At 45.5% G+C, this 60,308-nt stretch overlaps 4 protein-coding genes across 8 annotated transcripts; 1 reads left to right on the top strand and 3 right to left on the bottom strand.

Moving 5' to 3' along the window:
- Window positions 1-5,391: 5,391 nt before the first annotated feature.
- ZNHIT2 (zinc finger HIT-type containing 2) lies at window positions 5,392-6,818 on the bottom strand. Its single transcript, XM_070766652.1, has one exon. It carries the CDS (start codon window positions 6,773-6,775, stop codon window positions 5,585-5,587), a length of 1,191 nt encoding a protein of 396 aa, XP_070622753.1. The 5' UTR covers window positions 6,776-6,818; the 3' UTR covers window positions 5,392-5,584.
- A 2,457-nt stretch (window positions 6,819-9,275) lies between these two features.
- Window positions 9,276-15,965, bottom strand: FAU (FAU ubiquitin like and ribosomal protein S30 fusion). 2 transcript variants are annotated; one of them, XM_070766283.1, is made up of 5 exons: window positions 15,877-15,965; window positions 13,645-13,727; window positions 11,565-11,709; window positions 10,122-10,177; window positions 9,276-9,443 (listed from the first exon to the last, which is right to left on the bottom strand). In XM_070766283.1, exons 2-5 carry the CDS (start codon window positions 13,717-13,719, stop codon window positions 9,318-9,320), a joined length of 402 nt encoding a protein of 133 aa, XP_070622384.1. In that variant the 5' UTR covers window positions 13,720-13,727; window positions 15,877-15,965; the 3' UTR covers window positions 9,276-9,317. The 2 variants fall into 2 exon arrangements, with proteins under 2 accessions (XP_070622384.1, XP_070622385.1); XM_070766284.1 differs by having other exon boundaries at window positions 15,889-15,964.
- Window positions 15,966-16,045: 80 nt separating this feature from the next.
- On the top strand, window positions 16,046-20,004 carry MRPL49 (mitochondrial ribosomal protein L49). Its single transcript, XM_070766282.1, has 4 exons — window positions 16,046-16,183; window positions 17,501-17,666; window positions 18,109-18,236; window positions 19,267-20,004. Exons 1-4 carry the CDS (start codon window positions 16,079-16,081, stop codon window positions 19,411-19,413), a joined length of 546 nt encoding a protein of 181 aa, XP_070622383.1. The 5' UTR covers window positions 16,046-16,078; the 3' UTR covers window positions 19,414-20,004.
- On the bottom strand, window positions 19,914-58,582 carry LOC139175273 (pre-mRNA-processing factor 39-like). 4 transcript variants are annotated; one of them, XM_070766279.1, is made up of 14 exons: window positions 58,381-58,582; window positions 52,806-53,116; window positions 48,542-48,667; window positions 44,069-44,187; window positions 39,839-40,006; window positions 37,414-37,612; window positions 34,075-34,182; window positions 31,247-31,411; window positions 29,262-29,388; window positions 27,165-27,433; window positions 25,312-25,496; window positions 25,151-25,225; window positions 23,346-23,496; window positions 19,914-20,142 (listed from the first exon to the last, which is right to left on the bottom strand). In XM_070766279.1, exons 1-14 carry the CDS (start codon window positions 58,463-58,465, stop codon window positions 20,137-20,139), a joined length of 2,094 nt encoding a protein of 697 aa, XP_070622380.1. In that variant the 5' UTR covers window positions 58,466-58,582; the 3' UTR covers window positions 19,914-20,136. The 4 variants fall into 4 exon arrangements, with proteins under 4 accessions (XP_070622380.1, XP_070622382.1, XP_070622379.1 ...); XM_070766281.1 differs by having other exon boundaries at window positions 19,914-20,457; window positions 58,381-58,550; XM_070766278.1 differs by having other exon boundaries at window positions 19,914-20,457; window positions 23,346-23,493; window positions 58,381-58,548.
- Window positions 58,583-60,308: the final 1,726 nt, after the last annotated feature.

Genomic DNA, 60,308 nt, shown 5'->3' with positions numbered 1-60,308 from the left:
CTCCACTACTGTAACGCTCTCTACATGGGGCTACCTTTGAAAAGTGTTCGGAAACTTCAGATCGTGCAGAATGCAGCTGCAAGAGCAATTATGGGCTTCTCTAAGTATGCCCATATCACTCCAACACTCCGCAGTCTGCATTGGTTGCCGATCAGTTTCCGGTCACAATTCAAAGTGTTGGTTATGACCTATAAAGCCCTTCATGGCATCAGACCAGAATATCTCTGGGACCGCCTTCTGCCGCACGAATCCCAGCGACCGGTTCGGTCCCACAGAGTTGGCCTTCTCCGGGTCCCGTCGACTAAACAATGTCGTCTGGCGGGACCCAGGGGAAGAGCCTTCTCTGTGGAGGCTCCGACCCTCTGGAACCAACTCCCCCCTGAGATTAGGATTGCCCCCACCCTCCTTGCCTTTCGCAAACTCCTTAAAACCCACCTCTGCCGTCAGGCATGGGGGAACTGAAACATCTCCCCCTTGCCCATGTTGTTTTGGTGTTTGATTGTGTGCTTGTTTTTTAATATTCTGGGGTTGTTTTTTATGAATTTTTTAGCTTAACATTGTAATTGGATTGGTGGGTATTGGATTTGTTATTATGTATTGTTTTTACTTGTTGTGAGCCGCCCCGAGTTTGCGGAGAGGGGCGGCATATAAATCCAATAAATCAAATCTAATCTAATCTAATATTATTATTATTATTATTATTATTATTATTATTATTATTTATTGGATTTGTATGCCGCCCCTCTCCGTGGACTCAGGGTGGCTAACAACAGTGATAAAAACAGAATGTAAGAATCCAATACTAAAACAGCTAAAAACTCTTATTATAAAACCAATCATACATACATACAAACATACCATGCATAAATTGTAGAAGCCTAGGGGGAAAGGTTATCTTAGTTCCCCCATGCCTGACGGCAGAGGTGGGTTTTGAGGAGCTTACGAAAGGCAAGGAGGGTGGGGGCTATTCTAATCTCAGGGGGAGTTGGTTCCAGAGGGCCGGGGCCGCCACAGAGAAGGCTCTTCCCCTGGGCCCCACCAACCGACATTGTTTAGTTGACGGGACCCGGAGAAGGCCCACTCTGTGGGACCTAACTGGTCGCTGGGATTCGTGCGGCAGAAGGCGGTCCTGTGCTGAAAAAGGTATAATTTAAATAAAGGTCGAGTGAATTACAGCAATACAAAACCAGAACTGAGATCCACAGGCCCAAATCGCTAAATTCCAGTTTTCCTTTGCTTGCCCACCAGTCAATCAAATTTTTGCAAGATGTTTCTATAATGGCCAGTCTGGGCCCAGGTTGATATGTGGCCTCCTTTTTCTTCCAGCTGTGTGACTTTGGAGCACTTTCTGTTCGCCACCTCTCTTCATCCCCCTGCCCCATAGACCACGGCAGACTGTCTCTGCATAATACGCACAGCCAGGCACAAGGAGTCCTAAAGTGGCAGCTGACACTGTCAGGAAATTCACTCTTCATTCTCAGATTCGATCTCCCTCTGAGTGGCTTCTACCCATTGCTTCTCCTGCCTTCTGGTGCTTCAGAGATTAAGCCAACGCCGCCTTCTCTGTGACAATAGCACTAGCATTTAGACTTATACGGTGGTACCTCTACCTAAGAATGCCTCTACTTACAAACTTTTCTACATAAGAACCGGGTGTTCCAAGATTTTTTTGTCTCTTCTCAAGAACCATTTTCCACTTACAAACCCGAGCCTCCGAAACTAACCGGACAAGGTAGGGAGAAGCCTCCGTGGGGCCTCTCTAGGAATCTCCTGGGAGGAAATGGCCGGAAATGGCAGGGGGAAGCCTCTGTGGGGCCTCTAGGAATCTCCTGGGAGGAAGCAGGGCCGGAAAAGGCAGGGAAAAGCATCCGTGGGGCCTCTAGGAATCTCCTGGGAGGAAGCAGGGCCAGAAAAGGCAGGGAGAAGCCTCCATGGGGCCTCTCTAGGAATCTCCTGGGAGGAAACAAGGCCGGAAAAGGCAGGGAAAAGCCTCTGTGGGGCCTCTTTAGGAATCTCCTGGGAGGAAACAGGGCCTCCACCCTCCCTGTGGTTTCCCCAATCACACACATTATTTGCTTTTACATTGATTCCTATGGGGAAAAAATTGCTGCTTCTTACAAATTTTTCTACTTAAGAACCTGGACACAGAATGAATAAGTTCATAAGTGGCAGTATACCACTATATACTGCTTCACCATGCCTTATAGCCCTTTCTAAGTGGTTTACAAAGTCAGCATATTGTTTTGGGGGTTGAACGACCCTTTCACAGGGGTCGCCTAAGACCACTGGAAAACACATATTTCCAATGATCCTAGGAACTGAGATATTGTTCATCTATTGGTCCCCAGGTGGGTCCACCCACCTGCAGACTACTGCAAAAAATAAAAATAAAAAATCTACACCCTTGGGAATTTCCAGCACTACATTCATCGCCATCTTGTTTTTAGATTTTTTTTTAAAAATCTATTGGCACTGCGCATGCATATGCACACAAGGCACGGGCAACGCAGCGCAGGAGGAAGCGAACCGTCAGCGAGTTAAGTTAAAACCCATCCCTGAGTTTCCTAATAACTTTGTTATTTTATGGTTGGGGGTCACCACAACATGAGGATCTGTATTAAAGGATTGCGGCATTAAGAAGGTTGGGAACCACTGCTCTAGATAGACATCCATCTCTGAATATTCATTTTAGATGCCGCTCTTTAAAACTAATACTGTACAGCTTGACTTATGACGCTAATTCCCCAACCTGCATGGTTTAAGACGTTTGGACTTCAATTCCCAGGATTCCCCAGCCAACCAATGTTGGCTGGGGAATTCTGGGAGTTGAAGTCCCCAGATCTTAAAAATTGCCACGATTGAGAAATCGCTGCACTAAGATTTCACTCTCGACTCCCAAGTAAACATAGTTGTCTTGTGTTAACCTGATTTTTAAAAAGCAGGAAACAAACGAGAGGGCACAAACACAGGATTCCTGATTTTGCTTTTTTAATTACAGCTTTCCCTCTGTTGCCACCAATTCATGTCCATTTTGCGGGGTGGGGAAAAAACAGTATCTTTCTCATCTTCAAGTTTAGGCTTCATTGAATAATAAAAGATTTATTTAACATAAATGGATGTGAAGTGCTAAATAAGGGAAATATAAATACTAAAACAGGTTTAAGATGGGAAATAAAAAAGAAACATGTTTCAATGTTATAGTGACATGGGGGGAAAGTAAGTTAAAACAGAGATAGAAATAAGAGGAGAATATTATTATTATTATTATTATTATTATTATTATTATTATTATTATTTATTATTAATAATAATTAGATTTGTATGCCGCCCCTCTCCGCAGACTCGGGGCGGCTCACAACAGTGACAAAAAACAATATATACTGACAAATCTAATAGTTAAAATCTAAGATAGCAATTATACATTTAAAAATCTAAAAGCAAGGAACCCCAATATAAAAAACCCATACATACAGCCATATCATGCACTAGGACTACATAGCCCTTTAAAGCCCTTCATGGCATCGGACCAGAATATCTCCGAGACCGCCTCCTGCCGCACAAATCCCAGCGACCGATTAGGTCCCACAGAGTGGGCCTTCTCCGGGTCCCGTCAACTAAACAATGCCGGTTGGCGGGTCCCAGGGGAAGAGCCTTCTCTGTGGCGGCGCCGGCTCTCTGGAACCAACTCCCCCCGGAGATTAGAACTGCCCCTACTCTTCCTGCCTTCCGAAAACTCCTTAAGACCCACCTTTGCCGTCAGGCATGGGGAAACTAAACATCTCCCCTGGGCATGTTAATTATACATGGTATGCTTGTGTGTGTGTTTGCTATTACATGGGGTTTTCTTAAATCGTTAAATATTTTAATTAATTGGATTGTTGTGACTGTTTTTACTTGTTGTGAGCCGCCCCGAGTCTCCGGAGAGGGGCGGCATACAAGTCCAACTAATAAATAAATAAATAAATAGGCAGGGGGAGATGTCTCAGTTCCCCCACGCTGGACGACAGAGGTGGGTTTTAAGAAGTTTACGAAAGGCAAGGAGGGTGGGGGCAATTCTAATCTCCGGGGGAGTTGGTTCCAGAGGGCCGGGGCCGCCACAGAGAAGGCTCTTCCCCTGGCCCCCACCAAACGACATTGTTTTGTTGACAGGACCTGGAGGTCGCTGGGATAATAGTGCATCTATATTAATATACTTTTCAAAAAATAAAGGGAACACTTGAACAACACAATATAACTGAGTAAATCAAACTCCTGTGAAATCAAACTGTCCCTTCAGGAAGCAACACTGATTGACAATCTGTTTCACATGCAGTTGTGCACATTCAACTTTGTACAGAACAAAATATTTAATGAGAATATTTCATTCATTCAAATCTAGGATGTGTCCTTTATTTTTTTGAGCAGTGTATATCAAGATATGTAAAGAACAAGGAGGTTTAAGAACTGAAGGGCAGTTGTCAGCGTTTCAAATATCATCCGAAAATTAAATCAGAGTCCGAGGCATGGCCTTCCTCAAAGTTCTGATTTATTAACAGAACCATATTAGGACATCTTGGAGAAACCCGAACCGTAGATTTTTCCACACAGTTTAAAGTTCATCTTGTTACCACAACCACAGGTTCATCACATGGTCCAGTCTGTTTCTGCCAACGTGTCCGATCCTCCCATCAACTTCTGGGCAGGTGTTGAACAAAGGATGGCCTTGATTATCATAGTGGTTCTCAACCTAGGGTTGGGACCTCTTTGGGGATCGAACGACCCTTTCACAGGGGTCACCTAAGACCAGGGGGAACTAAAGGTTCTATTCTGTATTTTTACAATCCGATCAATCAGGTGTTTACAGTGCGGGGTGTCCCTCTGACCTTCCTGCCAATCAGCTTAAAGCTGTTGGGAGAATTGGTGCTATACTTATGGTTGGGGGTCACCACAACATGAGGAACTGTATTAAAGGGTTGCAACATTAGAAAGATTGAGAACCACTGTTCTAGAAGGAATTTGTTATGGCTACTACTCTAAACTTTCATGCAACCGCCCCACGTAAATTCCCACAGTACTAACACATTCTACATTCTATATTGCTTCAAAAAATAAAGAGAACACAAAGGACACATCCTAGATCTGAATGAATGAAATATCCTCTTGGAATATGTTCTGTACAAAGTTGAATGTGCACAACAGCAGGTGAAATTGATTGTCAATCAGTGTTGCTTCCTAAGTGGACAAGTTTGATTTACTTGGAGTTATATTGTGTTGTTTAAGTGTTCCCTTTATTTATTTTTTTGAGCAGTGTATTATGCAGCAGGCCAAAGTCTCCAACTCAACTGATAGCTTTGGCCTGACAGCGGTAGCAAAGGATGTGTGTAAATGACATGAAATAATGAAAATGAAATATAAGGAGTAACAATATTATGTTTATTTGTATTGGAATGTAGAATACTCAGGTATCGCACCATTCGCACATTGATATGTATAAATAACATCAAATTAAAAACTTAATATATATATAAAAAGGTCCCCCAATTTCTCCTGTCTCGGGCCCCCTCCTGTCCCGTTTCCATCCGATCCTTTGTATGGAAACGGGCTTTTAGTCCAATTCTTCTATCAAAGGCTGCTTGGAAGGCGGCACTATCCCTCCCCACATCTTCTCCAGCTCCTGGGTGATGGCGCCCACTTCCTTGGCATCCGCCACATGGGCTACGTATTCCCTCTGGACTTCCAAAGCCAGGCAGGGCAGCTGCTCCTCGTTCTCTTTTGCCCAGGAAAGCAGGAATTCGCATTTCTTCTTCGCCTTGTAGATCCGGGGCCGGTCCTCGGCAAACGACAAGCAGTGTTTGCCTCGACCCAACAGCCTGGCCAGGTGGGCCAAAGCCGCCAGGGCGAACAGGCTCCGCTTCTCCGGGTTGGGCCCCCTTAAAATCTGACCCACCGCTTGCATCGCTCCGGTTTTGCCCAGCGGGCATTCCGGGTAGTGCCCATCCACAACGGCTTGTAAGGCGGCTTGCAAGGCCTCGCCCGTGGAGGTGAAGACTCTCTGGGCGCCCAGCGCCGCCGAGAGGTCCAAGAGGGTCTCACAGACTTCGGGCAGAATCTGGGCATCGTCGGCCTCTCCGTTGTAGAGGGACAGAGCATAGGCATAGGCATAAAGGACGTTGGGCAGCTGGAAGCGCACCAGGGGGGAGACGGGGACGCCGGTGAGGTCGCTCAATGGGTGAATCACGTCAGGAATGGCAGGTAGCGAGTTCGAATCCTGGCCAGGAGGCAGATTGGAGTCCCCTGAGGCGGTTTCTTCATTTGATGGCCGGGATGAAGCCTCCAGGCCTTGCTGCTGCGGCTGAGAGTCTTCTTGGGCATCTTTAGCTCCAAGGACCTGGACCAGGGGTGGTCCCTGAATTTCCACGGCCCACCAGGGTTTCCAAGGAGGCAGGAGCCCCGATATCTTCCCGCTGCTCAGCAGTTCTTGGAACCTCTGGCGCTGCTGAGGGGTCAGCTGCTCCCACAGGTCGTCGTCCTGAGGGTCGAGGCCTAGCTCGGGCTCCGAATCCCCGGGCTCGCCTAGTTCCCGCAGCCGGAGAAGGGCCTCATTCAGGCGGCTTCGGGCAGCCGGGTCCCCCCGCTGGCCCTGGAGCCGCAGCTGCAACTCTCGCGCCTGGAAGTCCCGAGCGCAGGAGCCGTGCTCCCGGTAGCAAGGCACGGAGCAGAAGCGGACGTGGCAACGCGGGCAGGTGTAAGGCGCGCGCTCGGCCTGGCACAAGCCGCAGCCACCCGAGGCCTCCATGCGTCGGAAGCGCCCGAGCGGCACCGAGAACGCTCGGCTATTTCCGGAGGGGGGGGGGGAAACGCTTATTCCCTTGTCCTAATACGCAGGCGCGACTCGGAAAGCGCTTCAGAGAGTTGAAGGGAGACGTAGCCCTGCCACTTGCTTCGTTTCTGAGAACTACAATGACCATGATGCACCGGGCCCTGCTGTAATAGGTGGAATTCCTTTCTCCGGGAATCCTTTTTTTCTAACAGGTTTTTTTTTTCGAAGAAAAGGATTCTGGGAATTGAAGTCCCTTTCTAGGATTTTGGACTAAGCATCCAAAGTGCAAAATAAACCAGTTTTTGACTAAACATCTCCATACTGTTTGCAAGAGAGCCTGGCATTGACTTATGACCAAAATTCACACTTAACGACCGTTGCAGCATCTGTCTGTGTGTGTGTGTGAAATTTTGCCCATCTGACAAGCAGTAAACCCAGATTTATTTAGTGACCCTAACAACTGTGGCAAAACTCCCCTAGCTGTCTTGCCGAGCACCAGAGATTTTTGGTCATAAGTTGAGGACTATCTCTAAATGGCTAATGGTTAAAAACGGAATAAAAGCAATGAACAGATACAAAGAATACAATGTTTGATGACCTTGAACTGCAACTGGTTTTACTTCTCCGAGATTCCTGCTGGTCTCACCATCAAATTCTTTCAAGTCCATTTGTGGCTCAACGTGAAAGCCCAACTAGATCCTTTTAAAAGGTGGTCTTCGACCCACTAGATCTCTTTATGCAGGTAGTCCTTGACTTGCAACAGTTCGTTTAGTGACTTTTTGAATTTATGACAGCAGTGGAAAAACAGTGACTTGTGGCAGTTTTTTGTGACTGTTGCAGCGCCCTCGTGGTCACGTGATCAAAATTTGGACACTTTGGCAAACGTCTTGTATTATGGCCACAGGGTCAGGGGGGCATTTGATTCCCATTTGCAACCGTCTTTCAAAGGGGAAGATGGTTTAACTGTTAACTAACTCAACTGCAGCGATTCCTTTTATAACAGCTATGGTAAGAAAGGTCGTAAAATGAGACAAAACTTACTTAATAACCATCTCGCTTAGCAAAATAGTTTTTTTTGGGGGGGGGGGCTCCATTGTGGTCATAAAGTTAGGACTGCCTATATAACAGTATGGCACAGTAGCGAGCTGTAGTTCAGCAGTTCAAATTTCACCACCAGAAGACTGACGGCAGAAAAAGACCTCATGGTCCACCTAGTCTGCCTTTATACTATTTCCTGTATCTTATCTTAGGATAGATCTGTTTATCCCAGGCATGTTTAATTTAAATTCAGTTACTGGGGTTACCAACCACGTCTGCTGGAAGTTTGTTCCAAGCATCTACTACTTTCAGCAAAATATTTTCTCATGTTGTTTCTGATCCAACTTACCTGAGATTGTGTCCCCTTGTTCTTGCGTTCACTTTCCTATTAAAAACACTTCCCTCCTGAACCTTATTTAAACATTTTGATTATGTCCCCACCCCCCCTTTTCCTTTTGTCCTCCAGACCAGTGTTTCCCAACCTTGGCTGGCTGGGGAATTCTGGGAGTTGAAGTCCAAATATCTTCAAGTTGACAAGGTTGGGAAACACTGCTCCAGACTACACAGATTGAGTTCATGAAGTCTTTCCTGATAAGCCTTAGCCTTCCATCCTTCCAAAGTGGGTCAAATAAGGACCCAGAATGTTGGGGGCAAGAGGCTGACTCTGTAAACCGCTTAGAGAGGGCTGTAAAAGCACCATAAAGCGGTATATAAGTGTAAATGCTATTGCTATTTTTAATGGCTGCCTAGGGAATTCTGGGAGTTGAAGTCCACGTTTCAAAACTGTCAAGGTTAAGAAACACTTAAATACAAAATCTGGCCTAGAGGTAGAGCTCTTGGCTCACAATCGGGAGGCTGCGACTTCGATTCTAGGTAGAAGCAGGTATTTCTCTCTGGGAATGATCAGAATATATCTGAATAAAACTCCACATTGGCAACAGGAAAGGCAATGGGCCAGTAAACTTTCAGCTCCATTTAGTTGCCCAGGGTCATTAAAAGATGACGATGGCTTAAACAGAAAATATTCTTGTGGAACGACATACAGTAATCTCGGTTCTCCGACATAAATGGGCGGGTTGATAGTCAGATAGCCGAAATGTCAGATAATCCAGACCCTACTGTACTGCTTCCGTCCCCGTCTCTCTCTCTCGCCCGTTTCTGTCTCTGTCTCTCTCTCTAGCTTGCCTCCCTCCTCCCAGATTGCTTCTCCATTGTGGCTGTCATGTTTGGGGGCATGTCTGGGGGGGGGGGGGGAAGAGGCGGAAATGCCTACAGCCACGCCCCCAAGCAGCCACGATGTCGGATAATCCAGAGTGTTGTATTACTGAGACTCTACTGTACATATAAAGCCCTTCTCCCCCTTTGGCCAATGATCTCAAGCTTGATCTGCACTCACGTATTTACAAATAGGAAAAGCAGCAGCCACACCAGGAAATGGTCCAGGCAAATATATGATTTTTATTATATGACTGGGTGCTCTTTAGGAGTTGGCATTTGGACCCTTCTTTTTACCAAAGCTGGGCACGATGTTGACAAATCGGCGGTTGTATTGCATGCGCCTCTTGGCCCGGCCGGTCTTCTTCTTCTTCTTTTCTTGCTTAGCAACCTGAGAGAACATACATTAAGCAGGCATCAGTCAAAGATCTGGTCAGCCTTCTCCCGGAATTCAATTTTAGCTTTGCTTTTTTATATTTATTTTTCATGTATGTGTTGTTTGCTTTTTAAATTTGATAGGGTTTTTATGTGCTTTTTAATATTAGATTTGTTTTCGCTAGAATATTGTTTTTATTGTTGTTGTGAGCCGCCCCGAGTCTTCGGAGAGGGGCGGCATACAAATCTAATAAATTGAATTGAATTGAATTTGCTGTTGGGCAGGCCCAAGCTCTTTCCTAACTCCCCCTGCAAAAATACACCCTCTTTCACATTTGGAAAAGTTATCCCCTCCTATTTTACCAGTTAGGATTGTCTGGCTATTACTTAGGTGTTTTTATTGGGAGTTGTATACAGAGGGAATGTGAGAATATTGTCTCAGGATAAATACAGGCTAGACTAGAATATTTTATAGGGGGAAAGAGTGATTAGATACACAAAGAATTGGGTTTTATGTTCTGGGTGGTGATTTCCTTTCTAGGTGAAGGGTCTCTCCCAGCAATTGAAATGAAAAGCCCCTGACAATTCAGGCGCCTTCCGCTGTTCTTGGGAGTCCACAAACAGACGCCTGAAAGACGTCCCAAAAGCCACCATGTCTCCCAATCACAACTGTGGGTCATCTCGAGCTGCCCACCTTTGGGGTTTGGCCTCTCACTTTGCCAGCACGAGCCAGGGAACCGTGGACCTTCCCTAAAGAGAGAGAGAGAAGAAAAGAGATGGTTTTTACAGGGAAAACAAAGCCAACATACCTGATGAGAGTCACAAGGGACCATGAGATTAATACAGGGGAAACTCGAAAAATTAAGAATATGGTGCAAAAGTTCATTTATTTCAGTAATGCAACTTAAAAGGTGAGGCTAATATATGAGAGACTCATACAGAATCTATGGGGCATTGCCAAGAGAAAGACGAGAGACATGAGACCAAACAATGCAGAAGAGAAGGACGCTATTGAAACATCTGGTCTTCCATCTCAGCAGTGCCACAGGCTGATAGCTTCCATGCCACGTCGCATTGTGGCAGTAATTGCTGCAAAAGGGGCCCAAACCAGGTTCTGAGTACATATGCATGCTTATACTTTTCAGAGGTCTGATATTGCTCTATGTACAATCCTTTTTTTATTGATCGGATGTAATATTCTAATTTTCTGAGTGTGGATTTGGGGTTTTCATGAGCTGTACCCCATCATCATCACAATTATGACAAATCACAGCTTGAAATATCTTGCTTGCATGTAGTGAGTCTCTCTCATATATTACGTTCCACCTTTTAAGTTGCATTGCTGGAATAAATGAACTTTTGCACAATATTCTAATTTTTCAAGTATACATTTATTTACTTATTTTATTTATTAATTGGATTTATATGCCGCCCTTCTCCGAGGACTTGGAGCGGCTTACAACATATAAAAACAATTACAATAGCTAAATCCAATTAAATTAAAATTAAACAATCTAAAAAGCCCAGCTGTGTTAAAAATCAGTCATACCCATTCAAACAACAATCATACAAACATCCATCAGCCAGGGGACTTACAGCCATAATTGAGCCCAAAATGCTAGGTGAGACATTTGTTAAGCGAGTTTTGCCCCATTTAACCCACATATGTTAAGTGGATCACCACAGTTATGTTAGTAACATACTTATTAAGTGAGTCTGGCTTCCCCCTTCCCCAGGGGATCACGTGACACACACACGTTTCCGGACACTGCAAACTTCATAAATAGGAGATGGTTTTTACAGGGAAAATAGGAATCAGTTACTAAATATCTGAATATCAGCCAATCATATTTTAGCCTTAAATAATCTTGTAAAGTTTGTTTAGGGGATTATTTCACTGTTTTGGGTGTAATCAAAACTCATAAAATTGAGTTAACTGAATAAAGAGTAATGTATGGTTAAGTCTATCATGACTATATCTTCTACCAACACAACACAGAAATTTGTAGAAAATAGTAATCCCCCCCCCTTTTCCTGTGTCCACAGGGATTTTTTTGGGGGGGGGGGGGGTATACAACCGCCCTGGAAATTTTACTGTTCCTCTAACAAGCTTCCATCCAGGTACTTTGGTACTTACCACCAAGCATGCGCGCAGTAACCTCCAAAGTGGTAAGGTCACTGATGCCACATTGACCAATGACAGAGTCATTTTCCAAGGGGATCCCGCCCAGAAGAATCACTTGATCGTCAAGGGCGATGCCCTCCAGAGACTCGATGCGAGCCTAAACAGGGAAGAAAGACGAGTGGGAACATGAATAACTCACACTTTGCTTCAATTCATCCATCCCATCCTACCACCTCTCACAATACTAGACAACACAGTATCAACAGTAGAGACCTTCAAACTTCTAGGTTCTATCCTATCTCAAGACCTAAAATGGTCACCTAACATCAAAAATATCATCAAAAAAAAGCACAACGAAGAATGTTCTTTCTGCGCCAAGTCAGGAAGCTCAAACTGCCCAAGGAGCTGCTGATCCAGTTCTACAGAGGAATCATTGAGTCTGTCATCTGCACCTCGATAACTGTCTGGTTTGGTTCTGCAACCCAACAATACCAACACAGACTTCAGAGGAGAATCGGAACTGCAGAAAAAACAATTGCTGCCAATCTGCCTTCCATTGAGGACATATATACTGCACGAGTCAAAATAAGGGCTATGAAAATATTTACAGCCCCTCGCATCCTGCTTGTATCCTTAAGATTTTTATTAATATTGTTTCCTCATTCCTAATTTGACCCCTAAGACAATCGTTAAGTGCTGTACCTTACGATTCTTGACAAATGCATCTTTGGACATTATATGGAAGTTCATGTTTAAAAATTTGGCGGATGACAATATTTAGGAAATGCCTTATAAACACAAAATTCCATTGCAGTATTGCCAGCACCCATCAGTTTTTAACACTATGAGTGTTTCCCAGGACAAAGCCTGGAAGCATGAAAATTTATCACCTGAAATATCAAAAATAAACTGAGGGGGGGGAGGGTGTTGAATACAAATGGTGCAATCAAAGCACAAGACCTATAGCAAATAATCAAGGTTCACCGCAGTACCTATTCTTAACATGGCACAATGGAGGGTCTCCTTGGAAAGAATGCTGGAAAACGCCTTTACAGAGGCAAAGAGATACATTGATATTTATTCATTTCAGAAAACAGGGGAAAATGTTTATTTATTTGTTATTTGATTGATTGACTGACTGATTTCTAGGCCATCCTTCTCCAGCATGATACATGGATACATATCCACAAGTAATTACATAATAGATCTCAGGTTACTTCCTAACTTTCTGCTATCTACAGAGTACAGTGGTCTTAGAAGAAACTCCTTGAGATTCAGATGTCGTAATGGGAATGTTCTGATAAAACCTGTCACAGACTGCTGTGAGCCAGGAGGACACATTTCTTACATTTCAGTTTGTCTATTGGACAGTCCCTCGTCTGAAAACAGATTTGAAGAAATGTTGCCCAAGAATTGTAGTGAAAAGACTCACTTCTACACAATTTTTAATGTGAATATAGGATTATCAGACTATGTTCCATTCTTGGACATCTGAAATTCACCACTTTAAGAATTTAGGATTTCAGATTTCATTTAAATTTAAAAATTTAGCTCACAGAACAGCCACTGCAATTGCCTTTCATCAATAAACTCAAGTAAAAATCCGGAAAATAAGCTGCAAAAGACTAACAGGACAGCAAAGTTTGCACTTTGCCCCAAAACACAAATTTAAGGGATTATTTCTCACCCAATCAAAGATAACCAACCAAAAACTACAACAACTATGAGGGGGGAAAAGCTTCAACAATGAAAGAAGGCACAAAAAGAGCAGAATATTCTATATGAGTTTCAAGGATCGTATTTCCATGATAATTAAAATACCCTTTCCAAAATACATGATAGATATAACATTCTGAAAGAGCTAGGACCAGACACTTTTATACATTGCTACTTCTTGGCCAAAGCTGATTAAATGGAAAACACATTCATCAAAGAACAACAATTATTGCTGCAAACTGTTTTAGAAAGTCCCAGTCTGAAAATTATTTCAGCCCTGGCCTTGGTCTGAGGGAATATTTATTTGGGAGAAACAAATGCTAACAGTACTCATCAGAACGAAAGGTTCACATAAAGCTTTAAAAAAAGCTTTTACCTTAAGATGAGAAATTGTTTCATGTCCAGACACCTCAAGGGTGTGCAGATTCTGAGCACGAACGAACAGCTGCATGGTTTCACCTGTAGGGATGAAAAGCAAAGTAGTCATTAAGATTAGCAGCCCAAGACTTCAAAGAATTGAGTATCCTAACAATGGTAGAATCTAATTACACCAGTCTCTTCCAACCCTTGCTGCTTTTAGACAACGCAGGGAATAAAATAAAGAGAATGTTTGATAATCCACAAGAATGGAACATAGTCTGATAATCCTATATTCACAAAGAAGAGCTGGGGCCTATAACCACTTTTTCAAGCCACTCCATCCTTTCCGACAACAAAATGTGAGCTTGGGGTTTCTATCCTGATAATCAGTGATCCAGGACTTAGAAAGGGAATGGAGGGAATATATAGGGCAGAGGTCTTCAAACTTGGCAACTTTAAGACTTGTGAACTTCAATTCCCAGGATTCTCCAGAGTTGAAGTCCACAAGACTTAAACTTGCCAAGTTTGGGCCCCCCCCTTATATAGAGTTCTATTTTGCTGAGATGGGCTGCACACCCATTTGGTTGATAAATATAACGAACCATTATTTTATATGTTGAGCCAAACTAAAAACAGAATGTGTAAGATGGAACTGCCTAGATTTATTTTTATTTACCATTTGCGATTTATTAAATTGATATGCCATTCATCTCACCTCAAGGCAACTCTCGGCAGCTTAAGAGAAATAAAACCATATAAAATCATGCTGGCTGGGAAATTATGGGAGATGAAATCCACCCCTCTTAAAATCACCAATACAGCAAAGGGCTACGCTTAGACCTCCCCCCAGCATCACAATTCCAGGTTCTTCCTTACCTGTCTCTTCCATTAAACCCAACACACTGGTCAGTCTCTTTTTCCTTGCCTATACAGGTAGTCCTCAACTTAACACCTTACCAACTATTTCCTAAACCTGCATTATCTTCTCATTGTTCCCATCACCCATCTTCTCCCACAAATGACTGTATGACTGTAACTTTGTTGTTTGTATCCTTAAAATTTATTATTGATTGGCTCCTAATATGACCTGATTGCTTGTTTGTACCAGGACTATCATTAACTGTTGTACCTCATGATTCTTGACAAATTTATCGTTTATGTACACTGAGATCTTTCATGCACCAAAGACAAATTGCTTGTGTGTCCAATCACACTTGGCCAATAAAATTCTATTCTATTCCTATTCTAATTTATATTCTATTCTATTCCTATTTATATTATATTCTAATAGTCTATTGTTATTTTTATTCTATTCTAGTGCACCAGCGTGCCCTTCCTCCTGTCATTATATTTCTCTCTTACTAGTATCATGCATATAAACATTGTTATATCTTTGTATACCACCAATACATACTTGGCAAAACAAATAAATAAAAATAAATAAATGTGACCAACACTTAAGGAGAGGATTTAGGATTATCTTTTTCACACTTACAACCATTGCAGCATCCCCATTTGGGGATTTTGGAGGGCAAAGGTGATAAAAGAAAATCCAGATGCTTGGCAACCGACTCACATTTATAAGGGTCAATGTTGGGGGTCAGGTGATCCCTTTTATGTGACCTTCTGCCCAGCAAAACCAATGGGGAAATCCGATTCGCTTAACAACCAGGTGACTCAACCACTGCAGCGATTCACTTAACAAACTGGGGCAAGAACAGTCGCAAAACGGGGAAAACAAACTTAACAAGTGTCTCCCTTAGGAACAGAAATGCTGGGCTCATATTGTGGTGGTAAGTCGAGGACTACCTATATTTCTTTCCTGACCCAACTTTAGTTTCAGACACTGTGGCTCTCAGCTGTCCCCCCCCCAGCATTTAAATAGCTTTCTTTTACTCCCCTTCCCTCCCCGCGGTGGCCTTCAAGGCCCCATTCGTTTCGCCCTGTCGGAACCGAGGCTGGGGAGCATGGGCGTGGGAGTCTAAAGCTGCCCCCAAACCTGGGAAGCCGCAGGGAGAAGGCCAGAGAGCGCCGGGGACGCGCCGGTGAACCTGGAAAGACTCGAGGGGCGGGAAGGAGAGGCGGCCGGGGATGATGGGTTAGTACCAGATGATGGGTTAGCACTTGAGGAGATTTGGCCGTGGAAGATGGGAGTTTAAGGGCTGGAAAGGGAGAGGCCTCTGACCTCTCCCTCAAATAAATGAAGTTGCCCACCCCGTAAAAAGTAAAATTTGCGCCCCTCACTCGCCTCACGCCGTGCCAAAATGGAGGCCGCAGAGAAGAGAAACTGCCGCCGCCTCACGCCGAAGAGGAAAAGGAAAGACTGACGGAAGGGGCGGAGCGAGAAGCGCAGGCGCTCTGCGGAAGGAACGCGCGCCGCCTCTCGCTCTGCGTGACGTCACCCACGGGCGACCACCTCAACGTCATCCTGCGCATGCCCCCGAGGCAAAATGGCCGCCTTTCCCTCAGCTTTCGCGGCTGTCGGATTGAGGAAGACGCTGCTGGTAGTGCGAGCGGTGGGGCGGTTTAGTCAGCCCCGGCAGGCGGCTTTGTTGGTAAGGACAGAGGCGGAGGGAGAGTCTACGGGGTTCCGAGGGGAGCGTTTCGGGCTGGGCTGGCGTGGTTGGAACGACCTTTTCGAGAGAGTCTATACAACGGGTAGCCTCAAAGAGGCAAACGGAGCGGATTTTTGCTACCATCTAGCAGCCCTCCCAGTTTTTGCAGCCTAGATATGTTACTTCTGCTTAGAGTGGTGCGGTAGCCTAGAGGTGGAGTTCTCGCCTCAAAATCAGGAGGCTGTGAGTTTGATCCCTAGGTAAAGGCAGATATTTGTTTCTCTGGGCACATATGTGCTGAAACAAAACTTCGCATTGGTGACAGGAAGGGCAATGGGTCAGTAAATATTCAGTTCCATTCAGTTGCTCAGATTAAAACCCCACAAGGGATTAAATGATGGTGATATGGTACTTCTGCTTGGTAGCCAATTCTGTTGGTATGATGGTTAGATGCACTGCGGCCTTATTTTCCTGCCAGACCTGCCTTTGGTATATTTTTATCCTGCCTTTCTGTGGAAAGAACTCGAGTTCTTGGTTACTACCTATAAAGCCCTATATGGCTCAGGGCCAGACTATTTACGGGACCATCTCCTGCCACATACCTCCCAGAGACCTATAAGAACACACAGAGTTGGCCTCCTCCAGGTCCCGTCGACCAAGCAATGCAGGTTGGTGGGGCTGTAGGGAGAGCCTTTTCTGTTGCCACCCCGGCTCTATGGAATCAACTCACCCCCATCCCCGAGGTCCGTACTGCTCCCACCCTGTTGGCTTTTGTTAAGGCCGTTAAAATCTGGCTTTGCCAACAGCCCTGGGGTCCATGAATTCAACAACTATTATGGCCATATTGTATGAACATTATGTATGCAAGTTGGCGGGTTAGTTACAATGGTTTATAGTTTAGTTTTTATATTTGACTTCCTTTTATTGTTTTTGTAATTTCATACTGTTGTAAGCCTCCCTGGTCCTTTGGGATTGGGCAGCATAGAAGTCGAATTAATAAATAAATTAAATAAATAAGGTGGCAAACATATCTGATGCTCTTTCCTTCTTCTATTTTCCCCACAACAGCTCTGCAAGGTGGGTTGGAGCTGAGGGAGAGACTGACTGGCTTTCATGGCTAAGACAGAACTCGCAGGCCTTGAACTCCCATCTTCCTGGTTTCAGTAGTGGGTTGCTACCGGTACGGCAAAGGCACCGGTAGCAATCGCTGCGCACAAGGGGATATGCGCATGAGATTTTGGCGATTTTTTGCTTCTGTGCATGCATGGAATCTTATTGTTATTGTCATTGTTCACTGTTATCTCATCTGTGTTTCAGAGACACGTTTCAAGTAAGTCTAATTCTGCAGACCTGACGTACCCAGGGATTATTGAGTCCACCGAAGAATATAAATTTGTGGAAAGGCTAATACCACCTACCACAGTACCTGTACCTCCAAAACACGACCAGTATCCTACACCATCTGGATGGAGGCCACCACAAGGTAAAATGGGGCAGATATTCCCAAATTCGATTTCCTTAACATATAAGATTTGAAAAAGTATTCCAGTAAATTTCTTCCGTGGAAGAAAAATCGAGAGAAATTGGGACTTCTTGGCGGAGTACCGCATTCATAAAATAAAAACACAGCTTCTTAGAACTCAGTTCTTCCTGACTCACACCTCTGTTTATAACTTCACATTTTAAATACATTTCTTAAAATGTATTTAAAATGTGAAGTTATAAACAAAGGTGTGAGTCAGGAAGAACTGAGTTCTAAGAAGCTGTGTTTTTATTTTAAATACATTTCTTAAATTGAGCGTATGCAAAATTAATAGTTCAGCAGGAGGCAAGTAGATTACCCCAGCCAGATTTTGTTATAAATTACCTATTGTATAAAAAGACAACATAGTAATATTTATTTTAGGTCTCCAATTCTTTCACAGATCCTCCTCCGGATCTTTCCTACTTTGTACGACGGTCACGCATGCACAATGTTCCTGTGTACAAAGATACTTCTCACCACGGATCCAGAAAGATGACCGTTATCAGGAAAATTGAAGGTGATATTTGGGTAGGTTATAGCTTTCTCTGTAGGCTGGTATAAGTGCTGTTGACACTATGAGTTGATTTTAATTATTCAAATCTCTCCGGAGATTCTCAGTCATCCAGATTATGGTTGTCCCAAAGGTGCTTTTTCAAAAGGCAACTGGACTGCCTTTGTTTTTCTTTGAAGATGTTTCGCTTCTCATCCAACAAGCTTTTTTAGATCTGATGAAGGTTCCTGAATAGTGGAATGTCTTCAGAGAAACAAAGGAAGCTCAGTTTCCCACCGTTCACACGAGTGGAAATTTGCATGGGCACTTTGCCCATCGTTCACCTGGCCCAGTTTCGAACAGACCGCAGCCCATTGGGCGATCGCTTAGAGCAGTGGTTCTCAACCTGTGGGACGGGACACCTTTGGGAGTTGAATGACCGTTTCATAGGGGTGGCCTAAGTCCATGGGAAAAGACCAATTTCCCCCGGGGGTAGGCACTAAAACTTCTATTCTGGTGCCTTGGAACATGTTTTTACGATCCGACCAATCAGGTGTTTACAGTGGGGGTGTCCCTCTGACCTTCCTGCCAATCAGCTTAAAGCTCTGTTGGGAGAATTGGCACTCGACTTATGGTTGGGGGTCACCACAACATGAGTAACTGTGTTAAGAGGTCACGGCATTCGAAAGGTTGAGAACCACTGGCTTAGAGACTGCCTCCATACTAATTGCCATTCCCCAGGGGGAGTTTGTCAAACTAGGGCTGCAGGCCCTACGCTGGATTTTGGTAGGTTTCCTGGCAGAGGTGGGTTCCTCCCAGTTCGCACTTTGGGGAATAGAACTGGTAGTAAACTGGTGGTAACACGTCTTGAAGGTGGTTCTGTCAGTGCCTCTCGTGGATGCTGTCCATGCGCAGAAGTCAGGGTTTTGGCCCTGCGCATGTGCACGCACAGCCACACAGCACGGAAGGAAGCAAGTTAGAACCCACCTGTTTCCGAGTGCTATAGAAATCAAGCACATAAATAAATACAGGGAGTAACCTGTAAATCTACATTTTTTCTTTCTCCAGGCCCTAGAGAATGACGTGAAGGCCTTCCTTACGGAATTGTCCGGACGAACGCTAGCAACCCAAGTCAACGAAAATACCTGTAGTATCCGTGTCAAGGGCTTTTTTGAGGAAGAACTCAAGACGTGGCTGATGGACAAAGGTTTTTAAATGTGGCTTTTCTGGCTGAGGAACTCTGGGAGTTGAAGTGTACAAGTCTTACAGTTGCAAAGGTTGGAGGCCCCTGTTCTAGGACACAGGTTATTAACGTCTCCACGAGAGGTTGATGTCATGTGATGTATTGGGATTATTATTAATTTTTTGTCTTTGCGGAGCTGGGGTGGCGTGACCTGCCATGACTCATCCAGCTCGTAACCCCCCAGTTCGACACTCTTGTTCTAGGATTTTCTCTCCCATCCAGATATGAATTAGAGTTGACTAGCTCTTGAGTGACTATTAATATTGGCTGAGACAAATCTTTCCTTAAGATGTCCAATTTTGCCAACTTTTAAGCTGGGTGGATTGCAACTCCCAGAATTCTTCAGCCAGCATGGAGTTGAAGCCCACCCCTTCTTAAATCATGCTGGCTGGGGAATTCTGGGAGTTGAAGTCCACCCGTCTTGCCATTGAGAAATGCTACCTGAGCATATGATTTGAATAAGACAGGATGAGACGTTAACAATTCCAGTTTATTTACAGCTGCAAAAAAGTGAAAATGTACAGAGGCAAAAAACCCTTTTACAAAATAAAACAAAACAAAACGCTGTTTCCCAGGCCTTGATTTTAAATGAAATGAAATTTGCACCCAGGAAGAGGATGCTGTGTCTCAACAGTCTGTGGCTGCGCACCTTCGGGAGCAACTCCGCTGGACTTCCCTTGAGCTGTGAATTCTTTTCAGCCCTGGAATGAAGAAATCTCATTTCTTTACTCTTGATGACTTACGTGTTTCTCTCCAGTTTGAGAAATTTAGGGGGGGGGAAACGATAAATCAATACAAAAAGGGCCCGGTTTGTCTAAGGCTAGCAACCCGGCTCTCCACCCCTGCCACAAAAGAGGTGGCAGCCAGGCATTTGCTCCCGTTGAGAAGTTGAGCAAAGGCAGCCGCAGCTGCCCATCAGTGCCACAGACACAACCATCTCCTGTCAGTTGTTTTTAGGTCTGTTGGTAATTCTGATTGTAGTTCCACGCGTTCTGGTATCCATAGTTACTGTAATTCTGCAGTAGCAACGGGGGGAGGGGGAAAAGCAGTTATGTTAACTTAGGAAATGTGGATTAATTTATATATAGTATGTCACAGAAGTGAGGAGAAACCCCCCCCCCTCACATTTTGTCAACATTTAAGTATATCTTTTCATATGACAAAAGTGAGTACACCCGAGTGATAATGTCCACGTGAGGCCCAAGTAGCCATTTTCCCTCCCTGGTAAAGGTGATGGACTGGCCAAGCATGTTTCCAGACCTAAACCCTATTGAGCATCTGTGGGGCACCCTGAAACGGAAGGTGGAAGTGCCCAAGGTCTCTAGCATTTACCAGCTCCATGATTTTGTGGCAACCTGTGAAGCTCCGGTGAGCTCTGTGCCCAAGGCAGTGCTGGAAAACAATGGCGGCACACAAAATATTGACCCTTTGGGCACCATTTGGACACTGTCACTTAGAGGTGTACATACTTTTGTTGCCAGCAGTTTAGACATTAATGGCGATGTGTTGCGTTATTTTGAGGGGACAGCACATTTACACTGCTATACAAGGTGTATACGCACTACTTTATGTTGTACCCAAATGTTATTTCTTCAGTGTTGTCCCATGAAAAGATATACTTTACTATTTACAAAATGTGAGTGGTGGTACTCACTTCTGTGGCATATTGTAGCTTGTTGTAAGGTGCCCAGAGTCGTTAGGTACAAGATGGGGCACCGTATCCCCTAAACCAGTGTTTCCCAACCTTGGCAACTTGAAGATATTTGGACTTCAACTCCCAGAATTCCCCAGCCAGCGAATGCTGGCTGGGGAATTCTGGAAATTGAAGTCCAGATATCTCCAAGTTGCCAAGGTTGGGAAACACTGCCCCAAACCAAGTTGGATTCACAACGCCAGTCACTTTGACCAGCGAAAAGAGGCAGCAAGAGCTAGAATCACCATAGGCCTTCTACCTTCAGCAGCATTTCATTCCACCCTTTTAGCCAATTTAGCACTAGCACTTAGATCAGTGTTTCCCAACCTTGGCAACTTGGAGATATCTGGACTTCAACTCCCATTTGCTGGCTGGGGAATTCTGGGAGTTGAAGTCCAAATATCTTCAAGTTGCCAAGGTTGAGAAACACTGACTTAGATGATTCGGATTAACAGAGTTGGAAGGGACCATATAGGTCAGTGGTTTTCAACCTTTTTTGAGCTGTGGCACATTTTTTACATTTTAAAATCCTGGGGCACACTCTCCTCTCTTTTTCCATCCCTGTCTCCTACCCACCCTTGTGTGTGTATTTTTATACACACTTTTGAACCATTTCCAAAAACAGGTGAGGGCTGGGGGGGGGAGGGTTTCTCTCTTATTCTTTGGGTGCTTTTTATCATATGCTTTAAATCAAGAGTCACTTCTCTCTCTCTTTTGTTTCTCTCTCTCTTTCCTCTCTTTCTCTGTCTCAATCATTTTTTCATTTCTCTTTTTTTCCTCTCCTTTTTGCTCATTTCTCTCTCTCTCTCCCTTCCTCTCCTTTTCTCTCTCTCTCTCTCTCTTGTTTTCTTTCTCTCTTGCTTTCTTTCTCTCTGACACTTTCTTTCCCTCTCTTTCTCTTTTCTTTCTCTCTCTTGCTTTCTCTCTCACTCTCTCTTGCTTCTTTCTTTTTCTTTCTCTCTCTCTCTCTGCAAAAAGTTGCGAGACCGGAACCTGAGCTTCCTTCTTCGCGGCACACCTGACCATGTCTCACGGCACACTAGTGTGCCACGGCACACTGGTTGAAAAACACTGATATAGGTCATGGGTCCACAAACTATGGCCCCTAGGCCACATGGGGCCTGCCAAAGCCATTAATCCAGCCGGTGCAAGACCATGCCCCACCTAAATCTCCCCGCCCACACTTCAGCAGAGCCAGGATTTGCCTTCAGAAACCCTGAGGAGCTGGAACTGAAAGGTAATTTGGGCCTGCAGAATGAAAGGAGCCCCAAAACAGGTGAAAATGGCCCATTTTCAATCCAAAAATTATTAGTTTTTACCTGATTTTAGACTGCAGAATGCTACTAGAGGTGGGTGTGAGTGTGAAAGGAGCCCAAAAAACAGGCAAAAACGGTCTGGTTTTGGTAAAAAACGAGTCGTTTTTGCCTGTTTTGGACTGCAGAATGCTACTAGAGGTGGCGTGTGTGTGTGAAAGGAGCCCCAAAAACAGGCAAAATGGTCTGGTTTTGGTGAAAAATGAGCCATTTTTGCCTGTTTTGGACTGCAGAATGCTACTAGAGGTGGCGTGTGTGTGTGAAAGGAGCCCCAAAAACAGGCAAAATGGTCTGGTTTTGGTGAAAAATGAGCCATTTTTGCCTGTTTTGGACTGCAGAATGCTACCAGAGGTGGCGTGTGAGTGAAAAACGGGGTGCATTGATGCTCCAGGAGGCCAAAACACAGGCAAAAAAGGACACCTCCAGAAGATAGACAGAGAGAAAGAAAGAAAGAAAGAGGGAGAGACAGAAAATGAGAGAAAGAGAGAGAGGGAGAGAGACAAAGAAAGAAACAGTTCTCTGAAGCTTCTTGGGGCTGAGAAGAATTGCTGCAAAATTGAGTTTCCTGAATTGGGCCACTAGACTCCTAAACAACTGGAAAAAACCCGATCTTGTAAAAAGAAAAGTCAATCAAAAGAGCAACATGCAAGCAAAAGGGAATAAAACAGCTCCAGGAGCAAAACAAATTACAAGTTAAATCTGTGTGGGTTGCGCAGACATGGGGTTGGGTTGTCGTATATTTGGATTTCCTGCAACCGAAGCCCCGAAATCTCCTGGTACGGCAGGGCCTAACATACCCTCCCAATATGTCGGCTATGCTTTCTGGGAATTGTAGTCCCCAAGATCGCCAGGGGATGGATGCTTCGCAATCTGATGCCAACTGCTTTGGGCAACTCACCTGGTACCACGTGCTATAGTTGTATGTGCCCGCTGAGCTGGTATCCGTTGCCATCAAGGGCGTGATGCCCGTCGTCGCCATGGCGACGCTGCCACCCCCCATGGCTGCATCTTCAAGTCTCAACCTTTTCTCATCGGCTTCATCAGCACTGCTTGGGAATTCCAAAAAAGAAAAAAAAAAGTTTGATTGTCAGCTGGTCACTTTTGGCTCCGTTGCAACCACCACCAAGGCATTCATGGGGATTGCAGCTTTCAGACTCTGTTGTGGGATCTGCCCCATAGCAGAACCCCAAACACCCCCAACTAGGAAACCTCTGCTAGCCTTTTGGGAGACTAACAGGTGCAGGCTCAGGATGCTACTGGAACCCAATTTGGGGGTCCGTGCTGGGCTGATTGTGAATTGGTTTGTTTTGTTGCTTACCGTATTTTTCGGAATATAAGACACACCTTTTTACCCCCCTACCCTTTGGCCAATAATTCCTCCCCACACCAGGGTAATGGATGGACAAATGGGATTCTCCTTGGAAGGTAAAACCCACAGCCACTCCATCTTGTCGGGGTTAGGTTTGAGCCTGTTGGCGCCCATCCAGACCCTAACAGCCTCCAAGCACCGGCACATCATTTCCACTGCTTCACCGAGTAGACACGGGGGTGGAGATGTACAACTGGGTGTCATCAGCGTACTGATGACAACACATCCCATGTCATTGGATGATCTCACCTAGCAGTTTCGTGTAGATATTAAACAGCAGGGGTGAGAGGACTGACCCCTGAGAAACTCCATAAGGGAGGAACCTAGGGGCCAACCTATGGCCCCCCACTAACACTGACTGCGAGCAACCGGAGAGGTAGGAGGAGAACCTCCGTAAAACAGTGCCTCCCACTCCCAACCCCTCCAGTCAGCGCAGGAGGATAACATGGTCGATGGTATCGAAAGCCGTTGAGAGGTCAAGAAGCACCAGGATAGAGGATAGACCCCTATCCCAGGCCTGCCAGAGATCATCCATCCATCCATCTCATCATCCATCCATCCATCCATCCATCTATTGTTGTGGTTGGCTCTGGCCCAGCTCCTGCCCAAGGGAATGTGGAGATGGAGGCAGGGGAAACGTCAACATGTCCTAGGCCTGTTTTGTTGCCGGCAGAGTCAGGGAGTGCAGTTTCCTCGGATGAAGAAGGTGGGGGTGACTTGGAAGAGGGGGGCTTGGCACACATCCCAGGAAGCCAATCACCATTATCTTCGGTCGATTCGGATGAAGAAGTGTTAGACCTACGCAGGCGCAGAATTATGCATCGAAGAGACCAATTGAGGACATATTACAGGAGATAAGAGAGGCCACCTGTGTTTGGGGTGGGGCTCCAGTAATTAGGGCTGCTGCTATAAATAGTAGCGTGCTGGTTTGGCCCTTGTGGAAGATTATCTGATCGCAGTTCTTCAGGATCGTGTCTCGCTGTGTCTGAACTTTGTGGATTTTTCACGCCTTGGACACCAAAGCAGAGTAAAGTGTGTGTGTGTTTCCCTTCGTGGGAAGAAGGAGGGAGGGCTGTGACGTTTCCTCACAGCTACTAGCTAAGTACTTAAGGACTGATTAAGGGACTTGTACAGCTGATAAGGTTGTTTTGGGACGAGTGCTCTTTGCAATACAAAAAGGGTGCTTTGTTTCTTTTGAATTTTGTAATAAAGGACATTGTTTTTAATTTTCAAACGTGTCTGTGTCTGAAATTTGTACCCGTGAATTTTCGGGAGGCTCCTACCAAACAGAGAGGGAAAGGAGGACAGAGAGGCAGGAAGGGAAGTATCCTTACCCATTTTCCAGAAGCCTCTTCCTCAGTATCTGCTGGTTCAGGAGTTTCTGGTGCTCTTCGTAGCACATCAGCAGGCTGGGAGGTCAGAAGGGAGAGGGGTGAATCTGGGGCACGGGAGGCCCTTCGAAGAGAGCGTGCTTAGGGCTTCCTCCCCCAATTACCTGTTTACGCTCGACCCAAAATCCTCCAGGAACTCCACCCTGCGCTGGGAGAAGATGATCTTGGTCTCAAGGGGCAGCCCGCTCAACAAGGCTCGGTCGAAACTGCTCATGGTGTTGCCTTCGTTCTGCCGGACGTCAGCACTGAATTCCATCTCCAAGAGGTTCGCGTAGAGCTTGGCGTTGTCCTGCATCCAAAGCGAATCCGTCCGTGGCATTTTAGAGGGGGGAGAGAGGAAGAGACAATTCAGAAGAGCAAAGGGAAGATCCAAGTAATCATCCAAACCAGGATTTCTGAACCCTGGCCATTGGGAGATGGGTGGACTCCAACTCCCAGAATCTCCCAGCCAGCATGCTATACGATATATGGACTACAATTCCCAGGATTCCTCAGCCATCTTGCTTTAAGGGGTGGTGGACTTCAACTCCCAGAATTCCCCAGGCAGCAATGCTTTCAGATGGCTGGGCTTCAATTCCCAGGATTCCAGCAGCCACATCTCGGTCATCAACACCCTTGAAAACGTCCAAAGATATTTCACCAGAAGAGCCCTTCACTCCTCCACTCGAAACAGAATATCCTATGAAAATAGACTAACAATCCTGGGACTAGAAAGCTTAGAACTACAGCGCTTAAAACACGATTTAAGTATTGCCCACAAGATCATATGCTGCAACGTCCTACCTGTCAATGACTACTTCAGCTTCAACCGCAACAACACAAGAGCACACAACAGATTCAAACTTAATATTAACCGCTCCAAACTTGACTGTAAAAAATATGACTTTAACAATCGAGTTGTCGAAGCGTGGAACTCATTACCGGACTCAATTGTGTCAACCCCTAACCCCCAACATTTCTCCCTTAGACTATCCACGATTGACCTCTCCAGGTTCCTAAGAGGTCAGTAAGGGGCGTACATAAGTGCACTAGTGTGCCTTTCGTCCCCTGTCCAATTGTCTTTCCTTTATCTCATAAATTATATATATTTTCTTCCTTTCATATATCTTCTCCTCTATTTTTACATATTATCTTTATATATATTACTTCATGTCTATTCTCTTCCATATGTATTGTGTATTGGACAAATGAATGAATAAATAAATAAATATACAAGATATACAGACTGCAAATCCCAGAATTCCCCAGCCATTTTGCTTTAAGGTGGGTGGGCTTCAACTCCCAGAATTCCCCTCCGTGAAAACAGCCAAAAAGAAGGCCGAAAATCAGCTAGCCGGTGTGCGCATGTGTGCTGGAGCTGATATAAGGCAACTGGGAGGGTGTTTTTGGCTTCCAGAGAGCCTCCTGAGGGATGGGTGAGGGCGTTTTTACTCTCCCCCGGCTCCAGGGAAGCCTTTGGAACCTGGGGAGGGGAAAACATGAGCCTACTGGGCCCATCAGAAGTTGGGAAACTGGCCATTTCCAGCCTCCAGAGGACCTCTGGGAAGTGAGGAAAGCTGTTTTCGGCCTCCCCAGGCATTGAATTATGGGTGTGGGCACTCACACATGTGCGATATGGGTGTGGGCACGCACGCACGTTCTTTCGGCACCCAAGGAAAAAAATTCCCCATCACTGCTCTAGCATAAAGAACCACACTGCCTAAAATCATAACAATAATTAACCGACTGCAGATAAGTGAGCTGAAAAGGTCATTAAATATGAATTGGTTGACAAGCCCCTGAAAAATTGATCCAATGATTGGGGGGGGGGGGGAAGAGGATGCAAACAGTTGTAAATGTAAAAAACGGCTGCAAATAGCTTTGTTCAGGGCCGTTGTTAACATTGGAACGGTCATTAAAACAAATGGGCATAACTTGAGGACTGCTCACACATGGACTTGGGTTGTGTCTTTTTTACCGGGTCTTTCTCCAAGGCATCGAGGAGAATCTTCCGTGCTTTGGCCAAATTCTTCTGCACTTTGAGGACTTGCCGAGCCAGCTTGACGGAGTAGAAGGAGGAGATGGGCATCCCCTCGTTATCCCGTATGGCTTCCATCAGGAGGGCCTCCGCCATGTCCATGTTCCCCAGCCGACGTTCCAGGCTCACCCGCCGCAAACGCACCATGACCAAGCCGGGCACGTAGTCCTCGAAGGTCTTCAAGATACGCCGGGCTTCCTCCACCTCTCCTGCGGGAACAGATGGAAGGAAGTCACTGTTCTGTCCCCATTTACGAACGTATAAAAAACACTGTTTTAACGAACTTAGTTTAATCAATGAACCACTGCTACTAACTGGCTTAGCAGTGGAGACACACGCACAAATAAAAAAGCAATCCTTTCTTGCAGGAAGTCAGCTGTTAATTCATCTTCATTAGCAGCTGGGGTAAGTTCAGTCTTAACTCAAAGCAATGCAATTAGTTCTTGTTATCTCACGTAATGCCCAAGGGCTTGGCAAAATGCCCAGGAGTCTTCCTTGATAAAGAATCTGAAGCAGAGAAACAGGGAGTTCACAAGACACTCAAGACAGATACGTGAGTCTAAACTGTTGTTTCCTGCAGCCTTTCAGCTGCCTCTACTGTTCTTAAGTAGACTAGGGGAGTGGCTAATTTGCCCTAAGTCTTACTCCCGAGGAGACCTCCTCTCAAGTAACCATTCCTGTCTCTTGGCAGCTCCGCATACTCGTGCATCAAGAAGAAGAGAAACCTCTTCTTCCTCGTTACTGCAAAGAGTTGGTGGGAGTTCTGAAGGCCCTGGCTGAACCTCTGCCTCTGGCACTAAGTCCTCGGCATCCTCCCCCCTTGTCCGACTCAGGTGCCAGCGGCTGTACGGGCTGCTGGCGGGCCACAACAATCTCCAGGATAGGCAGTCCTCTGCTAACAAACACAACTGACCCCAAAACGGCTGTTGCTACGGGAGACATTTATTCAATGAGTTTTGCCTCCGTTTTATGACCTCCTTATGACACAGCTGTTAAGCAAATCACTGCGGTCATTAAGTGAGTAACACGCTTGTTAAGTGAAACTGGCTTCCCCCATTGACTTCGCTCATCAGAAGGTCGCAAAAAGGCATTATGTGATTCAGAGACTTGGCATCCATCGTAAATATGAGCGACTGAATTTCGATCATGTTCTGGTTTCTGGTAGAATTTTAGCTATTACAAATAACTTTTACTAAATGCAGTATTTCATAAACAAAGAAACTCCATCTTTATTCTCTTCCTTCAGTATTCAAAATACACTTCATACTAGCACATTTCTTGGTCTCCTGTTATCTCTCCTAATTACATTCCTTTTGCATTCCTCCCAGCCTCCTCCGTTCACCAAGATTTATGTACTCACAGCATGATTCAAAAATAGCAGAAATGACTAGAAAATAAAACAGAATGAGTTTGCTTGCTTTGCTTGCTTGGGAGCTGAACGGGAACACCTTCCATTTTTGTTCTACAACATTGAAACTCCACCCTTCTTCCCCACTGACCCCCTGACGTACCAAATACATCACTCCAGCATTTAACCCATTCCTCCCCTTAATATCTTCTTCCAACACCTGTTCCTTACGTTTCTGAATTTAGGATCGACCCAGCGAACGTCTGATTCTTCCTCGCTAGATTCTGGACTCATAGCAACATTCTGCGGCTGGCCTCCCACCTGTTCTACTACCTGTAACCCCGGGCCCACCACTTCATAAACACCATCTGTATCAGAGTCCTCAAGTTCATCATCATCTTCCAACTGACCAGGAGTATGTACAACAGATCACGTGACCAAGGGGATGGCTACAGCGGTTGTAAGTGTGAAAAATAGTCATGAATCACTTTTCTAGTGCTGTAACTTCAAACAGCCACAAACTGTTACATGTTGAGTACTATCTGTCCCTTTCACTCTAAACATACACACAACACCACGGGCCACGAAACGACAAAGATTGGGGATCGCTGATGTAATTAGAATGACAAGAGCTTTTGTGACTAAACCAGGGTTGCTAAATGAATCCACCGACTTTGCTCATTCCTCACCTTGTTTCTCCTCAAAGGCCGCCCACAAGAGGTGAATGTTGGGCTTACGAGGCAGGTGGTAACAGCACGCCCGCTGGAAAACGCTCCTGGCCCCAGCTATGCTGTGGTTCTCCACGTACCTGATATACTAAATTGAGGAAAGGAGAAAAAATGGGGAAATGTCAGAAAAAAAGTGGTTTTAGAGTCGCAAAGAGAAAGATGGATGCTTCAAAGAGTAACATCTACTCCAGTGTTTTTCAACCAGTGTGCCGCGAGACATGGTCAGGTGTGCCGCGAAGCTCAGAGAGAAAGAAAGAAAGAGAGAGAGAAAGAAAAGCAAGAGAGAGAAAGCAAGAGAGAAAGAAAGCAAGAGAGAGAGAAAGAAAGCAAGAGAGAGAGAACAAGAGAAAGCAAGAGAGAGAAAAAGAGAAAGAAAGCAAGAGAGAGAAAGAGAGGGAGGGAAGGAGAGAGAGAGAAAGACATAGTGGGACGTAGGGAAGGAGAGAGAAAGAGCAAAAAAGAGGAAGGAAGGAAGAGAAAGAAAGAGGGATGGAGAGAGAGAGAAACAAAGAGGAAGGAAGGGAGAGAAAGAGGGAGAGAGAAAGAAATAGAGCGAAGGGGAAGAAGAGAGAGATAATTTTTTTTGTCCAAACTTTTTTTAGCCGCCCCCCCCCCCCCCGCTCAATGTGCCCCAGGGTTTCGTAAATGTAAAAAATGTGCCGCGGCTCAAAAAAGGTTGAAAATCACTGATCTACTCAACCTGACCTTAGAGCAGTGCTTCTCAAGCTGGAAGATAGGTGGGCTACAACTTCCAGCCAGCCGTGCTGGTTTAGGGAATCCTGGGAGTTGAAGTCCACACGTCTTAAAGTTGCCCTTTGTTCTGAGCCAGTTTTCCAAACTTGACTAACCAGGGTGTCCAGGGGGGAAAGCATTTGGAAATTCCCTGACATTTCCCTGTAACTTGCGATCTAGTTAAGCCATAGTCATAGATGACAATCATACCAAACGGCTAAGCCGTGAAGAAATATCAGTAGCTGAGGAAGCAAGTTGTTGCCACAGTTATGCTCATTTTTGCTTAACTGCCAGGCAGCGCGGTTTGGTTTTTTTTACATGATTTCCCCCCGACTTCTAAACATTTAATTTAATTTATTTATTTATTGGATTTGTATGCCGCCCCTCTCCGTCGACTCAGGGCGGCTAACAACAGTGATAAAAACAGCATGTAACAATCCAATACTAAAACAACTAAAAAACCCTTATTATAAAACCAAACATACATACAGACATACCATGCATAAATTGTAAAGGCCTAGGGGGGAAAGAATATTTCAATTCCCCCATGCCTGATGGCAAAGGTGGGTTTTAAGAAGCTTACGAAAGGCGAGGAGGGTGGGGGCAATTCTAATTTCTGGGGGGAGTTGGTTCCAGAGGGCCGGGGCCGCCACAGGGAAGGCTTCTCCCCTGGGTCCCGCCAAATGACATTGTTTAGTTGACGGGATCCGGAGAAGGCCCACTCTGTGGGACTAACTGGTCGCTGGGATTCGTGCAGCAGAAGGCGGTCCCTGAGATAATCTAATTTTAATACAGTTTGTTTTTCCCCTGATTTATTCAGTTTTTTTCATGATTTCCCTGATCAATCCCTGATATTTCCCAAACCACTGATTTCCCTGATAAATCCCTGATTTCCCTCTCTTCCAGGTTTGCTGGACACCCTATTTTTCTCCCCCAAAACTAGGGTGCGTCTTATAGTCCGGTATGTCTTATACTCCAAAAAATACAGTAGGCCTCTGGCAGTATGTCAAGAGAGAAAAAAGTTGGCGATACCATCCTTCTTGCGAAAGACTTCTGTCAGACTAATTCCCAGCTGTTGAATAAAAAAGAGGGTTTTTTTTCTGGGACTCCGTTTGTGTTTTATGATTTCTCAGGAAACCTAGATCAAAACATCGGTTATTCTGTCACGCACGGAGCAGGGAGAGAAGACAAGAGACCCTCTTAGCCTAGCTGACCTTAATCCAGAACTCCTCGTAGAGGGCGCAAGCAATGACGCAGCGCTCAAACAGCACGATGGTGCGCTCGTGCGAACCGCTGGTGATCTCAAAGTCCAGGTAGTCCCGCCAGTTCCGCAGTTGTGCTCGCTCCAGCGGCTTCACGTGGAAGTAGGGCCTCTTGATCTTAGGGGGAAATGGGACAGGGCTACGGTTAGCACAGAGAAGCTTAGACAAGCCACCTCAACTCAAGAATCAATAAGAACATAAGAACCTGAGAAGAGTCCTGCTGAATCAGGCCAAAGCCCATCAAGTCCAGCATTCTGTGTCCCACAGTGGCTCACCAATTGTCCATGGGGATCTTGAGAAGAAAGAGAAGGCAAAACCCTCCCTTTCCCTTGACCCCCCCTCCCCAATAAATGGTACCCAAGGAAATCCTGCCTGCCTCAACCAACACAGAGGTGGCACTTGGACATCCGTTTCAATAACCATCTATAATTATTATTATTATTTATTATTATTTATTAGATTTGTATGCCGCCCCTCTCCGAAGACTCGGGGCGGCTCACAACAGTAATAAAAACAATATAGCAGTGGAACAAATCTAATATTAAAAACATATAAAACCCTATCAATATTTAAAAAACCAAACAGCACATTCATACCAAACATAAAACAAAGTATTAAAAAGCCTGGGGGAAAGGTGTCTCAACTCCCCCGTGCCTGGCAGTATAAGTGAGTCGAGTAGTTTACGAAAGACAGGAAGGGTGGGGGCAGTTCTAATCTCCGGGGGGGGGGGAGTTGGTTCCAGAGGGCCGGGGCCGCCACAGAGAAGGCTCTTCCCCTGGGGCCCGCCAAACGACATTGTGTAGTTGACGGGACCCGGAGAAGGCCAACTCTGTGGGACCTTATCGGTCGCTGGGATTCGTGCGGTAGCAGGCGGTTCCGGAGGTACTCTGGTCCAATGCCATAATACGCTTGGCATCCATGAATCTGTCTAATCCTGCCTTGGAGCTATCCAGGCTGACAGCTGTCACAACCTCTTCTGGAAGGGAATTCCATAAACCAAAGACCCTCTGGGTGAAGTAATATCTCCCTTTATTTGCCCTCACTTTCTTAGCTAAGCTTTAGAGAGGGCCCCCTCGTCCTAGTATTGTGTGTGAGAAAATAATTTTTCTCTATCCACCTTTTCTATTCCATGCTTGATTTTATACCCTTCCATCAAGTCACCCCTTAAACACTGTCTTCCAAGGCTTTAGAGACCAAGGCGCTGCAACCTGGTTTCATAAGGGAGGGGCTCCATTTCCTTAATCATTCTTGTTGCCCTTTTTTGCACCTTTTCCAGTTCCATTATATCCTTCTTGAGGTGCAGTGACCAGAACTGTACACAGTGTGGTCTCATCATCGATTTGTACAGAGGCAATACAACACTTGCCGACCTATTTTTGTTTCCCTTCCTAATCACGCCAAACATGGAATTTGCATTATTTTTTTTACTGCTGCTGCGCACTGGGTTGCCATCTTCATTGAGCTGTCCACCAAAACCCCAAGATCCTTTTCTTGGATTGTCTCGGAAAGCTCGGTCCCCATCAGTTGGTAGGTATAATTGGGGTTCTTTTGCCCTGATAAGGATTACTGGTTGCAGCAAAAGTAAGGCTAGATCTGAGTATTCCCACCCAAAGCTTACAAGGTTTATCCTTTCTGGCGCCCTCCCCCTTAGGCCAGATCATGGTGGAAGGTCTTACGCATAAAACGTATCAGGAAAGACTTCATGAACTCAATCTGTATAGTCTGGAGGACAGAAGGGAAAGGGGGGACATGATCGAAACATTTAAATATGTTAAAGGGTTAAATAAAGTCCAGGAGGGAAGTGTTTTTAATAGGAAAGTGAACACAAGAACAAGGGGGCAGAATCTGAAGTTAGTTGGGGGAAAGATCAAAAGTAACATGAGAAAATATTATTTTACTGAAAGAGTAGTAGATCCTTGGAACAAACTTCCAGCAGACGTGGTAGATAAATCCACAGGAACTGAATTTAAACATGCCTGGGATAAACATAGATCCATCCTAAGATAAAACACAGGAAATAGTATAAGGGCAGACTAGATGGACCAGGAGGTCTTTTTCTGCCGTCAGTCTTCTATGTTTCTATGTTTCTATCATAAGTAATCAATGGCTGTGTGATGTTTTGGGAACCGCTTTGATGCGAGATGCATCTTGGAGAGATTTCACATTCTTTTATTTATTATTATTTATTAGATCTGTATGCCGCCCCTCTCCGAAGACTCGGAGCGGCTCACAACAAGAAACAGTACAAATCCAATACAATTTTTTATTTTAGTTGTTTTATTATTGGATTGCTACATGCTGTTTTTAATCACTGTTGTTAGCTGCCCCGAGTCCACGGAGAGGGGCGGCATACAAATCGAATAAATAAATAAATAAATAAATACATTAAAACAATTTAAAACCCTTAATATAAAAAACAATAATATGTCTCATACTGACCATACATAAAGCGGAAACGGCCCAGGGGAATCAATTTCCCCATGCCTGACGACAAAGGTGGGTTTTGAGGAGTTTGCGAAAGGCAAGGAGGGTGGGGGCAGTCCTAATCTGCGGGGGGAGTTGATTCGAGAGGGTCGGGGCCGCCACAGAGAAGGCTCTTCCCAGGGGCCGCCACAGAGAAGGCTTTTCTGGATGTCCTTGGGCGGCTGGATGATCCCAGTTTGACACCCTTGGTTCCCACTCAGTGCATTTCCCTCCCCCCCCCCCCCCCCCCTAGTTGCATCCTTCTCTTTTCCTCCTGCCCAATTTCCTTAAATTCTTCTGCCCCCTTTTGTACATACCCCTTCCTCAAAATTCCAACGCTTGCTGACTTCGCCTTCGTTCTGAAGGAAGATCTGCTGCCGGATCGAAACGGATTGCTCCAGGATTTTCTCCGGGTCCAGCAATGCCTGAAATGCAAGAAGAGGTGAAATCGGGAATATCGAAAAAAAACCTCGCGGAACTGGCAGGACTACCTGGACTTTGAGATCACCAGCGGTTCCCACGAGCGCACCATCGTGCTGTTTGAGAAAGGCCGTTTCGTCCTCCGGACACTTCAGGGAATCTTCCTCGAAGCCCCAAAGGCAAAACAATCCCCCAATGGACAAACCGGAAGTTTGGGAAAACGCACTTCTGGTTTGCCGTTGTGCTGCTTTTTTGCATTTTGGAGGATTCAGGAAGTTTCCCTGATCCCTCTGGAGTGCAAAAAACAGCACAACGGCAAACCGGAAGCATGTTTTCCCAAACTTCTGGTTTGCCTGTGTGGGGCATTTTTTTCCGCCTACCAGGCTTCAGAAAGGCCTGTGCGCATGTGCAGGGGGGGCTGCACATGTGGCACGGGGAGGGAATGGATGTAGGCACGTGCACGCATGCTAGCACAGCCCCATACCCCTCTCTTGATAAGCGAACCAAAAAAGATTTGCCATCACAAAATTGAACGGGTCCAAAGACGGGCTACAAGAATGGTGGAAGGTCTTAAGCATCAAACCTATCAGGAAAGACTTAATGAACTCAATCTGTATAGTCTGGAGGACAGAAGGAAAAGGGGGGACATGATCGAAACATTTAAACATGTTAAACATTTAAATATGTTAAAGGGAAACATATTTAAATATGTTAAATATGTTAAGATTCAGGAGGGAAGTGTTTTTAATAGGAAAGTGAACACAAGAACAAGGGGACACAATCTGAAGTTAGTTGGGGGAATGATCAAAGGCAACATGAGAAAATATTATTTTACTGAAAGAGTAGTAGATCCTTGGAACAAACTTCCAGCAGACGTGGTTGGTAAATCCACAGTAACTGAATTTAAACATGCCTGGGATAAACATATATCCATTGTAAGATAAAATACAGGAAATAGCATAAGGGCAGACTAGATGGACCATGAGGTCTTTTTCTGCCGTCAGTCTTCTATGTTTCTATCACTGGTACAGGGTCCTGCTTGAGGAGGGGGTTGGACTACAAGACCTCTAAGATCCCTTGCAGCTCTCTTCTGATTGATTGATTGACAGACTGCCTGTATTCTGATGGCTTTGTGATTTCTGCTATTGTCCACCTCCCATATCTCTGGCTATGGGTTAGTTCAGGAAAGCCTAGATTGGGATACTGGGAAGAGAGGAAGCCAAGGCTCCAAGCTAATACTCAACAAGAAAGAGACAGGATTCAAAAAGGTCTAGACAAGCTTGAACAATGGGCTGAAACTAACAGAATGGCATTTAACAGAGAGAAATGCAAGATCCTACATCTGGGCAGAAATAATGGAAACAGCACATACAGAATGGGAGGAATATGTCTGAGCAGCAGCACAGGTGAGAAGGACCTGGGTGTATTGGTGGATCACAGATTAAACAGGAGTCGACAGTGTGAAGCCGCTGCAAAAAAGGCAAACACAATCCTGGGGTGCATCAAGAGGAGCATTGAATCTCGCTTACGTGAAATAATAATTCCTCTCTACAGTATTTTGGTACAACCACACTTGGAATACTGTGTTCAGTTCTGGGGGCCCCAATTTAAAAAGAACATTGATAAACTAGAGCAAGTTCAAAGGAGAGTTACAAGGATGGTGAGTGGTCTGGAAACCACGTCCTATGAGGAGCGGTTAAAGGATCTGGGGATGTTTAGTCTGCAAAGGAGAAGACTGGGAGGAGACTTGATACAAATATCTGAAGGGCTGTCACAGAGCAGAGGGGATCAGCATTGTTCTCATTAGCACACGGAAGGACTAGAAACAACGGAATGAAACTGAAAGGGAGTAGATTTAGATTATACAGTTGTTTCCTCAATTTTTGCGGGGGATGCGTTCCGAGACTGCCCGCGAAAGTCGAATTTCCGCGAAGTAGAGATGCAGAAGTAACTACAGTATTTTTGGATATGAAGAGTATCATAACCATCCCTTAACACTTTAAACCCCTAAATTGCAATTTCCCATTCCCTTAGCAACCATTTAGATCAGGGGTCCCCAAACTTTTTACACAGGGGGCCAGTTTACTGTCCTTCAGACTGTTGGAGGGCCGGACTATTAAAAAAACCTATGAACAAATCCCTATGCACACTGCACAAATCTTATTTAAAGTAAAAAACAAAATGGGAACAAATACAATATTTAAAATAAAGAAGTAATTAAATAATTAAGTAATAAAGTAATTTATACTTCTTTATTAACAAGTAAATTTAAACATAAATCAACAAACTCCCTCCATTTCTCCTTCCTTCCCTCCCTCCCTCCTTCCTCTGCATTTCTCTCTTCCCTCTCTCTTTTCTTCCTTCTCTCATTTGTTTCATTTTCCTCTCCCTCGTTTTCTCTCCATCATTTTCTCATTTTTCTCTTTTCTCTCTCTCTCTCACTCTTTCCATCTATCCCCCTTTCTCTCTTCCTCTCTATCTCTCCCTCTTTCTCTCTCTCTTTCTTTCTCTGTCCCACTCTCTTTCTTTCTTTCTCTCTCTCTCTTTCTTTCTCTCACTCATTCTCTTTCTCTCTCCCTCCTTGTACCTCTCACTCTTTCTCTCTCTCCCTCTCTCTCTATCTCCCTCCTATCCTCCCCGCCCCTTGCCTCTGTACCGCCTCCTCGCTCAACAGCAGACAGGAGATTCGGGAGCTTATTATATCTATTGATAAAATCTCATGGGCTGCTGCGGGCCGGATAAATTGCCTCAGCGGGCCACATCCGGCCCCTGGGCCGTAGTTTGGGGACCGCTGATTTAGATTATTACTCACCATGTTTATTTATTACAGTTTATTAAAAAAAAAAATTTATTAAAGGCGGACGAAAGTTTGGGGATGACATATGACGTCATCGGGCGGGAAAAACCGTGGTACAGGGGAAAAAACCGCGAAGTATTTTTTAATTAATATTTTTGAAAAACCGTGGTATAGACTTTTCGTGAAGTTCGAACCTGCGAAAATCGAGGGAACACTGTATATCAGAAAAAAAACTTTATAACAGTAAGGGTGATAAACCAGTGGAACAGTTTTCCACAGGAGGTGGTGGACTCGCCTTCACTGGAGGTCTTCAAACAGAGGCTGGACCGTCATCGTTCTGGGATGGTTTGATGGATCCTGCATTGAGAAGGGGGTTGAACCCGATGACCCTGGAGGTCCCTTCCAACTCTATGAGTCTATGATTAAAACATGGACTCACCAGTGCTTGGATCCCCTCTGGGGCCTCTGGCTTGCTCTCTGTCTTCGGGGGCACCTCTTCCCCAGGGGGTGCCTCTTCCTCAGTGTCCCCTTCCGTCGCCTTGGGTCCCGCCTCAGAGGCAAATTTGTTCTGCATCCACAGCAGCTCCTCCATGGAGAGAATGTCCAGAGGGGCATGGCTGGTCAGGTGGTCCTTGAAGCTGTGTTCGGAAGGAAGGGAGGCTTTACGTTGTGTTGACTCTTGTCTACCACCTATTGGGCGTGGCAGTTCGTAGCCCAGACACTTGTCGAGAGCAGTAGCACTTAGATTTATACACACCTTCATAGTGTGTGTACAGCCCTCTCTAAGCGGTTTACAGAATCAGCCTCTTGCCCCCAACAATCTGGGTCCACATTTTACCCACCTCGGAAGGACGGAAGGCTGAATCAACAGGAAGGAAGGAAGGAAGGAAGGAAGGAAGGAAGGAGATATAGGGATGGAAGGAGGGAGGGAAGACAGGCAGGCGGGAAGGGAAATAGCAGTAGACATATACTGCTTTACAGTGCTTTTACAACCCTCTCTAGGCGGTTTACAGAGTCAGCCTATCGACCCCAATAATCGGTCCTCATTTTGCCCACCTCGGAAGGATGGAAGGCTGAATCAACCTTGAGTCAGTCAGGATCAAACTCCTGACAGTTGGCAGAATTAGTCTCCAATACTGCATTTTAACCACACGAAGGGAAGGGAGGGAGGGAGGGAGGGAGGGAGGGAAGGAAGGAAGTAAGGAGGGAGGAAAGAAGGAAGGAAGGAGGGAGGGAGGGAGGGAGGAAAGAAGGAAGGAAGGAAGGAAGAATGGAAGGAAGGAAGGACGGAAGGAAGGAAGGACGGAAGGAAGGATGGATGGAAGGAAGGACGGAAGGACAAAAGGAAGGATGGAAGGAAGGACGGAAGGAAGGATGGAAGGAAGGAAGGACGGAAGGAAGGACGGACGGAAGGAAGGACGGATGGAAGGATGGACGCAAGGAAGGAAGGACGGACGGATGGAAGGAAGGAAGGAAGGACGGAAGGATGGATGGAAGGAAGGATGGACGGAAGGAAGGACGGAAGGAAGGAAGAAAGGAAGGAAGGAAGATAATCTTTAACCTTACATACCGCTTCACAGCTCTGTGTAAGCAGTTTACAGAGCTGGGCTCTTGCCCCCAACAATCTGAGTTGTCGTTTTACCCACCTTGGAAGGCTGAGTCAACCTTGAGTTGGCCAGGATCAAACTGCTGGCTGTTGGCAGAATTAGCCTCCCATACTGCATTCTAACCACTGGGCCGCCATGGCACGTAAGAAACATCATGGAAGAAACTTGTACTCATTTGAATAACCTGGGTCTCTTCCCGAATTCTTTTTTTTAAAGTTTTTTTTAAAATTAAATATACCATTTAAAACATCGGACACAGGGCGACTTTTCCGGCTCACATATTCCCAAAAGGTTTTACCTAACGACTACGTTTCATATTCGCTGTTTTAAACATGTACAATCTGATTCCTTGTGCCTACCAATTTCGATCTTAGGAATGTGGGAGAAATTTTAACAATCGTAAGCGTAAGATCCAGTGGTAAGTCAGCTTTTTCCACGTTATTGGAACAGTCACTACTTTAACGTTGTAAGTCTACCTGTAATTTGCAACGCCTCTGCCATAGGCTGGGCTGGAGAATGCAAAACCCAGAGACAGGGATGCCCACTTTTCTTTTCTTTTCATACATTTTTTATTGGTTTAAAATACATATATACACATTTACAAAAGCATAAGATAGATAATCAAATCCATAAATCAAAACAAGACAAAGCTGACACATACAAACAAAAATAATCATAGCAATATAGTTAATTACTTATTTAAGTACACTAAACAATAATAACTATAACAATCAACATATAACATAATATATATTATTTAAATTTAAATTCTCTTATGAGGAGGAAAGTTATGAATCTACTTTTAATTTCAAATTATCTTCTGGCGAAGTACACAATCGGTATCCACTATTTTTTCCTTTTGGTTATCCATATATTTTTAAATAATTTTATTTTCTTAGCCGCCTTCATATATTCTTATTTAATTAATTTAATTTCAGACAAATTTTCCCTAAGAGTTACTGTATATAAATCCTTTGTAATTTGTTATATCAAAAAAGGTATTGCTATTGTTGTATTTTAATTTGAGTTTTCGATTCTTCTCTTAAACCAATCATAAAAGTACTTCCAAGTTTTATAGTAGTCGGAGTCTTCCTTGTTTTTTAATTTGAGAGTTAATGTTCTTAAGAAAAAAGAAATAAATTCAAAACTTGGCTGCCGGTTCTGTGTACCTGACCAACATTTTGCTACCGGTACTGCATACCCGACCGTGCCCATCACTGCCCCCAACTCAAAACGCCCTCCAAGTCGCACACTTACTTTTCCCAGTGATGGCTGTACAGCTGGGTGGGAGTAGACAGCACCCTGTCGTAAATGCCAGTGGCGGCCCTCAAGTCTCCCTGCTCCTTCTGCCATTCCACGTACATCTCCCAGAGCTTGTCCGAACGGAAATCCACTCCCGCAGCAGCCACAGCGGCCTCAAAAGTCCTGCAGAGAAGACGGAGGACATTAAACATTAAAGTGATGTGCCGATGCCTGGAGGCTGTTGGGGACTGGATGGGTGTCAACAGACTCAAACTCAACCCTGATAAGACGGAGTGGCTGTGGGTTCTGCCTCCCAAGGCCAATTCCATCTGTCCATCCATCACCCTGGGGGGGGGGGGGGGGAATTACTAACCCCCTCAGAGAGGGTCCACAACTTGGGCGTCCTCCTCGATCCACAGCTCACATTAGAGAACCATCTTTCAGCTGTGGCGAGGGGGGCGTTTGCCCAGGTCCGCCTGGTGCACCAGTTGCGGCCCTATTTGGACCGGGAGTCACTGCTCACAGTCACTCATGCCCTCATCACCTCGAGGCTCGACTACTGTAACGCTCTCTACATGGGGCTACCTTTGAAAAGTGTTCGGAAACTTCAGATTGTGCAGAATGCAGCTGCGAGAGCTATCATGGGCTTCCCTAAATGTTACTCAAACACTCCGCAGTCTGCATTGGTTGCCGATCAGTTTCCAGTCACAATTCAAAGTGTTGGTTATGACCTATAAAGCCCTTCATGGCACCGGACCAGAATATCTCCGGGACCGCCTTCTGCCGCACGAATCCCAGCGACCGATTAGGTCCTACAGAGTGGGCCTTCTCCAGATCCCGTCAACTAAACAATGTCATTTGGCGGGACCCAGGGGAAGAGCCTTCTCTGTGGCGGCCCCGACCCTTTGGAACCAACTCCCCCCAGATATCAGAGTTGCCCCCACTCTCCTTGCCTTTCGTAAGCTCCTTAAAACCCACCGCTGTCGTCAGGCATGGGGGAATTGAGATTTTCCCTTCCCCCTAGGCTTATAAAATTTATGTATGGTATGTCAGTATGTATGATTGGTTTCTTAAATTGGGTTTTTTTAAATTAACTTAAAAATTAGATTTGTTTACATTGTATTATTGTTGTTGTTAGCCGCCCCGGGTCTACGGAGAGGGGCGGCATACAAATCTGATTAATAAATAAATAATAAAATAAATAAACAGCTTCAGTAGCTGTTCCACTTTATTAATGCCTTGGTAAGGCCACGCTCGGAATACTGTGTCCCAGCTTTGATCACCACGATGTAAAAAAAAAAGTAGATGTTGAGCCTTTTGGAAGAGCCACAAAGTTGAGTAGGGACTGCAGAGTAAAACATACAAAGAATGGTTGTGGGAATTGGGTCTGGCTAGTCTAGAGAAGAGAAAGAATAGGAGAGACATGATAGCCGTCTTCCACTATCCAAGGGGTTGCCGCAAAGAAGGGTGTGTGTGTGTCAACCTGTTCTCCAAATCACCCAAAGGCCTGAGAAGAAGCTGATCAAGGAGAGAAGCAACCTGGAGTCGAGGAGAAATTTCCTAACAGTAAAAACAACCAGTGGAACAGCTTGCCACCAGAAGCTGTGAATCCTCCGTAACTGTTTTTAAGAAGAGATTGGACAACCATTTGTCTGAAATGGTATAGGGCAGTGATGGTGAACCTTTTTCCTCTGGTGCTGAAAGAGCGTGGGTGTGTGCTATTGTGCATGCGCGAGTGCTTACACCCATAATTCAAGGCCTAAGGAGGGCAAAAACAGCTTCCCCTGCCCCCTGGAGGTGGGAAATAGCCTCTTTCCCAACTTCTGGTGGGCCCAGTAGGCTCATGTTTCGCCCTTCCCAAGCTCCAGAGGCTTCCCTGGAGCCGGGGAAAGGTAAAAATGGCCTCCCCCATCCCCCTGGAGGTTCTCTGGAAGCTAAAAACGCCCTCCCCGAGCCTCTGTGTGAGCCAAAAATCAGCTGGCTAGCACACACATGCACATTGGAGCTGAGCTAGGGCAACGGATCGCGTGCCAGCAGACATGGCTCCACACACCTGTGGTTCCCGTGCCATAGGTTCGCCATCACTGGTATAGGGTTTCCTTCCTGAGCTGGACTAGAAGACCTCCAAGATCCCTTCCATCTCTGTCATTTTGCTATGCGTTCCAGAGGTCCTGATTGCAGCCAGATTCTTGCGAAGAAGCAGCCCCAACCTTGAGCAACTTTATTAACAAATTGCAGGGCGGACAGAACGTGTTTTGCACAATACACCTAACCTATAAATTAATCTGGGTTTACTCAATCTAAGTTCACAGGCTTGGCTGACTGATCCACAAATCGCAGCGGTTCAGAGGTTGAGAGAGACCTAAGCATAAACAGACCTACAACAGAGCCTTGCAGGGCAGCCTCACACCATAAGCCTGAAAGCCGTCTAGATGACTTTGGGCCAAAGCGAATTCTAGTCCTGCCTTAGGCAAGAAAGTTGGCTGAGCATCTTTGGGCCGATCCTTCTCTTACCGCCCAACCCACCTCACAGGGTTGTTATTGTGGGGCAAATAGGAGGAATAAAGCACACAATAAATACTTGGGGATTCTCAGTTTGGGAGGGTGCATTAAAAACCCTTGGCCTCAGGACTGTTTGGGATACCATGTCTCTTCTAGAGCTGAGTATACGTCCACCATTGAGTCCCAATTTTTGGTTGCTAAGCAAGACATTGGTTAAGTGGGTTTTGCCCCATTTTACAACTTTTCTTGAAAGTGAATCTCTTCAGCTGTTAAAGTTAGGAACATGGTTGTTAAGTATGAACCCATCGCCATTTTGAACACATAACCATGGGGATGCGTCAATTGTCATGAGGGGTTGCCAGCTGATGCAGAGAGAATGAGGGAGAAAGTGACCTGAGTGAATTCGAGGAACCACCAGAGGGGGATCCATCCTCATGATCCATCTAGTCTGCCCTTATACTATTTTTTATATTTTATCTTAGGATGGATCTGTGTTTATCCCAGGCATGTTTAAATCCAAGGTGGATTTACCAACCTTGTCTGCTGGACGTTTGTTCCAAGGATCTACTACTCTTTGAGTAAAATAATATTTTCTCACCTTGCTTCTGATCTTTCCCCCAGCTCACCTCAGATTGTGTCCCCTTGTTCTTTTGTTCACTTTCCTATTAAAAACACTTCCCTCCTGGACCTTATTTAACCCTTTAACATTAAATGTTTTGATCGTGTCCCCCCCTTTCCCTTCTGTCCTCCAGACTATACAGATTGAGTTCATGAAGTCTTTCCTGATACGTTTTATGCTTAAGACCTTCCACCATTTTTGTAGCCAGTCTTTGGACCTGTTCAATTTTATCCATCTCTTTTTGTAGGTGAGGTCTCCAGGACTGAACACAGTATTCCAAATGGGGTCTCACCAGCGCTCTATACAGCGGGATCACAATCTCCCTCTTCCTGCTTGTTATACCTCTAGCTATGCAGCCAAGCATTCTACAGCGGAGGTTTCAAACAGCAAGACAACAACACTTGTATGGTAAAAGGAAGCAATTTGTAGCTTTAACTCTGTGAGGTTTGCTGGCCACTCCCAGCAAGTATAAAAGCAAAGGATCTTGGGAAAATTCTGGGTGGAGAGTCAATGTTGCTTTCATGGGTGCTGTGTTAGATCTGGGGCTTTAGAAATAAAGCTTCCTAAAAACCTGTTTCCAGATTTGCAAAAAGCCCTTTGCAAGAAGCTGCAGGCCTGGTAAAAATGTAGTGACCTGATTTATTATATGCTATGACTTTATCTCTCTTATCTTGCTGGAATGTCTGATAACTTCACAACAGAGCAAAATACTCCCTGAACTTTTAAAACACTGATTCCTGTCTTTAATGTTGCTTTTGCTAATAAAGAGTGTAATTCAAAGCTTAAATAGTGAATTTCAGCCATTTGTGTCAATCTAAAAGCACAGGAAGAGACCAGTGGATGCGGAAGCTAAGCAGTTACGGGCCTGGTTGCTTACTGGATGGGAGACCAACTGAAAATCTCAAGAACTGGAGGTTTGAGAGGGAGCCAGGGGCTGAGCTTATCCCAACACCTATTTTCTATTTCACATTCTCCTGTATTCAAAGCAGCAACAATCTCAAACAGGCCTGAGGGGCAGAAGTGACTTTTTGGAAACAAAGCAAAAATCAAAAAATGGGAGGACAAGATGGAGGATTCCAAGCCCAGGCAACTCCTCGCCACCATAAGCTTGGCACGTGACCTACCCGCAAATTTTCTGAGCTGAATCGGGTTGGTTCATATCCAAGGTGGACTGCAGGAAAGTGATGTAGTGGATCCACAGGTCCATGCTGAGAGGGATGGACTGCAACCCTCTCTGGAAAACCTGTAGAAGCAGCAGAGAAAACAAACACTTTAAGGCAGAGGTCCAATTAAAGCAGAGGTCTCCAAACTTGGCAACTTTAAGATTTGTGGACTTCAACTCCCAGAATTCTCCAGACAGAATTCTGGGAGTTGAAGTCCACAAGTCTTAAAGTTGCCAAGTTTGAGGACCCCTGTATTAAAGACTACAGTTTGTCAGGCAGTTGTGGATAGGTTTGGTGGTGAAGCCATCTATCCCACTTTTTTCTAGTTTACGAAGAAGCAGGCTGTGGTCTACTTTGTCGAATGCTTTGCTGAAGTCTAGGTATACAGTGATCCCTCGATTTTCGCGATCTTGTTCTTCGCGAAACGCTATACAGTAAGACCTCACCTATCGCTGGTGTTACGTTCCAGACCAAGCCGCGATAGGTGAAATCCGCAATGTGGAATTTATCGACTGATAGTACTTATTTAAGTATTTATATTGTAATTGTTTGGTAAGTTTTCATTGTTTTAAGTGTTTATAAACCCTTCCCACACTCTTACAAAATACATATCACAGTAGTACATATATAATATAACTTAAAACTAATAAAAATAATAAAAAACAATAAAGCAACAACATTCTTTTTCTCTCTCATACGTATACGTAATCTCTCTCTCTCTATCATATATCCTAAGAAATATTTCTTGAAAACCCGTGATGAAGTGAAGCCGCGGTAGGTGAAGCGCGATATAGCGAGGGACTACTGTATCGCGATTTTTCCCACCCGATGACGTCACTCTCTTCCTTCCTCATCTTTCTTTCTCTCTCTCTTTCTCTATCTTGCTTCTTCCTCTCTCACACTCTCTTCCTCCCTCTCTCATCTCTTTCTTTCCTTCTCTCTCTTTCTCTATCTCTCCCCCTCTTGCTGGCGGGCGGCGGGCGGCGGGCGGGTGGGCGGGCGAGCGGGGGCATCAGCGAGGAAGACCCAGGGAAGGTTCCTTCGGCCGCCCAGCAGCTGATCTGCTCGGCAGCGCGGTAGCAGCGAGGAGCCGAATCGGGGTTTCCCCTTTGCGTGGGCGGCGGGGAAACCCCGATCTTCGTCTGCTCGCTGCTGCTGCGCTACCGAGCAGATCAGCTGCTGGGCGGCCGCAGCAGCAGCGAGCAGACGAAGATCGGGGTTTCCCCGCCGCCCACGCAAAGGGGAAACCCCGATCTTCGTCTGCTCGCTGCTGCTGCGCTACCAAGCAGATCAGCTGCTGGGCGGCGGAAGGAACCTTCCCTGGGTCTTCCCCGCCGCCCACGCAAACTCCACCATCTGCACATGCGCGGCCATGGAAAAAGGGGCGCGCATGCGCAGATGGTGTTTTTACTTCCGCAACCCTACATCGCGAAAAATCGATTATCGCGAGGGGTCTTGGAACGGAACCCTCGCGATAATCGAGGGATCACTGTACTTACTAGGTATTCATCTGGCTACCTGTAAGTAGATTTCCCCCCACCACCAAAAGAAAAACAACAACTATTGATCTGACTAACATCTTTAGTCTGTTCAGCTTCAGCACATTATTTTATCCCCTGGTTAGTGTTCTGCCGGGCTCTCTGGTAGGAGCCTCCCGAAAATTCAAGGGTACAAATTTCAGACACACACACACACGTTTGAAAATTCAAAACAATGTTCTTTATCACAAAAGTCAAAATAAACAAAGCATTATTTTTGTATTGCAAAGAGCACTCGTCCCAAAACATCCCGGTAGTCTGTACAATTTCCCTTAAGCAGTCATTAAGTACTTAGCTAGCAGCTGTGAAGAAACTTCACACACACCCCTTCTTCTTCCAAGGAAGTGAGACACACACACACACGTTGCTCTGCTTTGGTTTCAAAGGCGTGAAAAATCAACAAAGTGCAGAAAGCAGCAACACACGATTCCTGAAGAACTGCGATCAGATACTCTTTCACAACGGCCAAACCCACACGCTGCTATTTATAGCAGCAGCCCTAATTACTGGAGCCCCACCCAAACACAGGTGGCCTCATTTTCTCTTGTAATAATCCTTCAGTTGTTGTCTCCTATGCATCACTCTATGCATGCGTGGATGTGTCATTAATTCTTGTTCAGAATCCAAGGATGATACAGATGATTGATCTCCTCCTGGGCTGTCTGCCAAACTCCCCTCTTCCCTGTCACTCATGTTTCTTTGGTCAGAGGAGGCTTCATCGGCAGACTCCATCGGGAGCAAAACAGGCCTGCGGCATGTGGATGTCTCCCCCACATCCACCTGCACATTCCTTGGGGCAGGAGCTGGGCCAGAGCTAACCACAACAGTTAGGGCTGAAAAAAAGCCTTTTTTTCAGCAGGGAGTAGCAATGAGAACAAGCCTGCAAAGACTTAGGGCTGGAAAAAACTACTTTGGAGGAAGTAGGAAGATCATTAACACCTCATTAGATCTGGGGGAAAAAAGCTTCAGAGTATAAGGTGCACCCAAATCTCCAGTCTCTTTTAGGAAGGAAAATACTCCGAAAAATACGGTATATTATGTCCACAGTATTTCATTGGAAAACTTGCAGGGGCAGCAGAGAAAATAAACACTTTAGGGCAGGGGCAACTTTTAAGAGTTTTGGATTTCAACTGCCAGAATTCTGGCTGGAGAATTATTACTATTATTATCATTTATTATTTATTAGATTTGTACGCCACCCTTCTCCGAAGACTCGGAGTTCAAGTCCACAAGTATTAAAGTTGACAAGTTTGAAGACTTAGGGGGTCTTTTCCCACCACCACTTGTGCAAAGGGGACTTTCTGAGAATTTAAGTTTTTTTTCCACGCTGACCTTTCAGATCCCAACATTTGCTCTACAACAGAGCAGGGACCAATAGGAAAAGAGAACCAGATGCTATGGCAGTGTTTTTCAACCAGTGTGCCGTGGCACACTAGTGTGCCGCGAGACATGGTCAGGTGTGCCGCGAAGCTCAGAGAGAGAAAGAAAACAAGAGAAAGAAAGAGCAAGAGAGAGAGAAAGAAAACAAGAGAGAGAGAAAGAAAGAAAGAGAGAGAGAAAGAAAGAAAGAGAAAGAAAGAAAGAAAACAAGAGAGAGAGAAAGAAAGAAAGAGAGAGAGAAAGAAAGAAAGAGAAAGAAAGAAAGAAAGCAAGAGAGAGAAAGAGAACAAGAGAGAGAAAGCAAGAGAGAGAGAAAGACATAGAGGGAACTAGGGAGGTAGAGAGAGCAGGAAAGAGGAAAGAAGGAAGAGAGAAAGAAAGAAAGAGGGATGGAGAGAGAGAGAAAAAAGAGGGAGAGAGAAATAGAGCGAAAGGGAGGAAGACATAATTTTTTTGTCCAAACTTTTTTTAGCCCCCCCCATGTGCCCCATGGTTTTGTAAATGTAAAAAATGAGCAGCTGCTCAAAAAAGGTTGAAAATCACTGTGCTATGGGACCCAGTAGGGCGATGCTAAATAAACAACAACAATAAAAGGAAAGTGTGTTGGCTGCGGGATTCTGGATAATTGATGCCCATTCATCTTAAAGCATTCTGACTGGAGGATTCTGGGAATTGAAGCCCATCCACCTTAATGTTGTTAAGAAAGATTTATCCATAGGTACACTGGGAAGTTTCATTTCACATTCAAACCTGCTGATGCATATGCTAAGAAAACACCCACATATCCAAGCACAAACTTTAAAACAGGCTCAGCTCTTGGTTGATCTCTCAAAATCTGGAACTGGCTTGTCTCACTCTGAGTCGCCGCCCGCCCTCCCCAGTTCTAATACATGGCATGCTGCCGCCTCTCCTTGGTGTGTCTGGACAGGGATAGGCTGCACACAATCCCCACTGTTACTACCCCGTTTCCCCGGAAATAAGACATACCCCGAAAGTAAGGCATGTCAGAGGTTTTGCAGAATTTGCTAATATAAAGCACCCCCTGAAAATAAGGCGTAGTCAAGTTTACACACGGTACGGTGGAAAAACATACGGTACCATTCAAAGCTGTTCATAGCGGTACCGTAATAATGTGGCGTCCCCTGCTGGCCCCTTCCATCGCTTTGTACCGTCCAGTACAGCAGACACAGTCTGCTGCAGTCTCACCGCCATTACAGTCTCCACTACAGTGCGTAGACTGTAGTCCCTCTGGTGGCTGGAAGCTGCAATAGCGGGAGTATACTGTTGTACCATATAAGTGCCGTCGTTTGTGTGTGTGGGTGCCATACTGACAGGTACTGTACCGTAATCCGTGTACTGTACGGTACACTTTCTTTGGGGGTGTCAGCTTCTCTGCCTGTGAATTTGTCTTATTTGAGAAATATAAGGCACCCCCCGAAAATAAGACGTAGCACAACCTTTGGAGCAAAAATTAACATAACACAGTGTCTTATTTTCGGGGAAACACGGTAGGTACCTCCTCAGTCTCCTTGATGAAGTCGAAGCGTCGCTCCATGTCCGCGTACTTCTTCCAGTAGCCGTAGCAGTAAGGGTACCTCAGGAAGAAGTTGTCAAAAGCTTTGCGGGCTGCATAGATGTGATTCTGCAAGAGCCAAGAGAAAAGCTTGGATGGTTTTGAGAAGGACACAGGAAAATACGAAACAGAGCAAACGTCCACGGGAAACTGAGATCAGAAACCAAAATGTAGCCTCAGGCAAGCCAGCTGCGATTTATTTCATAAACCTAAATTGAGGAAACTGCAGCTTGGCAGTACTAGCAGCCCTTGCTTAATTAACAAAGCTAATTGGGAGCAGACACTCCATTAAGTGTTGTGGTCCTATGTAGCTGCCATAGCATGTTAGGATGGGATTACACTACAGTGTTCCCTCGATTTCCGCGGGGATGCGTTCCAAGACCGCCCGCGAAAGTCGAATTTCCACGAAGTAGAGATGCGGAAGTAAATACACTATTTTTGGCTATGAACAGTATCACAAGCCTTCCCTTAACACTTTAAATCCCTAAATTACAATTTCCCATTCCCTTAACAACCGTTTAGATTATTATTCACCATGTTTATTTATTAAAGTTTATTAAAAAAAATATTTATTAAAGGCGGATGAAAATTTGGCGATGACATGTAGGGGGAAAAAACCACAAAGTATTTTTTAATTAATATTTTTGAAAATCCGTGGTATAGACTTTCCGCGAAGTTCGAACCCGCGAAAATCGAGGGGACACTGTATATCTGGACTTCTAACAATAAATGCCTCATACACTCCGATTCCATTAGCCAGGACAGGACTGCGCGTAGGTCACATAGTGAGCCTGCATTTCTGGTGAAATCTGTTTAAGGAAGTGACTGGCCATAAAACGGTTCAAGCAACTCTCCTCGGATAACAAGAATGTGTCGACAGGAAAAAGAAAGGAGTGATCAAAAGATGCAATTTACATTGCCTGGGGTAAACAGGATGAAGGCTGTGATAAAAGACCTTGCTTTGTGGTAAACAGGAGATAGCTGTGTTAAACAACAAAAGGTCCCAGGAAATTGGCCATGAGAGACATTTGCTCAGTAGAAACTAGTTACGTGCCATATGGAGATGGGAAGGACTCGGAAGTTGTGTCATCTCTTAGAGTTACGTTATTGGATGTTTGTATATCACTTGACATGTATGTGTAATCATTCCCATTTGCATATGCCCCCAATAAAAGGAGGTGCACAGCTCAATACTGTGTCACTTCACCCAGAGAGAGATGTGTCCAGGTCGTCTTTCTAGGATTGGCGTTCGTGAGTGACCCCCCATGGCTGGGGTTGCTCTAAGTCCCTTTGAGACATCATTCCCCTCAGGGACTTTGCAACACCCTCAGTCCTATGTGGAGAAACCACATCAATGCTTCACTTAGTAGTGGCGGTGCCAGCAGAGAGTCGTTGAGGCCACTAGGACAGTGATGGCGAACCTATGGCACGGGTGCCACAGGGGGCACGCGGAGCCATATCTGACGGCACACAAGCTAGGTCAGCTCCAACACACATGTGCCAGCTGATTTTTGGCTCACCCTGAGGCTCTGGGAGGACATTTTTGGCTTCGGGGGGGGCGTTTTTGCCCTCCCCAGGCTCCAGGGAAGCCTCTGGAGCCTAGGGAGGGTGAAAAACAGGCCTACCGGGCTCACCAGAAGTTGGGAAATGGGCTGTTTCTGGCCTCCAGAGGGCCTCCGGGGAGGGCAGGGGAGCAATTTTCACCCTCTCCAGGCATTGAATTATGGGTGTGGGCACCTGTGCAGGCATGATAGTGTGTGCACACATGCTTTCGGCACCCGAGGAAAAAAAGATTTGCCATCACTGCACTAGGAAATTTATATGTGTCTTCAGATAAATGGGTCGTTCCACACCCATTTACAGTATTCAAGTGACCTTTTTTTTTGGTCCATTGTATGTTTAGCATTCTATTAATATCCTCTTGCACTTTTTGCCAAAATTCCTGCACTACCAGGCATTCCCAAAACATATGCATAAACACTCCTTTGTCTTGACACCCATGCCAACAAATACCCCTGACATTCTGCTGAAAGTGTGCGAGTTGAACGGGAGTATAATACCACTTATGTAATATTTTCCTTCTCATTTCCCTAATTCTTGTATTTTTAATTTTCCTTATATTTTCTACTATATTTTCCATCTCTTGTACCTCTACTTGTATCTGATTTTGCCACCATTTAGTCAGTCCTTCTATCGTGTCCCCGTCTGACTGCACTAGCAACTTATATATATTGGTTGCTTGCGCCTTTATACCCTCACTTTTTCTCTTATTATTTTCTCTAGCCCTGTCTCCTCCCTCAATAGTACTTCTTTATTCTCCCTTTCGTTAAGATATTTACATATTGCATTTATTTGTAGCCATCTTCCCTTACCTAACCACCATTCCATACGGTTTCTACTTGGCCTGCCATCCTTCTCATATAATTGTTCTCTCTTAGTTATCCCTCTTCCCTTCAACTCTCCTATAACCCTATTTAAATTCATTTTGTTATCTCTATTTATTACATAAAGCGATGACAGTTTAGATTTATATAATCCTACTTAGGATTACTCAGGTGACCCGATTTTATTTACAGTGATCCCCCGGTTATTGCGTCCCCGACCATTGCGAACAGGCTAATTTGCGATTTTTCAACCCGGAAGTCAAAACACCATCTGCGCATGCGTGCCCTTTTTTTCTATGGGCACGCATGCGTAGATGGCGCCGGGCAGATCAGCTGCTGGGCGGCTTCCCTGGGTCTTCCCCCTCTTGCTGGCGGGAGGGCGAAGCCCCCCCAGCACCCGCTCGCCCGCCGTTTGCCCGGCCACCCGCTGCTCGCCGCTCGCCCACCCTTCGCCCGGCCACCCGCCGTTCGCCCGCCGTTCGCCCCGCCCTTCGCCCAGGAAGTTCGCCAGGAGTCAGCGGAGAAGCCGCGCGCCTGTTTTAAAACGATCGGAGCCGGCCTGGGGGATCGGAGCCGGCCTGGGGGGATCGGAGCCAGCCGGGGGGGGGCTTTCCCTTTCAGGGCGGGCGAGCGGCGGGGCGCGGCAGCAGCAGCGAGGAGTTTGCGTGGGCGGCGGGGAAACCCCAATCTTCGGCTCCTCGCTGCTGGGAAGTAAAAACACCATCTGCGCATGCGCAGATGGTGTTTTTACTTCCGCAGCGTTACTTCGCGAAAACCCGCTCGTTGCGGGGGGTCCTGGAACGGAACCCCCGCAATGATCGGGGGATCACTGTATTTATTATTAGAGTTGAAAGGGACCTTACAGGTCATCAAGTTCAACCCCCTGCCTGAGCAGGAAATCCTACAGCACCCCAGCCAAATGGCAGTCCAATCTCCTCTTGAAAATGTCCAAAGTTGGGGAGTCCACAACCTCTGCTGGCAGGCCGTTCCACTGGTTGATCGCTCTCACTGTCAGGAAATTATTTCTTATCTGCAGGTTGAATCTTTCCTTGGTCAGTTTCCAACCGTTGTTCCTCGTCCAGCCCTCTGGTGCCCTGGAAAATAGTGTGTCCCCCTCCTCTCCGTGGCAACCCCTTAAGTACCTGTATACAGTTATCATGTCCCCCAAGCCCTTCTTTTCACTAGACTATCCATGCCCAGTTCCAGCAACCTTTCCTCGTATGACCTGGTCTCTAGTCCCCTTATCAATTTAGTAGCTCTTTTCTGCACCCTCTCTAGAGTCTCTATATCTTTTTTGAAGTGTGGTGACCGGAACTGGATGCAATACTCCAGGTGTGGTCTGACCAGGACCTTATAGAGTAGTATTATTACCTCTCTGGTCTTGGAGTGTATCCCCCTGTTCATGCAGCTTAGGATTGTGTTGGCTTTTTTAGCCGCTGCTGCACATTGCTGGCCCATGTTTAGCTGGTTATCCAGTAAGACTCCAAGATCCCTTTCACAGTCACTCATGGTGAGCGTGGTTTCGCCTAATTTGTAGTCATGTTTTGGGGGTTTTTTGCCTAGGTGCAGGATTTTACTCTTCTCTACATTGAACTTCATTTTGTTCGTTTCGGCCCACTGTACAAGTCTGTCTAGATACAGATAAACCTCCAGGCGACCTTAAGGGCAAATGGCCAGCTGTCTGCAAGGAGTATAAATCCCTCCATTCCCCCACCATCCAGTCAGAGCTGAAGAAGCTTCTTGGATGAGAAGCGAAATGTCTTCAAAGAAACAAAACCTCTTGAAAGAAAACCCCATAAAGCCCAGTTTTGGTTTCTCCATACCTCCTGTTCTACGTACTGCAACAATTCGGTCCAGGCGGTGAAGTCCAGGGGGTTCTCTTGAGTGGCTCTCCAGTAGCGCTCAAACTCCAGAGGGTAGGTGATGGAGAGGTCCTCCATGGGCTGGCTCAAGGCCATCATCATCCCCACATCGGAGGCAGCAGGCTGAGGGGTCTCCTCTCTGGCCGGCTCAGTCTGCACGGGGGCCGTGTTGTCTTCCAAGCTGTCCCCATTGACCTCTTCCACCGCCATGGCCTCCTCTGGCTTGGGAGAACCATTACTCTCCTGATTCGGAAGCACCTCTGTGTCAAGGGCTGCAGATTCAAGAAGGAATTTAGAGTTTCCAAGTACAGTAATACCTCGTCTTATGAACTTAATTGGTTCCTGGAGGAGGTTCCTAAGGCGAAACATTCGTAAGACGAAACAATGTTTCCCATAGGAAACAATGTAAAATCAATTAATGCGTGCAAGAAAACCCCCCCTCGCAAAAATGGTGCTCCGCTGGGCACTGCCGCCTGGCTGTCGCCTTTTGAAACAGCCGGGGGGCTTCTTGGCGTCCTCCCGAACGCCAAACCTGAACTTTTGCTGAACTTCCTTCCTGGCTGGCCGAAACGTGGACTCCAGGAAGGACGTCTTCATGACGTCAAAGCTCTGCCCATGGAATTCCCTATTGGGATTCCCCACCTCCGTTTGAGCCTCCCAACTGGCCGACAGCTCCGCGGCTCTTTTGCAAAGCTGACAGCCAGGCGGCGGGGCTTCCCGGCGTCCTCCCGAACGCCGAACCTGAACTTTTGCCGAACTTCCGGGTTCGGCGTTCAGGAGAACGCCGAGAAGCCTCCCGGCTGTTTCAAAAGGTGACAGCCGGGCGGCGGGGCTTCTCGGCGGCCTCCCGAACGCCGAACCCGGAAGTTCGGCAAAAGTTCGGGTTTGGTGTTCGGGTTCAGGAGGACGTCAAGAAGACCCCGGCTGTTTCAAAAGGCGACAGCCAGGCGGCGGGGCTTCTCGGCGGCCACCCGAACCCAAACTTTTGCCGAACTTCCAGGTTCGGCGTTCGGGCGGTGAGTTCGTAAGGCGGAAAAAGTTCGTAAGAAGAGGCAAAAAATTTCCGAACCCCGGGTTTGTATCTCGGAAAGTTCGTATGACGAGGGGTTCATATCACGAGGTACCACTGTATTAATTTTGATTTACTTGTTGATTCGTTCTGCATCCTGAGGCTTCTTCCTCCCAAGTTGAGGATAACTTGCTATAGCAGAGGTCTTCAAACTTGGCCACTTTAAGACTTGTGGACCTCAACTCCCAGAATTCCTCAGCCAGCTTCGTTGTCTGGGGGATTCTGGGAGTTGAAGTCCACACATCCTAAAGGCCCATTTCAACCAACAATGTGGCTGGCTGAGGAATTCTGGGAGTTGGAGTCCACAAGTTGCCAAGTTTGAAAACCCCTACCTGGATATTTATAGGTAGTCCTCCACTTAGGACCACAATTGAGCCCAACATTTATGTTGGCCAGTGAGAAATTTGCTATGGGATGTTTGCCCCTTTTTACGACTTTACTCGCCACATTTATTAAACGAACTGTTGCAGGCTAAATTAGTAATACCGCTGTTAAGCAAATCGGGCTTAACATTGACTTTGCTCGTCAGGAAGCTGCAAAATGTGACCCTGGGATAATACAACCGTCATAAACGTGAAACAGCTGGCAAGCCCTTCAAATGCCGGAGAACACACTGCTGACAGTAAATCGCATGATCACTGGGGAGGTGGGGGTGTTTGCAAAGATCAGTGTGAAAAATGGCCATAAATAAAGCCATGGTGGCGCATGGTGCTTAGAATGGCTATTTCTGCTGACTGGAGGTTGCCACTAATTCAGCAGTTCAAATCTCGTCACGCTCGAGGTGGATTCAGCCTTCCATCCTTCCATGGTGGGTAAAATGTGGATCGAGGTTTTGGGGGGCAAGAGGCCTGACTCTGTAAAATTGCTTAGAGAGGGGCTGTAAAGTGGTATATGCAAGGGTTATCCGGAAAGTAAGGTTACAAGGCACAAGGCTCTCGTGAGGACAGTTGGTATTTTATTGATTGATTGATGGGATTTCTTGGCACCCCTCTGCGAGGATGTGTATTACTATCGTGTAGTGGGAAGCCAGCAGAAGAGAACGACAAGTGTCAGTGGTCAGTAGATCATCGACTGGTGTTGTGGTGAAGGCTAGAGATGAGTGTCCTCATTCCGTTTCCCTCCAAGGGCGAAGTGCACACTGTAATACGCTACCTCAGTGATTTTCAACCTTTTTTGAGCTGCGGCACATTTTTTACATTTACAAAACCCTGGGGCACATTAAGCGGGGGGGGGGGGGGCTAAAAAAAGTTTGGATAAAAAAATTATCTCTCTCTTCCTCCCCTTCACTCTATTTTTTTCCTCCCTCCCTCTTTCTCTCCCTTCCTTTCTTTCTCTTCCTTCCTTCCTCTGTTTCTCTCTCCCTCCCTCCTACATGTCTTTCTCTCTCTCTCCTTCCCTCCCTCTCTTTCTCTCTCTTTCTTTCTTTCTCTCTCTCTCTTTCTTTCTCTTGTTCTCTCTCTCTCTCTTGCTTTCTTTCTCTCTTTCTTGTTCTCTCTCTCTCTCTTTCTTGCTTTCTTTCTCTCTTTCTCTCTCTCTCTTTCTTTCTCTTGTTCTCTCTCTCTCTCTTGCTTTCTTTCTCTCTCTTTTGTTCTCTTTCTCTCTCTCTCTTTCTTGCTTTCTTTCTCTCTTTCTCTCTCTTGTTCTCTCTCTCTCTTGCTTTCTTTCTCTCTCTCTTGTTCTCTTTCTCTCTCTCTTGCCTTCTCTCACTCTTGCTTTCTTTCTCTCTGAGCTTCGCGGCACACCTGACCATGTCTCGCGGCACACTAGTGTCGCACTGGTTGAAAAACACTGTGGGGCACACTGGTTGAAAAACACTGCGCTACCTGAATGCTAAACGCATGAACGCTGCTGTGATAGGTGCCCAAGATTTGTGCACGATGAGTGGCCAAGATTTTTCTTGCAGATTGCTGAGTTTTGAATTTTTGGGCTAAAGTAGAATTATTATTATTATTATTATTATTATTATTATTATTAATTAGATTTGTATGCCGCCCCTCTCCACAGACTCGGTATGGCACCATTCCCAGTGTTACCTCTAATTTTGTTTTGGGGTGGGCGGAAAAGTACAGTGTGTGAGCGGCAGTCCCTTCGGGACTGGGCGGCACAGAAATTATAAACAAACAAACAAACAAATAAATAAAAAACCCACCCTGTTTTGCCTCCGAGAATTTCAAAATAAAATACTGTACTGTGTGTCTATAACAGTGAGCTCATAATAGGGCAACTCTATCAATATCAAAATGCCACTTAAATCGTTGAGCTAGTTTCAAACTAGATTTTGATTTTCTTTCTCTCTTCCTTACTCCCATTCTTTTTCTTTCTCTTTTCCTTCCTCTCTTTTTTCTATCTGTTTCTCTCTCTTCCTCTCTTGCTCTCTCTCTCCTTCCCTCTCACTCTTTCCCTCTCGGCTTCTGGGCAGGTTTGGAAAACTCTGAGTTGATGATGATTTTTAAGTGAGCGATTGCTCACTGCTCAGCTTAGAGGGAACTATGGCCATTCCATTGACTGATGTTCTCTGTTTGCTCTCTGGAGTATGCTGATCACCCCAAGTTTCATCTCCTGTCACTATACAGTTGAGAAAAGACTCGCCTTCAATGTCAAAATGGTCAAGAAATCCTCGGGTGGCACTGACTCTTGTCGATTTTGGGCACCCATCGCAGCAGTGTTCCTGCCCTTAGCATTCAGGTAGCGTATTACAGTGCGCACTTTGCACTTGGAGGGAAACGGAATGAGGGCGCTTATCTCTAGCGTTCAGTACAACGTCAGTCGATGATCTACTGACCGCTGGCACTGCTGGTTCTCTTCCGCTGGCTTCTCACTAATCTATCTATCTATCTATCTATCTATCTATCTATCTATCTATCTATCTATCTACCTACATACCTAAATCTCTCTCTCCATCCATATCTATCTACCTACCTACCTACCTATCTACCTACCTACCTACATACCTAAATCTCTCTCTCCATCCATATCTATCTATCTATCTATCTATCTATCTATCTATCTATCTATCTATCTATCTACCTACCTACATACCTAAATCTCTCTCTCCATCCATATCTATCTATCTATCTATCTATCTATCTATCTATCTATCTATCTATCTATCTATCTATCTACCTACCTACCTAAATCTCTCTCTCCATCCATATCTATCTATCTATCTATCTATCTATCTATCTATCTATCTATCTATCTATCCATCCATCCATCCATCCATCCATCCACCCACCGAAATCTCTCTCTCCATCCATTATCTATCTATCTATCTATCTATCTATCTATCTATCTATCTATCTATCTATCTATCTATCTATCTACCTATCTATCTATCGGATTTATATGCCGCCCCTCTCTGAAGACTCGGGGCGGCTTACAACATATAAAAAACAATGTACATTGAAATCCAATCAAAGTTAAAATCTAAAAGTCTGAAAACCAATTAAAATATACTTATATCCATTCAATCAACAAACTCACCATACATTCATCGGCCAGGGGGCAGTGTCTAATGACTCCAAGCCTGGCAGCATAAATGAGTCTTCAGACTCTTCCAAAAGGCGAGGAGGGTGGGGGAAGTACAAATCTCCAGGGGGGAACTGATTCCAGAGGGTTGGTGCCCCCACAGAGAAGGCCCTTCCCCTGGGAGTTGAAGTCCAAATATCTTAAAGTTGCCAAGGTTGGGATACACTGGTCTAGTTGATGGGACCTGTGGAATGCCGACTGTGGGGGACCTAACCGGTCACTGATATTCATGGGGCAGGAGGCGGTCCTACAAGTAATCTGGTCCCATGCCATGACTTAAGTCTAAGTGCTCCTGCTATTTTCAATGTTGTTGTCATTTTAAACGGTTGAGAACAGAGTCTAGAACCACGATCTTAAGTCCTGTTCACAACCACACGTAACAACCACAATCCCGTCATTGATTCCCAGATTGTCAAAGGGGAGCAAAAGCCACCTGTCCTATTTCTGATGCTTCACAAAAACACATTCAGGATTTCTTTTTTTAAGTGCCTGCTTAATTTGCATGGCCCCTCCCGTCCCCTTCCATTTGTATGATCCCCATCCCTTCCCACCTAAGCTGGCAGATGGAGCCAAGACAGTCGAGAAGAGAACCCCGCTACCCAGGAGCTGTCTACCCCAGTGTTTCCCAACCTTGGCAACTTGAAGATATCTGGACTTCAACTCCCAGAATTCCAGAGCCAGCATTCGCTGGCTGGGGAATTCTGGGAGTTGAAGTCCAAATATCTTCAAGTTGCCAAGGTTGGGAAACACTGGTCTACCCTACACCGAAGTTCGGGAAGGTCCTCTTTTCCCGCTTGAACTGGAGTCGGATCCGGGCCTCCCGGCCTCCCGGGACCCCCCTCACCGCCCCCCATCCTTCCGTCGGTATCCCGGCAATGCCGCCCACCCCACCCCATGGAGACTTCTGTTTTCCACCCGCCCCCTGGTGTTCCCTCTCACCGGCTTCCGCTGCCGGGGGCTCTTCCACGCTTTCCGCCTCGCCTTGCACGAGGGCGGGCAGCGCCTCCTCCGCTTCCTCCGCCATGTTCGCCGCAGTCGCCCGAGCGCGCCGTGCCCCCTCAGGGAACCTGGTCCGGCGAGATCGCACCGCGACTGCGCGACCGCAATGACCCGGATATGGACGGCCAGGAAGATGTCCTCCTGTGCTGAATGGGATGCTTCCATAGAGAAGAGAAGGGTAGAGTGGTAGATTTCTGGAGGGAGGGGGGAATCATGGACAAGGATGCAAGAGCGGTTACTCTCTTCCAGAGAGAGAGAGAGAGAGAGAGATGATAGATAATGATTGGTAGACAGAGATGATAGATAGATAGATAGATAGATAGATAGATAGATAGATAGATAGATAGATAGATAGATAGATAGATAGATAGATATGATACATAGATACGATAGACAGGCAGACAAGTTAGATTTAAAAAAAATAATTTTATTCAACTTCTTTGAGTTAAAAACACGTGGAGATTTATACAATTTCCTTCTTTACAACATTTTTGGGTCACTATGATATTTCAGGTTTTACAGTTTCATCCTGTAAAATTTCTATTTCTATACATTTTTATTACATGAAATTACATGTAATTCTATTTGTATGCATGTTTGTTATATAGATAATATAATTGACTATTCTATTTATATACACTGCTCAAAAAAATAAAGGGAACGCTCAACACATCCTAGATCTGAATGAATGAAATAGTCTCATTGAATACTTCATTCTGTAAAAGTTGGATGTGCACAACAGCAGGTGAAATTGATTGTCAATCAGTGTTGCTTCCTAAGTAGAGTTTGATTTTGCAGAAGTTTGATTTACTTGGGGTTATATTGTGTTGTTTAAGTGTTCCCTTTATTATTTTGAGCAGTGTACATCATATAGCATTGTACTCTATTTCTTCCTTATTTTCTTTTTCCCCGTTATGATTATTTGTGTTTGGTACCATTTAGTAACTCCTTTGTTGTTTTTCTTACTTTATTCTCTTGTTTTCTATTTCTCTTCTCTAACTACACGTACCATTTTTGGCACACTTTATAGCGTTCTGTTTACACATTCTTAAGACTTTTCTAACCTAATTTTCTTCTGATAGTATATGTTTATCTTTCCAATTTTGGGCAAGTATTATTTTTGCAGCTGTTATCATATGCCAGTGATGGCGAACCTATGGCATGGGTGCCACAGGTGGCACATGTATCCATATCTACTGGCACATGAGCCGTTGCCCTAGCTCAGCTCCAACGTGCATGTGTGCCGGCCAGCACAGAGGCTCTGGGTGGGCAATTTTGGCTTCCAGAGAGCCTCCAGGGGGATGGAGGAGGCCATTTTTATCCTCCCCCAGCTCCAAGGAAGCATTTGGAGCCTAGGGGGGGGCGAAAAACGAGCCTACTGGGCCCACCAGAAGTTGGGAAACAGGCCATTTCTAGCCTCCAGGGGGCCGTCCCCAGGCATTGAATTATGGATGTGGGCATTTGCACATGGACGATAGCATACGTGCATGCTCTTTCGGCACCTGAGGAAAAAAAGGGTTGCCATCGCTGTCATATGCATTATTAAATATTACATTAAATAGATTAGATCAGTGTTTCCCAACCTTGGCAACTTGAAGATATTTGGACTTCAACTCCCAGAATTCTTTTGCAATTTTTACCTTGCAGCAAGTAATTCCAGAGGAAAGCAATGTTTCAATAATGGAGAATATTTGTAGCTCGAGGTAACCTGGAGTCAAAGCCATGTTTAAATTTGGGGCTCTCCAAAGTTACATCTTTAAGATTTGTGTACTTGTGGGAAGAAAGAAGAAAGGAGGAAGGGCTGTATGAATATATTTGTAAAGATTGTGTAGAAGAAAAAAATGAGAAATGGGACGTTGAATATGTGA

Source organism: Erythrolamprus reginae, chromosome 13 (genome assembly GCF_031021105.1).
Source record: "Erythrolamprus reginae isolate rEryReg1 chromosome 13, rEryReg1.hap1, whole genome shotgun sequence".
In the NCBI taxonomy this organism is placed as follows: Eukaryota; Metazoa; Chordata; class Lepidosauria; order Squamata; family Dipsadidae; genus Erythrolamprus; species Erythrolamprus reginae.
This window is presented reverse-complemented; position numbering and strand designations above follow the sequence as displayed.

Coding starts and splice junctions, on each gene's coding strand:
- ZNHIT2 (XM_070766652.1), bottom strand. CDS start 6,775: ATGGAGGCCTCGGGTGGCTGCGGCTTGTGCCAGGCCGAGCGCGCGCCT.
- FAU (XM_070766283.1), bottom strand. CDS start 13,719: ATGCAGCTGTTCGTTCGTGCTCAGAATCTGCACACCCTTGAGGTGTCT. Junction 10,178..11,564: donor TACTGCGCGCATGCTTGGTG/GTAAGTACCAAA, acceptor CTCTCTCTTTAG/GGAAGGTCCACGGTTCCCTG. Junction 9,444..10,121: donor TGAGAGGCCAAACCCCAAAG/GTGGGCAGCTCG, acceptor ATGTTCTCTCAG/GTTGCTAAGCAAGAAAAGAA.
- MRPL49 (XM_070766282.1), top strand. CDS start 16,079: ATGGCCGCCTTTCCCTCAGCTTTCGCGGCTGTCGGATTGAGGAAGACG. Junction 17,667..18,108: donor TGGATGGAGGCCACCACAAG/GTAAAATGGGGC, acceptor ATTCTTTCACAG/ATCCTCCTCCGGATCTTTCC. Junction 18,237..19,266: donor AAATTGAAGGTGATATTTGG/GTAGGTTATAGC, acceptor TTCTTTCTCCAG/GCCCTAGAGAATGACGTGAA.
- LOC139175273 (XM_070766281.1), bottom strand. CDS start 58,465: ATGGCGGAGGAAGCGGAGGAGGCGCTGCCCGCCCTCGTGCAAGGCGAG. Junction 40,007..44,068: donor TCAGCTCAGAAAATTTGCGG/GTAGGTCACGTG, acceptor TCTTCTCTGCAG/GACTTTTGAGGCCGCTGTGG. Junction 25,497..27,164: donor ATGCCTTGGAGAAAGACCCG/GTAAAAAAGACA, acceptor CTTTGGATGCAG/GACAACGCCAAGCTCTACGC.